The sequence below is a fragment of the Triticum aestivum genome, chromosome 6A, assembly GCF_018294505.1.
Source record: "Triticum aestivum cultivar Chinese Spring chromosome 6A, IWGSC CS RefSeq v2.1, whole genome shotgun sequence".
Classification (NCBI taxonomy): domain Eukaryota; kingdom Viridiplantae; phylum Streptophyta; class Magnoliopsida; order Poales; family Poaceae; genus Triticum; species Triticum aestivum.
The window spans coordinates 103,662,804-103,734,892 of record NC_057809.1 but is presented as its reverse complement, the minus strand read 5'-3'; the positions used below and the strand labels follow the sequence as shown (position 1 = coordinate 103,734,892).

At 47.0% G+C, this 72,089-nt stretch overlaps 1 protein-coding gene and 1 pseudogene across 1 annotated transcript; one reads left to right on the top strand and one right to left on the bottom strand.

Annotated features, from left to right (window-relative positions):
• The first annotated feature begins 39,256 nt into the window (after positions 1–39,256).
• Positions 39,257–41,067, top strand: LOC123130394 (uncharacterized). The gene has a single exon (XM_044550297.1). It carries the CDS (start codon positions 39,511–39,513, stop codon positions 40,900–40,902), a length of 1,392 nt encoding a protein of 463 aa, XP_044406232.1. The 5' UTR covers positions 39,257–39,510; the 3' UTR covers positions 40,903–41,067.
• A 6,255-nt stretch (positions 41,068–47,322) lies between these two features.
• On the bottom strand, positions 47,323–55,041 carry LOC123129505 (receptor-like protein 2; annotated as a pseudogene).
• Between the last annotated feature and the right edge of the window lie 17,048 nt (positions 55,042–72,089).

Here is a 72,089-nt window from a genome sequence, read left to right as displayed (position 1 = left end):
GCGCTCACAAGATTAGCTGCCATTTTTTTATAGAAGAGTGCTTTGGTGCTGATTCTTTTTGCAGAATATTAATAGACAAATTCCTCACGTCCACCAATTTACTTCATAATTTTTTGAGTAGCATAAGTATGGTTAGTGTTCAGATGATTACAGACTGTTCTGTTTCTGATAGATTCTGTTTTCATTGCGTAGTTTGCTTGTTTTCTAGTTTCTATGACTTATATTCCTCAATATAAATTATAGAAATGATATGGTACAGTAGGAATTGTGTGAGAAAAATTACGATATTTGTCTTTGACAGTACCAAGATGAATGTTTTGCTCTTTATCATACTAACCTATCTCACGAAGTTCCGTTAAGTTTTGTGTGATCGAAGTTTTCAAGCTTTGGGTGAGATATCGATATGAGGAGAATAAGGAGTGGAAAGACCCTAAGCTTGGGGATTCCCAAGGCACCCCAAGGTAATATTCAATGAAGACTCAAGCGCCTAAGCTTGGGGATGCCCCGGAAGGCATCCCCTCTTTCGTCTTCAAAACTATCGGTATACCTTACTCGGAGCTATATTTTTATTCGTCACATGATATGTGTTCTGCTTAGAGCTTATTTTCAATTTTACTTGCTGTTTGAATAAAATCATTCGATCTGAAATCTTAAATGAAAAAGAATCCTCCCATGGCTAGTTAATTATTTGACTACTCAGTGTCCTTCACTCATATCTTTTTGGAGTAGTTTGTCATTACTCACGTGCTTCGAATATATCCTATGAGTAAATGGTTGAATGAATTGAATATCATAAATCTCAATTTATATATGTTTCATATGCTTATACCATGGGGAGTAATGACTTCACATAGAATAAGTATAGTTAGTAAACTTACTGAAAGTTAGCAAACGTAGAATTGGTCACTTGAACAATTCATGAAAGAATATTGAAGGAAGAGAGATTTCACATATAAATATACTATCTTGGACATCTTTTATAATTGTGATCACTCATTAAAATATGACATGCTAAAAGCTTGATGTCGGACAACGAAGACAACGTAATGGGTTATGTTTTCTTATATACGAAATAAAGTATATTGTCTTGGATCATCCAACATGTTGAGCTTGCTTTTCCCCCTCATGCTAGCCAAATTCTTTGCACCAAGTAGAGATACTACTTGTGCTTCCAAACATTCCTTAAACCAGTTTTGCCAGGAGAGTCCACCATACCTACCTATGGATTGAGTAAGATCCTTCAAGTAAGTTGTCATCGGTGCATGCAATAAAAATTGACCTCTAAATATGTATGATCTATTAATGTGGAGAAAATAAGTTTTATACGATCTTGTGATGTGGAAGAAATAAAAGCGACGGACTGCATAATAAAGGTCCATAACACAAGCGGCAATATAAAGTGACATTCTTTTGCATTAAGATTTTGTGCATCCAACCATAAAAGCGCATGACAACCTCTGCTTCCCTCTGCGAAGGGCCCATCTTTTACTTTTATCTTCTACCTTATGTAAGAGTCATGGTGATCTTCACCTTTCCTTTTTACATTTCATCCTTTGGCAAGCACATTGTGTTGGAAAGATCCTGATATATATATATATATATATATATATATATATATATATATATATATATATCCAATTGGATGTAAGTTATCATGAACTATTATTGTTGACATTACCCTTGAGGTAAAAGGTTGGGAGGCGAATCTATAAGCCCCTATCTTTCTGTGTGTCCGATTAAAACTTTGGACCCATAAATATCACGTGAGTGTTAGCAATTGTGAAAGATTAAATGATAATTGAGTATGTGGAGTTTGCTAAACCAAAGCTCTGACATAGACCCTTCCTGAAAATAAGATGAATTGCAATTGTTTGATAACTGAGAATATAGTTTGTTAGTTTCAAGAAAGTTTATGATCTATACTTTAACATGTGAATAGCTTGTTACTTGATCATGAAAAGTTTTATGAAGATGAGCTACTATTATGATATATAATGATGTTATAAAAAGTGATTGAAACTATCATTGATGAAACTTATGCACTTGCTAGCATTCACACTTCATAAATTATTTCTTTTATCATTTACCTACTCGAGGACGAGCAGGAATTAAGTTTGGGGATGCTGATACGTCTCCAACGTATCTATAATTTATGAAGTATTCATGCTATTATATTATCAACCTTGGGTGTTTTATATGCATTTATATGCTATTTTATATGATTTTTGGGACTAACCTATTAACCTAGTGCTCAGTGCCAGTTTCTGTTTTTTCCTTGTTTTTGAGTTTTACAGAAAAGGAATATCAAACGGAGTCCAATTGACGTGCCAATTTTTGATGATTTTTATGGACCAAAACAAGACTCCGGAGTAAAAGAGTTGGGCCAGGAGAGTCCGGGGGCATCCACGAGGGTGGGGGCGCCCCCCCCCCCCCAAGGCGTGTGGTCCTGCCGCGTGGACGCCTCGGGCACCTCCTTGACGTGAGACCGACGCCAAAAATTCCTATATATACAGAAACCTCGGAAAATTAACCTAGATCGGGAGTTCCGCCGCCAGAAGCCTCCGTAGCCACCGAAAACCAATCTAGGCCCTCTCTGGCACCCTGCCGGAGGGGGCCGTCATCACCGGAGGGCATGGAGGAGGATCCTGGAGGGGCCAACATCACCATGAAGGCCAAGGACAAGAGGGAGAACCTCTCCCCATCTAGGGGGGGGGCATGGAGGAGGAAGCACAAGGGGGAGAACCTCTCCTCCTCTCTCTCGGTGGCACCGGAGTGCCATCTGGAGGGGAATCATCGCCGCGGTGATCGTCTTCATCAACATCACCATCATCATCATCACCCTCATCTATTTTACGCAGTCCACTCTCCCGCACCCCGCTGTAATCCCTACTTGAACATGGTGCTTTATGCCACATATTATGATCCAATGATGTGTTGTCATCCTATGATGTTTTGAGTAGATATCTTTTGTCTTTGGGTTGATTGATGATCTAGATTGGTATGAGTTGTGTGTTTTAATTTGATGTTGTCCTATGGTGCCCTCCGTGTCGCGCAAGCGTGAGGGGTTCCCGCTGTAGGGTGTTGCAATACGTTCATGATTCGCTTATAGTGGGTTGGTGAGTGACTGAAACACAAACCTAAGTAAGGGGGTTGTTGCATATGGGAATAAAGAGGACTTGATGCTTTAATGCTATGGTTGGGTTTTACCTTAATGATCTTTAGTATTTGCGGATGCTTGCTAGAGTTCCAATCATAAGTGCATATGATCCAAGTAGATAAAGTATGTTAGCTTATGCCTCTCACTCATATGAAACTACAATAGTGATTACTGGTCTTGTTAATGATTGCCAAGGACAATTCCGCACACCGATCCACCATTATTCCACACTTGCTATTTATAATATTTAGTAATATATTCTAACTTCATGATAACATCACCTACTTTTATATTTTACCTCTCCGATATCATACAAAGTTATCCTCTTCATACCCACAACCTAGTTTTATTTCTCGTTGCTAGTTGGAAGCAAACATTCGGTGTACGTAGAGTCGTATCAGTGGCAGATAGGGCTTGAGAGAACATTGATCTTACCTTTAGCTCCTTGTGGGTTTGACACTCCATACTTATCACTTCCACCTTTGGAAATTGCTACGGTGATTCCTTGCACTTGGGGATTATCAAGACATTACTTTTGGGATGACCCACACCTTTATAAAGAAGGATTAGATGGTGTTATTAGACGTTGTGTACCTAAGCATGAACAGGAACAGATCCTACGCAAGTGTCATTCCGAAGCTTATGGAGGACACCACGCTGGAGATAGAACTGCACATAAGGTATTGCAATCCGGTTTTTATTGGCCTGCTCTCTTCAAGGATGCCCGTAAGTTTGTCTTGTCTTGTGATGAATGTCAAAGAATTGGTAATAGTAGTAGATGTCAAGAAATGCATATGAATTCTTCACTTGTTATTGAACCATTCGATGTTTGGGGCTTTGATTATATGGGACCTTTTCCTGCCTCTAATGGATATACACATATTTTAGTTGCTGTTGATTACGTTACTAAGTGGGTAGAAGCTATTCCAAGTAGTAGTGCTGATCATAACACCTCTATTAAGATTCTTAAAGAAGTTATTTTTCCAAGGTTTGGAGTCCCTAGATATTTAATGACTGATGGTGGTTCACATTTTATTCATGGTGCTTTCCGTAAAATGCTTGCTAAGTATGATGTTAATCATAGAATCGCATCTCCTTATCACCCACAGTCTAGTGGTCAAATAGAACTGAGCAATAGAGAACTCATATTAATTTTGCAAAAGACTGTTAACAGATCTAGAAAGAATTGGTCCAAGAAACTTGATGATGCATTATGGGCCTATAGAACTGCATATAAAAATCCTATGGGTATGTCTCCGTATAAAATGGTTTATGGAAAAGCATGTCACTTACCTCTTGAACTAGAACATAAGGCTTATTGGGCTATTAAAGAGCTCAATTATGATTTCAAACTTGCCGGTGAGAAGAGGTTATTTGACATTAGCTCACTTGATGAATGGAGAACCCAAGCCTATGAGAATGCCAAATTGTTTAAAGAAAAAGTTAAAAGATGGCATGCCAAAAGGATACAAAAGCGTGAGTTTAATGTAGGTGACTATGTATTGCTATACAACTCTCATTTAAGATTTTTTGCAGGAAAACTTCTCTCTAAATGGGAAGGTCCTTACATTATCGAAGAGGTCTATCCTTCCGGTGCCATAAAAATCAACAACTTCGAAGGCACAAATCCGAAGGTGGTGAACGGTCAAAGAATTAAACATTATATCTCAGGTAATCCTATAAATGTTGAAACCAATGTTATTGAAATCGTAACCCCGGAGGAATACATAAGGGACACTTTTCAGAACATTTCAGACTCCGAAAAGGAATAGGTATGTGGTACGGTAGGTAAACCGACTAAAAAAAACAGTTCTAATGGCAATTTTCTTCCGTTTTGGAATATTTAGAAAAATAGACAAATAAGAAGCAGTCCGGGAAGGACACGAGGGCTCCACGAGGGTGGAGGGCGCGCCCTACCCCCTGGGCACGCCCCCTGCCTCGTGGGCACCTCGTGTGCTCTCCGGACTCTGTTTTCTTGCATGTTACGTATTTTGGTCAGTAAAAAATCATTATATAACCTCCCGAAGGTTTTGAACACCGTATCATGCAATTATCTCCTGTCTTTGTTTTGAGCTGTCCTGCTGCAGATTAGAGCAACATGTCGTCCCAGGATTCGGAAGGAGAAAGCTATGTGGTTGATTACCTTGTAGATCCTAAGGTCTATGGGGATGTGGAGCATTGTGGTTGGACTACGGAAGAAGAAGAGGACTATGAACCCAAGGGAAGGGAGGAGACGAGCTCAGAAGAAGATGAAGTCCCATTACCTCAACCTGGGGATATGCATGTGGAGTTCAAAAAGTCAAGCCTCCCGGATAGTGTAAAGAAACCTAAGATCGAGTTTATCCCTTTTCGCCTCTTGCAGGAAAACAAGCAGGAACTATGCAAAAAGATATTGAGCCTGGAGCAGGAGATCGATGACCTAAGGGACCAAAATTCTATCCTCAAGCGCAAATTAAGGAAGAAGCCTACATCATCAACAACTCCACCCTCTCCACCAACAAAGAAGAATTGAGTATCTGGTATGGGCACTCCCCTTGGCAACTGCCAAGCTTGGGGGAGTGCCCCGGTATCGTATGACCATCACTTTTATCTTTACCGCCTTTCTTAGTTCGATCCTTTTGATAATATCTTGATCTAGTAGCATAAAGTTTTTAGTATGATCTAGTTGTGAGTTTTGCTTTATGATCCTTCTATGTAATCGAGTCTGTGAGCTATATATAATAAAGATTAGTGTTGAGTCAAGGCCTTGATTGTTTTGCCATGATCTTGAGTGAATAAAAGAAAAGAGAAAGAATAAAAAGAAACAAAGAGATCATATGGATTTTATGGAGAGTAATGAGCTCACATATAAAAAGTATGATGAATAAAAGTTGTTGAGAGATGACAAACATAGTTTTGGTCATCATTGCAATTAATAGGAAGTAATAAAGAAAGAGAGGTCTTCACATATAAATACACTATCTTGGACATCTTTTATGATTGTGAGCACTCATTAAAGTATGACATGCTAAAGAGTTGACGTCGGACAAGGAAGACAACGTAATGGTTTATGTTTTCTTACATCTAAGATAAATTATATTGTCATGGATCATTCAACATGATTGAGCTTGCCTTTCCCCCTCATTCTAGCCAAATTCTTTGCACCAAGTAGAGATATTACTTGTGCTTCCAAACACCCTTAAACCAGTTTTGCCATGAGAGTCCACCATACCTACCTATGGATTGAGTAAGATCCTCCAAGTAAGTTGGCATCGGTGCAAGCAATAAAAATTGCTCTCTAAATATGTATGACTTATTAGTGTGGAAGAAAATAAGCTTTATACGATCATGTGATATGGAAGAAATAAAAGCGACGGACTGCATAATAAAGGTTCATATCACAAGTGGCAATATAAAGTGACGTTCTTTCGCATTAAGATTTTGTGCATCCATCCATAAAAGCGCATGACAACCTCTGCTTCCCTCTGCGAAGGGCCTATCTTTTACTTTCATCTTCTACCTTACATAAGAGTCTTGGTGATCTTCACCCTTCCTTTTTAAATTTTATCTTTTGGCAAGCACAACATGTTGGAAAGATCCTGGTATATATGGCTAATTGGATGTGAGTTTTCATGAACTATTATTGTTGACATTACCCTTGAGGTAAAACGTTGGGAGGCAAAACTATAAGCGCCTATCTTTCTCTGTGTCCGATTAAAACTCCATACCCATAAGTATTGCGTGAGTGTTAGCAATTGTGAAAGACTATATGATAGTTGAGTATGTGGACTTGCTGAAAAGCTCTTATATTGCCTCTTTCCTATGTTATGATAAATTGCAATTGCTCCAAGTGACTGAGATTATAGTTTGTTAGTTTTCAATGAAGTTTATGATTCATACTTGAAATTGTGATTTAATTGTTACTCTAGCATAAGAGATCATATGACAAGAATTATATAAGTTGTTGTTCTAAGAATGATCATGATGCCCTCATGACCGTATTTTATTATTATCGACACCTCTATCTCTAAACATGTGGCATATTTTTTGATTTCGGCTTTCGCTTGAGGACAAGCGAGGTCTAAGCTTGGGGGAGTTGATACGTCCATTTTGCATCATGCTTTTATATTGATATTTATTGCATTATGGGCTGTTATTACACATTATGTCACAAAACTTATGCCTATTCTCTCTTATTTTACAAGGTTTACATAAAGAGGGAGAATGCCGGCAGCTGGGATTCTGGGCTGGAAAAGGAGCAAATATTATAGACCTATTCTGCACAGCTTGCCACACCCTGCCCACGAGGGTGGGGGCGCGCCCTACCCCCCTGGGCGCGCCCCCTACCTCGTGGGCCCATCTTCTACTATATGGAGTCTTTCGATGAGGAAAAAACCATAAGCCATCTTTCCGGACGAGACTCCGCCGCCACGAGGCGGAACCTTGGCGGAACCAATCTAGGTTTCCAGCGGAGCTGTTCTGTCGGGGAAACTTCCCTCCGGGAGGGGGAAATCATTGTCATCGTCATCACCAACGATCCTCTCATCGGGAGGGGGTCAATCTCCATCAACATCTTCACCAGCACCATCTCCTCTCAAACCCTAGTTCATCTCTTGTATCCAATTCTTGTCTCTAAGTACTGGACTGGTACCTGTGGGTTGCTAGTAGTGTTGATTACTCCTTGTAGTTGATGCTAGTTGGTTTATTTGGTGGAAAATCATACGTTCAGATCCTATATGCACATTAATACCCCTCTGATTATGAACATGAATATGCTTTGTGAGTAGTTACGTTTGTTCCTGAGGACATGGGAGAAGTCTTGCTATTAGTAGTCATGTGAATTTGGTATTCGTTCGATATTTTGATGAGATGTATGTTGTCTCTCCTCTAGTGGTGTTATGTGAACGTCGACTACATGACACTTCACCATTATTTGGGCCTAGAGGAAGGCATTGGGAAGTAATAAGTAGATGATGGGTTGCGAGAGTGACATAAGCTTAAACCCTAGTTTATGTGTTGCTTCGTAAGGGGCTGATTTGGATCCACATGTTTCATGTATGGTTAGTGTCAGTGTCAAAACCGGCGGATCTCGGGTAGGGGGTCCCGAACTGTGCGTCTAAGGCGGATGGTAACAGGAGGCAGGGGACACAATGTACCCAGGTTCGGGCCCTCTTGATGGAGGTAAAACCCTACGTCCTGCTTGATTAATATTGATGATATGGGTAGTACAAGAGTAGATCTACCACGAGATCAGAGAGGCTAAACCCTAGAAGCTAGCCTATGGTATGATTGTATGTTATAGTTGTTGTGTCCTACGGACTAAAACCCTCCGGTTTATATAGACACCGGAGAGGGTTAGGGTTACACAAGGTCGGTTACAAAGGAGGAGATATCCATATCCATATTGCCTAGCTTGCCTTCCACGCCAAGTAGAGTCCCATCCGGACACGAGACAAAGTCTTCAATCCTGTATCTTCATAGTCTAACAGTCCGGCCAATGGAGATAGTCTGGCTGTCTAGAGACCCCCTAATCCAGGACTCCCACAGTAGCCCCTGAACCAGGCTTTCAATGACGATGAGTCCGACGTGCAGTATTGTCTTCGGCATTGCAAGGCGGGTTCCTCCTCCGAATATACCACGGAAGAATTTGAATATAAGGATAGTGTCCGACCCTGCAAAATAAGTTCCACATACCACTGTAGAGAGAATAATATTTCCGCAAATCTAATTTGCTGACTTGTTTTGGCAACACGACATTATGCCATGGCCTGGTGATTATTCAAACCATTTCCTTTAACTAGCCCCGCACATAACGCGAGGCAGTTTTTTTGACACGTCTCGTCAAAGCAGAGATCGTGTCCCCTTATCACGGGATTCTCATCAATACGGGCGTGGGTAACCCAACCGCGCCATCAATTACGGTGCTTGGGGGATAAGCGAGTTTTACCAGGCTAGTGGGGACGCATGGTTTCGTCCGCCCATATAAAGGGATAAGGATTCACCTTTTCATCCACGCCTTCTTCCTCCTTTGCTTATCCATTTTTGCGCACTCGAGCTCCAACACCCAAGTCCACATCCCTTCCCTCAACCTTCTCCAAACATGTCCGGAGCGGGAGGCAAATGGATGGTTTCCTCCGTTACGGAGGGACATATCAAGAAGCTGCACAGAGCCGGATACTTAGCCGCGAATATCGCGCATCGGCTGCCCGCTGCGGGGCAGATCGTCCCTACCCCGGAACCTCACGAGAGGGTAGATTTCCTCCACCACTTCCTCCGCGGACTGGGGTTTCCCCTCCATCCATTCGTCTGTGGTCTCATGTTCTACTACGGGCTGGACTTTCATGATCTGGCCCCGAACTTCGTCCTCAACATTTCGGTGTTCATCGTCGTGTGTGAGGCTTTCCTCCACATCCGGCCCCACTTCGGCCTGTGGTTAAAGACCCTCAATATCAAGCTGAAGGTGGTAGGAGGTCAACAAGCAGAATGCGGTGGAGCCATGGTGGGCAAGATGCCCAACGTTATATGGCTTGAAGGCTCCTTTGCGGAGACAATAAAGGGATGGCAATCGGCGTGGTTCTACATCACCGAGCCACGCGACGCCAAATGGGCGGCGGCCCCCGAGTTTCGATCCGGATTCCCTACACGGCTCACTTCCTGGAAAGAGAAGGGCTTGTCGTGGGGTTCATCGGTGGAGCTGGATGGACTCCAGAAATGTATTCGGAGTATGGCAAGCAAGAAGCTCAAGCTTGTCAACATAGTCCAGGTTATGCTCATCCGCCGGATCCTCCCATGTTAACAAAGGGATTTTAACTTGTGGGAGTTCGACCCGGCCCAGCACCAGACTCTGAGCGAGCTCTTTGATACGATGCACAAGGACGTCTGGAAGGTGCTGTTCAAGGGCGCCGAGGTCCCTCCTTCTCTCGCCGAGGACCGCGGACTAAGCGCAAAGCGCCTAGCGCGTTCGGTGAGTTCAATACGTCCCGTAGGACATTTATTTCCCCTAGCTTAATCATGTGCGGGGTCTAATCTCCATGCCTTTAACAGGACTGGGTGGAGATGTCGGGGCAGATTAACTGTCCGGCCCCTTTGCCCGAAGACACCGCGGGCGCTCTCCTGACGGAGATGCTGACTCCGGCTCCTTACAAGGTGCCGGAGAAGACCAAGAAGGCCAAGGGAACCCGAAAGAGTTCCCGACACCAGGCGTCGTCGGACTCACCGTATGATGACTCTGCGGCGCACTCATCCCCCGAAGACGAGGAAGAAGAAGAAGATGCTCCCCCTCCAGTTGGGGGAGATAACAAAAGGAAGGCCGCCCCAACTGGGGGCGAATGGTCCAAGAAGGGAAGGACTCACCTTCCGGACAGTTCCACCGCCGCCGACGAAGGCGAAGACGAGTGGTTGCCCAGGGCCAAGCCCCTGGGGAGGCCGTAAGTATTCGGATACCAGAGTAACTCATAGCATTCCTTTGTCGCACTGCTTTCCCTAACGCCGAACATGATTATGCAGGCCGCCACGAGCCAGTATCGATGTATCATTGGACGGCTCCCTGGGCTCGTCGGACATGGATAGCGATCCAGCCCGACCGCCACCTCCCCTCATCCTGCTGACGACGCCGAGGTCTGTCTCACGAGGCACCGGGTCGAGGAGAGACAATCCCGGAGGCGCCTCAAAGCGGCCTCCCGGACTCCGGGAGCCAAGGGGACAAGGCCCCTGAGAGCTCCGAGTTCGGCCCTCAGCCGAACACCGCGCCGGAACCTCCAGTGGTTCCGGGCTCGGGCAGGCGGCCTCCTTCTAAGAGGGGCGAGACGCCTATACCGGTGACCTCTGTCCATCCAGAGGTGCCGAACAATCTGCTGGAAGCGCTTCGCAGCGCTTCCATCGACAAGGAGCACCGCACTATCATGAGTGCGGTGATCCAGAAGGTTCAGTCCGCCAAGAGCGGATTGACTGAAGCTTGTGCCAGCCTTCTAACAGGCATTGAGGTAAGTGTTTGAAATATAGGAAAATACTACCGCATAGACAGTAGCCCCTGATGCTCTGTTCGGTGTTCACAAAGAAAAGCCGAACGGAGGATCAAACAATATCGCAGGAGTCTAATGTGAGTATGTCAATATGCGTATGCAGGCTTCGCTGCTGGCGTCTGCCGCACTGACTGCGGAGGTCGCCGTACTGAAGCAGGACCTCGAGGGGTCCAAGAAAGAGCTTGGCCTTGCCAAGAGGCAGCTCGAGGAGAACAAGGGTAAGTAATACCCTGTCTATAGATATGTATATATAAAAGAGGATGCGATTGCAAAATGACAGGATCACCGTATATTTGCCAGGGGCCACGACCGAGGTGGCAACCCTGAAGCAAGCGCTAACCAAGGCCGAAGATAAAGCGGCCAAGGAGCGCACCGAGCGAGAAAAGCAAGAGGCTCGTGTGGGCGAGGTGTAGCAAGAGCTCCAGGCTCTCGTGACGAAGCACGAGGTGTTGGAGCTTGACTCGAAGACGCGAGAGTCTGAGCTTGTCGCTGCCCTCCAGAGCGCAAAAAGTGCCAAGGCCGAAGCCCAAAAGGCCCTCCAGGAGATTGATGCGATGAAGAAAATAGCGGCGGGTAAGGCATTCTATATGCAAAGCAAGCATGTGAAAGTAAATTACCTGTTACTTACCCGAATTCGGAGCTCTCCAGGAGCATTCACAGATTTGCCCCGCAGCGTGTCGGATGCTGCACAGTTTTACCAGGCCGAGGAGGGGAGCTCAACGGAGAAGCTGTTCTGGTCTCAGTATACTGGGACCGAACACCCGGTGCCCATGAGCGACCAGCTGAAGCAGCTGGTCGGGCTACATAAAGCAGCCGAACAGGCCATGAAGGGCTTTATAGTCCGGCTGTGGCCTGGCGACGCCCTTCCAAACAGCTACTTCGGTCTGGTGAGGCGGCTTGTGGACACCTGCCCATGGCTGGAGGTCGTTAAGCGGTCTATCTGCATCGAAGGTGCACGCCGGGCTTTCGCCCGCGTGAAGGTGCAATGGGCCAAGCTGGACGCCGTGAAGCTGATCAAGGATGGACCGCCGCAGGGCAAGGAGCATCGCACCCCCGAAATTTATTATGAGGGTGTCCTGAAGGGTGCCCGTCTTGTAGCGGACGAATGTTCAAAGGATGTAGTATTTGAGTAAACTTGCTCGTGTGATCATGTATGATGAAAACTTGTTTCATATGCGCTATGCAACGCTTGTGTGAATTTAAAATATTACCTTATGTTTGGCTGTTTATCCAATCTGAGAGATGGCTAGTCCTCGGCTTCTGCCCCCATGCCACGAGTGCTGGGGTGTTCGTGATAAACCTGAGCACTCTTGTTCCCATGTTTGGGACCTTCGAGGGAGGTGCTCAGCACAACGAACAAGGCAACCGGACTAATAATGCTTTATCACTCTCACTTAGCCATAGAACTCTATAATTTTAAATTTCGGCGAAGCCCCTGGTATTCGGAAGGCCGAATTCGGGGTGCGATACACGCCTTTAAGCCGGACAGGGCCGGCCCCTCGCTCTAAGCGGCATAAGTCTTTAGGGACTCGAAAACCTCGCCGAACAACGACCAGTCTCTCGCTTTATCATGATAGTCAGTTTTAGCTTTCTCTACTGAGGTGCTTTAGCCCAGCAGAACTGGGGCACAATTGCAGTAGTTCTCCTAGTGCTACCTTAGCCAATAGAGCGGAACGTAAGGTACCAAAACATAGGAGCCGGGCAAACCCAACATTTGATCAAAGACATGATTCAGAGCTGATGCATATAATGCCATAAGTTCGGGGTGCCGCACTTGTGAAAGTGTTCGGACTTTTCACACCATATTGTGGGGTACGTAAGCCCCTGGTGTATTTGCCGTACCAAAGTGTACGGTTGCAAGGCGTCATTAATGAACACATATATATATAACAAGAATGCAATAATAGTCGTAATGTTATGTGTTGTTTATTCAAAAAGGTGCGTTAAGGCAAAATGATACAAATGGTGCGATAAGCAAAGAGTAGGACTATGTCCCTTCCAAGGGCAAGCAAAGGAATAGTATTAAATCAAATACTCGTTATTGTAATCCACCTGGGAATTCTGTGGTGTGACGTAGCTTTCTGCCTCCTTGGTTGCTGCATCATGTGTTCGGCAATAGTGCTGCCGGACAGGGTTTTCAGAGATTAAGGTCTTGAAAAAGAGAAAAATAACCAAACGAGAAGCCCCTAGTGCGGTTTAAGCCGCGTCTTGGGGCGTGCCGCAGTGTGCCCCCCTCCCCACCTGTGCCCATGGTATTTTTAATGCGTAATTATGTACGCGTGGCATGGGTTTTGCCGTTCGGCTGGGACTGGGGTGGGGGCCGCATTGCTACGCGAGCTCAGATCGCGCCAGGCGGTCTAGTTGCCGATTGCTCCGAGCGCGCTTGAAGATGTCCGGGTCTTGAAACACCGAATTGGTGGATTGCCTTGAGAGGCTGCTTTGCGCTTCTGCTGCGAGGGCCGCGGTGTGCTCCTCCGTTCAGAGAGAGCGCTCTGTGTTTCCATTGACTGTAATAACCCCGCGAGGTCCTGGCATCTTGAGCTTGAGGTATGCATAATGCGGTACCGCATTGAATCTCGCAAATGCGGTTCACCCGAGCAGTGCATGATAACCACTGCGGAACGGGACTATATTGAAGATTAACTCTTCACTTCGGAAGTTATCCGGGGATCCGAAGACCACTTCCAGTGTAATTGAGCCTGTGCAATGGGCCTCTACGCCTGGAATGACGCCTTTAAAGGTCGTTTTTGTGGGTTTGATCCTTGAGGGGTCTATACCCATTTTGCACACTGTGTCCTGATAAAGCAGGTTCAGGCTGCTGCCGCCATCCATGAGGACTCGAGTGAGGTGAAATCCGTCAATGATTGGGTCCAGAACCAGTGCGGCGAATCCGCCATGACGGATACTAGTGGGATGGTCCCTGCGATCGAAAGTGATCGGATAGGAGGACCATGGGTTGAACTTTGGGGTGACTGGCTCCAACGCATATACGTCCCTGAGCGCACGCTTCCGCTCCCTCTTGGGGATGTGGGTTGCGTATATCATGTTCACCGTCCGCACTTGTGGGGGAAACCTTTTTTGTCCTCCGATGTGTGGCTGCCGGGGCTCCTCCTCGCCATTGCTATGTGGCCCCTTGTCCTTGTTTTCGGCAATTAACTTGCTGGCCTGCTTGAACACCCAACATCCCTGTTGGTGTGATTGGCTGGCTTTTCTGGGGTGCCATGTATTTGACACGAGCGATCGAGTATACGGTCCAAGCTGGACGGACCCGACATACTTTGTTTGAATGGCTTTTTCCGCTGACCAGGTTTAGAGCCTTTGAATCTGTCATTGACTACCGTATCCTCGGTATTATCACTGTTAATGCGGCGCTTATGTTTGTTGCGATGTGACCTGCTATTGCTGTCCTTGGTATCCGAAGTACCATGGTTCTTTGATATGTTATTACTGCAAGCCAGCCAGCTGTCTTCTCCGGCACAAAAGCGGGTCATGAGTGTCGTGAGGGCTGCCATAGATTTCGGCTTTTCCTGACCAAGGTGCCGGGCTAGCCATTCATCGCGGATGTTGTGTTTGAAAGGCGCTAGGGCCTCTGCATCTGGACAGTCGACAATTTGATTTTTCTTTGTTAGGAACCGAGTCCAGAATTGCCTGGCCAATTCTTCTGGCTGCTGAATTATGTGGTTCAAGTCATCGCCATCTGGTGGCTGCACATAAGTGCCCTGAAAGTTGTCGAGGAATGCGGCTTCCAGATCTTCCCAACAGCTTATGGACTTTGCTGGCAAGCTGTTAAGCCAATGCCGCGCTGGTCCCTTGAGCTTTAGTGGGAGGTATTTGATGGCGTGTAAGTCATCACCGCGGGCCATGTGGATGTGAAGGAGGAAATACTCGATCCATACTGCGGGATCCGTTGTGCCGTCGTATGATTCAATATTTACAGGTTTGAAACCTTTTGGGATTTGATGATCCATTACTTCATCTGTGAAGCATAAGGGGTGTGTGGCGCCTCTGTATTGGGCTATATCGCGACGCAGCTCGAATGGGTCTTGCCCGTTGTGTTCGGCCCGGCCGGATTTACTTGTATTGTATCCGGCGTGACGTTTATCATCTCGCATAGTGGCGCGCCCTCGTGATCCGTAGATCGATCTTGCATGCTTTGCTTTGTCCTCCAATATGTCTCGCAGGTCTGGCGTATCTCCCCATGCCTTTTTATTTGAATGGCGTCGGGGTGCAGGCTGAGTTTTTGGCTGGAATGCCTCTCTATCGCGGCCACGAGGTGGCCGATCATCCATGTCATACACTTCTTCCTTCATTCGGGGTAGCAACCTGCATTTTGGGTAACTCTTGGAGGGGCGCTCGAGTTTATATTCCTCGGCGGCAAGGACTTCAGTCCATCTGTCAGCTAGCACATCTTGATCAGCTTGAAGCTGCTGCTACTTTTTCTTAAGGCTATTTGCCATGGCTATAAGCCGGAGTTTGAAGCGCTCTTGTTCGACAGGATCCTCTGGCACGGCGAATTCGTCGTCGCCGAGGCTTGCCTCGTCTTCGGAGGGGGGCATGTAATTATCATCCTCCGCCTATCCATATGTCGCTCTCTCAGGAGGGCTGGCTCTTCCATCCTCTTGCTCTAAATCTTGCTGGAGGGGATTGTTGTTGTCTTCGGCACTATCCGGAGTGTTATTATCTCCTGTGCCGGTATCACCACTTTTGCTTTGGCGGGACTTAGAGCGGCGTCGCTGACGTTGGCGCTTGGGTTGCTTCTTGGAGGGGTCATCCTCCGCTATCTCGTTGCCATTGCCTTCTTTGGGTGTGTCCACCATGTATATATCGTATGATGAGGTGGTTGTCTAGTGCCCCGTGGGCAGTGGTTCCTATTCATTGTTGGGGAACGTTGCAGAAAATTAAAATTTTTCCTACGGTTTCACCAAGATCCATCTATGAGTTCATCTAAGCAACGAGTCAAGGGGAAGAGTTTTCATCTACATACCACTTGTAGATCGAGTGCGGAAGCGTTCAAGGGGATGGTGATGATGGAGTCGTACTCGTCGTGATTCGGATCACCGATGACCAAGTGCTGAACGGACAGCACCTCCGCGTTCAACACACGTACGGGACGGATGACGTCTCCTCCGTCTTGATCCAGCAAGGAGGAAGGAGAGGTTGAGGAAGGCAGCTCCAACGGCAGCATGACGGCGTGGTGTAGTTGGTGCAGAAGTACTCCGACAGGGCTTCGCCAAGCACGTACGGAGGAGGAGAGGTGTTGGGGAGGGGAGGGGTTGCGCCTTGAGTTGTGTTTAGCAGCCCTCCCCTCACCCCTCTATATATAGGAGGAGAGGGGCAAGGGGGCCCGCCCTCTAGGGGAAACCCTAGAGGGGGGCGGCGGCCAAAGGGAGAGGGAAAAGGGGTGGCTTGCCCCCCAAGCTAGGGGCGCCCCCTTTAGGGTTTCCCCTCCCCTTGCCCTAGCCGCATGGGCCTAGGTGGGGAGGCGCGCCCAGCCCACTAGGGGCTGGCTCCCTCTCCCACACAGCCCATGTGCCCCCCCCGGGAGGGGTGGCCCCACCCGGTGGACCCCCGGAACCCTTCCGGTGGCCCCGGTACAATACCGGTATGCCACCGAAACTTTCCGGTGTCCGTTTAACCACTTTCCTTATATAAATCTTTACCTCCGGACCATTCCGGAACTCCTCGTGATGTCCGGGATCTCATCCGGGATTCTGAACAACATTCGGTAATCACATACTTGTCTTCCTGATAACCCTAGCGTCACCGAACCTTAAGTGTGTAGACCCTACGGGTTCGGGAGACATGCAGACATGACCGAGACGACCTCAGGTCAATAACCAACAGCCGGATCTGGATACCCATGTTGGCTCCCACATGATCCTCGATGTTGTCATCGGATGAACCACGATGTCGAGGATTCGATCAAACCCTGTATGCAATTCCCTTTGTCAATCGGTACGTTACATGCCCGAGACTCGATCGTCGGTATCCCAATACCTCGTTCAGTCTCGTTACCGGCAAGTCACTTTACTCGTACCGCAATGCATGATCCCGTGATCAAACACTTGGTCACTTTGAGCTCATTGTGATGATGCATTACCGAGTGGGCCCAGAGATACCTCTCCGTCATACGGAGTGACAAATCCCAATCTCGATCCGTGTCAACCCAACAGAGACTTCCGGAGATACCTGTAGTGTACCTTTATAGTCACCCAGTTACGTTGTGACGTTTGGTACACCCAAGGCACTCTTACGGTATCCGGGAGTTACACGATCTCATGGTCTAAGGAAGAGATACTTGACATTGGAAAAGCTCTAGCAAAACGAACTACACGATCTTGTGCTATGCTTAAGATTGGGTCTTGTCCATCACGTCATTCTCCTAATGATGTGATCCCGTTGTCAATGACATCTAATGTCCATAGTCAGGAAACCACGACTATCTGTTGACCAACGAGCTAGTCAACTAGAGGCTCACTAGGGACATGTTATGTTCTATGTATTCACACGTGTATTACGGTTTCCGGATAATACAGTTATAGCATGAATAAAAGACTATTATCATGAACAAAGAAATATAATAATAACACTTTTATTATTGCCTCTAGGGCATATTTCCAACAGTCTCCCACTTGCACTAGAGTCAATAATCTAGTTATATTGTGATGAATCGAACACCCATAGAGTTCTGGTGTTGATCATGTTTTGCTCGCGAGAGAGGTTTAGTCAACGGATCTGCGACATTCAGATCCGTATGTACTTTGCAAATTTCTATGTCTCCATCTTGAACATTTTCACGGATGGAGTTGAAACGACGCTTGATGTGTCTGGTCTTCTTGTGAAATCTGGGCTCCTTCGCAAGGGCAATAGCTCCAGTATTGTCACAAAAAAGTTTGATCAGCCCCGACGCATTGGGTATGACTCCTAGGTCGGTGATGAACTCCTTCACCCAAATAGCTTCATGCGCTGCCTCCGAGGCTGCCATGTACTCCCCTTCACATGTAGATCCCGCCACCACGCTCTGCTTGCAGCTGCACCAGCTTACTGCTCCACCATTCAACATATACACGTATCCGGTTTGTGACTTAGAGTCATCCAGATCTGTGTCGAAGCAAGCGTCGATGTAACCCTTTACGACGAGCTCTTCGTCACCTCCATAAACGAGAAACATGTCCTTTGTCCTTTTCAGGTACTTCAGGATATTCTTGACCGCTGTCCAGTGTTCCTTGCCGGGATTACTTTGGTACCTTCCTACCAAACTTACGGCAAGGTTTACATCAGGTCTGGTACACAGCATGGCATACATAATAGATCCTATGGCTGAAGCATAGGGGATGACACTCATCTCTTCTATATCTTTTGTCGTGGTCGGGCATTGAGCCGAGCTCAATCTCACACCTTGCAATATAGGCAAGAACCCCTTCTTGGACTGATCCATTTTGAACTTCTTCAAAATTTTATCAAGGTATGTGCTTTGTGAAAGACCTATGAGGCGTCTCGATCTATTTCTATAGATCTTGATGCCTAATATATAAGCAGCTTCTCCAAGGTCCTTCATTGAAAAACATTTATTCAAGTAGGCCTTAATGCTGTCCAAGAATTCTATATCATTTCCCATCAAAAGTATGTCATCTACATATAATATGAGAAATGCTACAGAGCTCCCACTCACTTTCTTGTAAACGCAGGCTTCTCCATAAGTCTGCATAAACCCAAACGCTTTGATCATCTCATCAAAGCGAATGTTCCAACTCCGAGATGCTTGCACCAGCCCATAAATGGATCGCTGGAGCTTGCATACTTTGTTAGCATTCTTAGGATCGACAAAACCTTCCGGCTGCATCATATATAGCTCTTCCTTAAGATAACCGTTAAGGAATGCCGTTTTGACGTCCATCTTCCATATCTCATAATCATAGTATGTGGCAATTGCTAACATGATTCGGACGGACTTAAGCTTCGCTACGGGAGAGAAAGTCTCATCGTAGTCAATCCCTTGAACTTGCCGATAACCCTTAGCGACAAGTCGAGCTTTATAGATGGTAACATTACCATCCGCGTCCGTCTTCTTATTAAAGATCCATTTGTTTTCTATCGCTCGCCGATCATCGGGCAAGTCAGTCAAAGTCCATACTTTGTTTTCATACATGGATGCTATCTCGGATTTCATGGCTTCTAGCCATTTGTTGGAATCTGGACCCGCCATAGCTTCTTCATAGTTCGAAGGTTCACCGTTGTCTAACAACATGATTTCCAAGACAGGGTTGCCGTACCACTCTGGTGCGGAACGTGTCCTTGTGGACCTACGAAGTTCAGTAGCAACTTGATCCGAAGTACCTTGATCATCATCATTATTTTCCTCTTCAGTTGGTGTAGGCATCACAGGAACATTTTCCTGAGCTGCACTACTTTCCGGTTCAAGAGGTAGTATTTCATCGAGTTCTACTTTCCTTCCACTTACTCCTTTCGAGAGAAACTCCTTTTCCAGAAAGGATCCATTCTTGGCAACAAAGATCTTGCCCTCGGATCTTAAGTAGAAGGTATACCCAATGGTTTCCTTAGGGTATCCTATGAAGACGCATTTTTCCGACTTGGGTTCGAGATTTTCAGGTTGAAGTTTCTTGACATAAGCATCGCATCCCCAAACTTTTAGAAATGATAGCTTAGGTTTCTTCCCAAACCATAATTCATACGGTGTCGTCTCAATGGATTTAGACGGTGCCCTATTTAAAGTGAATGTAGTTGTCTCTAGAGCGTATCCCCAAAATGATAGTGGTAAATCGGTAAGAGACATCATAGACCGCACCATATCCAATAGAGTGCGATTATGACGTTCGGACACACCGTTACGCTGAGGTGTTCTAGGCGGCGTGAGTTGTGAAACGATTCCGCATTTCCTTAAGTGTGTACCAAATTTGTGACTTAAGTATTCTCCTCCACGATCCGATCATAGGAATTTTATCTTTCGGTCATGTTGATTCTCTACTTCATTCTGAAATTCCTTGAACTTTTCAAAGGTCTCAGACTTGTGTTTCATCAAGTAGACATACCCATATCTACTCAAGTCATCAGTGAGAGTGAGAACATAACGATATCCTCCACGAGCCTCAACACTCATTGGACCGCACACATCGGTATGTATGATTTCCAACAAGTTGGTTGCTCGCTCCATTGTTCCGGAGAACGGAGTCTTGGTCATCTTGCCCATGAGGCATGGTTCGCATGTGTCAAATGATTCATAATCGAGAGACTCTAAAAGTCCATCAGCATGGAGCTTCTTCATGCGCTTGACACCAATGTGACCAAGGCGGCAGTGCCACAAGTATGTGGGACTATCGTTATCAACTTTACATCTTTTGGTATTCACGCTATGAATATGTGTAGTATTACGCTTGAGATTCATTAAGAATAAACCATTGACCATCGGAGCATGACCATAAAACATATCTCTCATATAAATCGAACAACCATTATTCTCAGACTTAAATGAGTAGCCATCTCGTATTAAACGAGATCCAGATACAATGTTCATGCTCAAACTTGGCACTAAATAACAATTATTAAGGTTCAAAACTAATCCCGTGGGTAAATGTAGAGGTAGCGTGCCGACGGTGATCACATCGACTCTGGAACCATTCCCGACGCGCATCGTCACCTCGTCCTTCGCCAGTCTCCGCTTATTCCGCAGCCCCTGCTGTGAGTTACAAATATGAGCAACGGCACCGGTATCAAATACCCAGGAGTTACTACGAGTACTGGTAAGGTACACATCAATTACATGTATATCGAATATACCTTTAGTGTTACCGGCCTTCTTATCCGCTAAGTATTTGGGGCAGTTCCGCTTCCAGTGACCCTTCCCCTTGCAATAAAAGCACTCAGTCTCAGGTTTGGGTCCATTCTTTGACTTCTTCCTGGTAACTGGTTTACCAGGCGCGGCAACCTCCTTGCCGTCCTTCTTGAAGTTCTTCTTACCCTTGCCCTTCTTGAACTTAGTGGTCTTATTGACCATCAACACTTGATGTTCTTTCTTGATTTCAACCTCTGCTGACTTCAGCATGGAAAATACTTCAGGAATGGTCTTTACCATCCCCTGCATATTGTAGTTCATCACAAAGCTCTTGTAGCTTGGTGGGAGCGACTGGAGAATTCTGTCAATGACCGCCTCATCAGGGAGGTTAATATTCAGCTAGGTCATACGGTTGTGCAACCCAGACATCTTGAGTATGTGCTCACTGACAGAACTATTTTCCTCCATCTTACAACTATAGAACTTGTCAGAGATGTCATACCTCTCGGCCCGGGCGTGAGCTTGGAAAACTAGTTTCAGCTCTTCGAACATCTCATATGCTCCGTGATGCTCAAAACGCTTTTGGAGCCCCGGTTCTAAGCTGTAAAGCATGCCGCACTGAACGAGGGAGTAATCATCAGCACGAGACTGCCAAGCATTCATAATGTCTTGGTTCTCTGGGACGGGAGCGTCACCTAGCGGTCCTTCTAGGACATATTGTTTCCTGGCAGCTATGAGGATGATCCTCAAGTTCCGGACCCAGTCCGTATAGTTGCTGCCATCATCTTTCAGCTTGGTTTTCTCTAGGAACGCGTTGAAGTTCATGTTGACATGAGCGTTGGCCATTTGATCTACAAGACATATTATGCAAAAGGTTTTAGACTAAGTTCATGATAATTTAGTTCATCCAATCAAATTATTTTAATGAATTCCCACTCAGATTAGACATCCCTCTAGTCATCTAAGTGTTACACGATCCGAGTCGACTAGGCCGTGTCCGATCATCACGTGAGACGGACTAGTCATCGTCGGTGAACATTCTCATGTTGATCGTATCTTCCATACGACTCGTGTTCGACCTTTCGGTCTCCGTGTTCCGAGGCCATGTCTGTACATGCTAGGCTCGTCAAGTTAACCCTAAGTGTTTTCGCATGTGTAAAACTGTCTTACACCCGTTGTATGTGAACATAAGGATCTATCACACCCGATCATCACGTGGTGCTTCGAAACGACGAACTTTAGCAACGGTGCACAGTTAGGGGGAACACTTTCTTGAAATTGTTATAAGGGATCATCTTATTTACTACCGTCGTTCTAAGTAAACAAGATGCATAAACATAATAAACATCACATGCAATTATATAAAGTAGTGACATGATATGGCCAATATCATATAGCTCCTTTGATCTTCATCTTTGGGGCTCCATGATCATCTTGTCACCGGCATGACACCATGATCTCCATCATCATGATCTCCATCATTGTGTCTTCATGAAGTTGTCACGCCAACGACTACTTCTACTTTTATGACTAACGCGTTTAGCAATAAAGTAAAGTAGTTTACATGGCGTTCTTCAATGACACGCAGGTCATACAAAATAAAGACAACTCCTATGGCTCCTGCCGGTTGTCATACTCATCGACATGCAAGTCGTGATTCCTATTACAAGAACATGATCTCATACATCACAATATATCATTCATCATTCATCACAACTTCTGGCCATATCACATCACATGACAATTGCTGCAAAAACAAGTTAGACGTCCTCTAATTGTTGTTGCATCTTTTACGTGGCTGCAATTGGGTTCTAGCAAGAACGTTTTCTTACCTATGAATAACCACAACGTGATCTTGCCAACTTCTATTTACCCTTCATAAGGACCCTTTTCATCGAATCCACTTCAACTAAAGTGGGAGAGACAGACACCCGCCAGCCACCTTATGCAACTAGTGCATGTTAGTCGGTGGAACCGGTCTCACGTAAGCGTACGTGTAAGGTTGGTCCGGGCCGCTTCATCCCACAATACCGCTGAAGCAAGATAAGACTAGTAGCGGCAAGCAAGTTGACAAAATCTACGCCCACAACAAAATTGTGTTCTACTCGTGCAAAGAGAACTACGCATAGACCTAGCTCTTGATGCCACTATTGGGGAACGTTGCAGAAAATTAAAAATTTTCCTACGGTTTCACCAAGATCCATCTATGAGTTCATCTAAGCAACGAGTCAAGGGGAAGAGTTTTCATCTACATACCACTTGTAGATCGAGTGCGGAAGCGTTCAAGGGGATGGTGATGATGGAGTCGTACTCGTCGTGATTCGGATCACCGATGACCAAGTGCTGAACGGACAACACCTCTGCGTTCAACACACGTACGGGACGGACGACGTCTCCTCCGTCTTGATCCAGCAAGGAGGAAGGAGAGGTTGAGGAAGGCAGCTCCAACGGCAGCATGACGGCGTGGTGTAGTTGGTGCAGAAGTACTCCGACAGGGCTTCGCCAAGCACGTACGGAGGAGGAGAGGTGTTGGGGAGGGGAGGGGTTGCGCCTTGAGTTGTGTTTAGCAGCCCTCCCCTCACCCCTCTATATATAGGAGGAGAGGGGCAAGGGGGCCCGCCCTCTAGGGGAAACCCTAGAGGGGGGCGGCGGCCAAAGGGAGAGGGAAAAGGGGTGGCTTGCCCCCCAAGCTAGGGGGGCGCCCCCTTTAGGGTTTCCCCTCCCCTTGCCCTAGCCGCATGGGCCTAGGTGGGGAGGCGCGCCCAGCCCACTAGGGGCTGGCTCCCTCTCCCACACAGCCCATGTGCCCCCCCCCCCGGAGGGGTGGCCCCACCCGGTGGACCCCCGGAACCCTTCCGGTGGCCCCCGTACAATACCGGTATGCCACCGAAACTTTCCGGTGTCCGTTTAACCACTTTCCTTATATAAATCTTTACCTCCGGACCATTCCGGAACTCCTCGTGATGTCCGGGATCTCATCCGAGATTCTGAACAACATTCGGTAATCACATACTTGTCTTCCTGATAACCCTAGCGTCACCGAACCTTAAGTGTGTAGACCCTACGGGTTCGGGAGACATGCAGACATGACCGAGACGACCTCAGGTCAATAACCAACAGCGGGATCTGGATACCCATGTTGGCTCCCACATGCTCCTCGATGTTGTCATCGGATGAACTACGATGTCGAGGATTCGATCAAACCCCGTATGCAATTCCCTTTGTCAATCGGTACGTTACATGCCCGAGACTCGATCGTCGGTATCCCAATACCTCGTTCAGTCTCGTTACCGGCAAGTCACTTTACTCGTACCGCAATGCATGATCCCGTGATCAAACACTTGGTCACTTTGAGCTCATTGTGATGATGCATTACCGAGTGGGCCCAGAGATACCTCTCCGTCATACGGAGTGACAAATCCCAGTCTCGATCCGTGTCAACCCAACAGAGACTTTCGGAGATACCTGTAGTGCACCTTTATAGTCACCCAGTTACGTTGTGACGTTTGGTACACCCAAAGCACTCTTACGGTATCCGGGAGTTACACGATCTCATGGTCTAAGGAAGAGATACTTGACATTGGAAAAGCTCTAGCAAAACGAACTACACGATCTTGTGCTATGCTTAAGATTGGGTCTTGTCCATCACGTCATTCTCCTAATGACGTGATCCCGTTGTCAATGACATCTGATGTCCATAGTCAGGAAACCACGACTATCTGTTGACCAACGAGCTAGTCAACTAGAGGCTCACTAGGGACATGTTATGGTCTATGTATTCACACGTGTATTACGATTTCCGGATAATACAGTTATAGCATGAATAAAAGACTATTATCAGGAACAAAGAAATATAATAATAACACTTTTATTATTGCCTCTAGGGCATATTTCCAACATTCATCTCCCGCATCGTCGTCCATACCGTCGATGTCTTCAGAGTCGAAGTTGAGCATGTCGGTTAAGTCATCGACAGTGTCTACTAAGTGGATGGTGGGTGGGCCGCGAATTTCTTCGTCGTCCGCATCCCAGTCCCGCCAGACATAGTTCGGCCAGGATCCTCCTGACAAGGAGAGAGACCTTAATGAGTTCAGTATGTCGCCAAAGGGCGAGTGCTGAAAAATATCCGCGGAGGTAAACTCCATGATCGGCACCCAATCGGATTCGATAGGAACGAGCGCGGGTGGTTCGAAGTCCGTGGCCGGAGAGGGATCCGACAGTTTAACAACACGGCTCTCGTGCAAGGTAAGGTCGATGTTTGGCTCGATCGCCACTGAGGGTAAGGCCTCCGTGGCAGGGTCCATCCACCCATCCATGGACAGCGCAACTGGCTCCGAATTGAGGGTTGGATCGGCTGCCTGTGCGATCTCCTGAACACTGTCCGATGGTAGAGCTAAATCGTACTCATCGTGACCACGTGACGCACAAGGCAGATGCTCGAATCCATCGAAGATCAAGTCTCCACGGATATCGGCTGTGTGGTTTAAGCTTCCAAACCTGACCTGGTGGCCAGGGGCGTAACTTTCAATCTGCTCCAGATGGCCAAGCGAATTGGCCCGCAGTGCAAAGCCACCGAACACGAAGATCTGTCCGGGGAGAAAAGTCTCACCCTGGACTGCATCGCTATCGATGATAGCAGGAGCCATCAAGCCTAACGACGACGACACAGAGGAACTCTCAATGAAAGCACCAATGTCGGTGTCAAAACCGGCGGATCTCGGGTAGGGGGTCCCGAACTGTGCGTCTAAGGCGGATGGTAACAGGAGGCAGGGGACACAATGTTTTACCCAGGTTCGGGCCCTCTTGATGGAGGTAAAACCCTATGTCCTGCTTGATTAATATTGATGATATGGGTAGTACAAGAGTAGATCTACCACGAGATCAGAGAGGCTAAACCCTAGAAGCTAGCCTATGGTATGATTGTATGTTGTAGTTGTTGTGTCCTACGGACTAAAACCCTCCGGTTTATATAGACACTGGAGAGGGTTAGGGTTACACAAGGTCGGTTACAAAGGAGGAGATATCCTTATCCGTATTTCCTAGCTTGCCTTCCACGCCAAGTAGAGTCCCATCCGGACACGAGACGAAGTCTTGAATCCTGTATCTTCATAGTCTAACAGTCCGGCCAATGGAGATAGTCCGGCTGTCCGGAGACCCCCTAATCCAGGACTCCCACAGTTAGGTTTACCATAATACTTTTGTTGTAGTTGCGGATGCTTGCAATAGAGGTTAATCATAAGTGGGATGCTTGTCCAAGTAAGGGCACTACCCAAGCACCGGTCCACCCACATACCAAATTATCAAAGTACCGAACGCGAATCATATGAACGTGATGAAAACTAGCTTGACGATATTCCCATGTGTCCTCGGGACCGCTTTACATCATATAAGAGTTTGTCCAGGCTTGTCCTTTGCTATAAAAAGGATTGGGCCACCTTGCTGCACTTTATTTACTTTTGTTACTTGTTGCTCGTTACCAATTATCTTATCACAAAACTATCTGTTACTTATAATTTCAGTGCTTGCAGAGAATACCTTGCTGAAAACCGCTTATCATTTCCTTCTGCTCCTCATTGGGTTCGACACTCTTACTTATCGAAAGGACTACGATAGATCCCCTATACTTGTGGGTCATCAGTAACATACCGATGACAAAAGGAATAACGTATGTTGTTATGCGGTTTGACAGATAAAGATCTTCGTAGAATATGTAGGAGCCAATATGAGCATCCAGGTTCCGCTATTGGTTATTGACCGAAGATGTGTCTCGGTCATGTCTACAAAGTTCTCGAACCCGTAGGGTCTGCACGCTTAAAGTTCGATGACGGTTATATTAAGAGTTTATGGTTTTTGATGTACCTAAGGTAGTTTGGAGTCTCAGATGTGATCACAGACATGACGAGGAGTCTCGAAATGTTCGAGACGTAAAGATCAATATATTGGACGACTATATTTGGATACCGGAATAGTTCCGGTGAGATCGGGATAATACCGGAGCACCGGGAGGTTATCGGAACCCCCGGGAGGTATATGGGCCTTAATGGGCTTTAGTGGAAAGGAGGGGAAAGGAGCAAGGGAGGGGCCCCCCAAGCCCAATCCGAATTGGGAGGGGGGGCGCCCCCCTTCCTTCCTCCCTCGTTCCTCTTCCTTCCCTCTCCCTCTCCAAATAGGAAAAGGAGGAGTCCTACTCCCGATGGGAGTAGGACTCCCCCCTTGGGCGCGTCTCCTCCCCTTGGCCGGCCCTCTCCTCCCCTCCTTTATATACGGAGGAGAGGGGAACCCCATAGACACAACAATTGATCTCTTGGATCTTTTAGCCATGTGCGGTGCCCCTCTCCACCATAGTCCACCTCGATAATATTGTAGCGGTGCTTAGGCGAAGCCCTGCGACAGTAGAACATCAACATCGTCACCACGCCGTCGTGCTGACAGAACTCTCCCTCAAAGCTCGGCTGGATTGGAGTTCGAGGGACGTCATCTAGTTGAACGTGTGCAGAACTCGGAGGTGTTGTGCGTTTGGTACTTGATTGGTCGGGTCGTGAAGACGTATGACTACATCAGCCGCGTTGTGCTAACGCTTCCGCTTTCGGTCTACGAGGGTACGTGGACACACTCTCCCCTCTCGTTGCTATGCATCACCATGATCTTGCGTGTGCGTAGGATTTTTTTTTGAAATTACTATGTTCCCCAACAACCATTTGGTTACTTTGCCGTCTGTGGCAGACGACAAAGGGGAGGGCATATTTGTCATCCGCTGGCAGACGGCTATCGTTAGCCTCCTAATATGGCTAACGCATGTTCTTTACCATCCACATTCTTTGTCGTCTGCCACAAACGGCAAAGAACCTGTTTACCGTCAGGTTCTTTGCCGGGCAGCTTTGTCGTTGGTGGCAGACGACAAAGAGCTTTGTCGTCCGCTTTTGGTGCCTTTACCGTCTGCCATAGCAGATGGCAAAGAAGCTTATTCCTGTAGTGAAAGTGGCTGAGGGTTTTGGAGCAATATCACTAAGCATTTGAGCAAGCAAGCCATTAAGCAACACCTCATCCCCTTTTAATAGTATTGGCTTTCCTATGGACACAATGTGATCTTAGATCACTAAAATAAAGATGAAGAGTCTTGAGCTTCTGCCAATCTTTGTCCTTAGCACCTTTGAAGGGGTTCCACATCCTCTTGCCCTTTCCACACCATTGTTGAACTTGTCTGAAATACACTAGATAAAACTATCAGCCCAACAAGAGATATGTTGACATTAATTACCAAAATCACCTAGGGAGCACTTGTGCTTTCATAATACCTATAGTAGATTATGCCATGAATGATCATGGTTATAAATTGCCACTATTATGCCAGTTATGTAATTTGTTCATGCCACTACCTGCTTTCGAGAGAGATGTCACTAGTGAACCTATGACTCCCGGGTCCATTCTCCATTAATACAAAGCTCCTATAATTTTGCTCTTTATTTTGCTTTACTTTTTGTCGTTTAATATTATTATTATTATCTATTTGCTTTTAATGGCAAGACAAGGGTACTGACAACCCCCTTGCCAAGTTGGGTGCAAGCATTTTGTTTTATGTTTGTGTGCGGGTGTTGTTTACATTGTTAGCTTGTAGACTCCTACTGGTTCGATAAATTTGAAGGAAATATGCCCTAGAGGCAATAATAAAGTTATTATTTATTTCCTTATATCATGATAATTTTTTATTATTCATGCTAGAATTGTATTAACCGGAAACATAATACTTGTGTGAATACATAGACAAACAAAGTGTCACTAGTATGCCTCTACTTGACTAGCTCGTTAATCGAAGATGGTTATGTTTCCTAACCATAAACAAAAGAGTTGTTATTTGATTAATGGGATCACATCATTAGGAGAATGATGTGATTGACATGACCCATTCCATTAGCTTAGCACCCGATCGTGTAGTATGTTGCTATTGCTTTCTTCGTGACTTATACATGTTCCTATGACTATGAGATTATGCAACTCCCGTTTGGCGGAGGAACACTTTGTGTGCTACCAAATGTGACAACGTAACTAGGTGATTATAAAGTAGCTCTACAGGTGTCTCCAAAGGTACATGTTGGGTTGGCGTATTTCGAGATTAGGATTTGTCACTCCGATTGTCGGAGAGGTATCTCTGGGCCCTCTCGGTAATGCACATCACATAAGCCTTGCAAGCATTGCAACTAATGAGTTAGTTGTGAGATGATGTATTACGGAACGAGTAAAGAGACTTGCCGATAACGAGATTGAACTATGTATTAAGATACCGGCGATCGAATCTCGGGCAAGTAACATATCGATGACAAAGGGAACAACGTATGTTGTTATGCGGTCTGACCGATAAAGATCTTCGTAGAATATGTGGGAGCCAATATGAGCATCCAGGTTCCGCTATTTGTTATTGACCGGAGATGTGTCTCGGTCATGTCTACATTGTTCTCGAACCCGTAGGGTCCGCATGCTTAAGGTTTTGATGATAGTTATATTATGAGTTTATGCATTTTGATGTACCGAAGTTTGTTCGGAGTCCCGGATGTGATCAAGGACATGACGAGGAGTCTCAAAATGGTCGAGACATAAAGATTGATATATTGGAAGCCTATATTTGGATATCGGAAGTGTTCCGGGTGAAATCGGGATTTTACCGGAGTACCGGGAGGTTACCGGAACCCCCCGGGAGGTATATGGGCCTTATTGGGCCTTAGTGGAAGAGAGAAGAGGTGGCCAGGGCTGGGCCGCGCGCCGCTCCCCCCCTAGTCCGAATAGGACAAGGAGAGGGGGGCGGCGCCCCCCCCCCTTCCTTCTCTCTCTCCTCTTTCCCCTTCCCAAATCCTATTCCAACTAGGAAAGGGGGGAATCCTACTCCCGGTGGGAGTAGGACTCCTCCTGGCGCGCCCTCCTCCTGCCCGGCCGCACCCCCCCCCCTTGATCCTTTATATACGGAGGCAGGGGGCACCCCATAGACACAAGTTGATCCACGTGATCATATTCTTAGCCGTGTGCGGTGCCCCCTTCCACCATAAACCTCGATAATATTGTAGCGGTGCTTAGGCGAAGCCCTGCGACGGTAGAACATCAAGATCGTCACCACGCTGTCGTGCTGACGGAACTCTTCCCCGACACTTTGCTGGATCGGGGTCCGGGGATCATCATCGAGCTGAACGTGTGCTAAAACTCGTAGGTGCCGTAGTTTCGGTGCTTGATCGGTCGGGCCGTGAAGACGTACAACTACATCAACCGCGTTGTGCTAACGCTTCCGCTGTCGGTCTACAAGGGTACGTAGATCACACTCTCCCCTCTCGTTGCTATGCATCACCATGATCTTGCGTGTGCGTAGGAATTTTTTTGAAATAACTACGTTCCCCAATAGTGGTATCCGAGCCTAGGTTTTATGTGTTGATGTTATATGCACGAGTAGAACACAAGTGAGTTGTGGGCGATATAAGTCATACTGCTTACCAGCATGTCATACTTTGGTTCGGCGGTATTGTTGGACGAAGCGGCCCGGACCGACATTACGCGTACGCTTACGCGAGACCGGTTCTCCCGACGTGCTTTGCACAAAGGTGGCTAGCGGGTGACAGTTTCTCCAACTTTAGTTGAACCGAGTGTGGCTACGCCCGGTCCTTGCGAAGGTTAAAACAGCACCAACTTGACAAACTATCATTGTGGTTTTGATGCGTAGGTAAGATTGGTTCTTGCTTAAGCCCGTAGCAGCCACGTAAAACTTGCAACAACAAAGTAGAGGACGTCTAACTTATTTTTGCAGGGCACGTTGTGATGTGATATGGTCAAGACATGATGCTAAATTTTATTGTATGAGATGATCATGTTTTGTAACCGAGTTATCGGCAACTGGCAGGAGCCATATGGTTGTCGCTTTATTGTATGCAATGCAATCGCGCTGTAATGCTTTAGTTTATCACTAAGCGGTAGCGATAGTCGTTGAAGCATAAGATTGGCGAGACGACAACGATGCTATGATGGAGATCAAGGTCTCACGCCGATGACGATGGTGATCATGACGGTGCTTCGAAGATGGAGATCACAAGCACAAGATGATGGTGGCCATATCATATCACTTATATTGATTGCATGTGATGTTTATCTTTTATGCATCTTATCTTGCTTTGATTGACGGTAGCATTATAAGATGATCTCTCACTAATTATCAGGAAGTGTTCTCCCTGAGTATGCACCATTGCGAAAGTTCTTCGTGCTGAGACACCACGTGATAATCGGGTGTGATAGGCTCTACGTTCAAATACAACGGGTGCAAAACAGTTGCACACGTAGAATACTCAGGTTATACTTGACGAGCCAAGCATATACAGATATGGCCTCGGAACACGGAGACCAAAAGGCCGAGCGTGAATCATATAGCAGATATGATCAACATAGCAATGTTCACCAATGAAACTACTCCATCTCACGTGATGATCGGACATGGTTTAGTTGATTTGGATCACGTAATCACTTAGAGGATTAGAGGGATGTCTATCTAAGTGGGAGTTCTTAAGTAATATGATTAATTGAACTTAAATTTATCATGAACTTAGTCCTGGTAGTATTTTGCAAATTATGTTGTAGATCAATAGCTCGCGTTGTTACTTCCCTGTGTTTATTTTGATATGTTCCTAGAGAAAATTGTGTTGAAAGATGTTAGTAGCAATGATGCGGATTGGATCCGTGATCTGAGGTTTATCCTCATTGTTGCATAGAAGAATTATGTCCTTGATGCACCGCTAGGTGACGGACCTATTGCAGGAGCAGATGCAGACGTTATGAACGTTTGGCTAGCTCAATATGATGACTACTTGATAGTTTAGTGCACCATGCTTAATGTCTTAGAATCGGGACTTCAAAGACGTTTTGAACGTCATGGAGCATATGAGATGTTCCAGGAGTTGAAGTTAATATTTCAAGCAAATACCCGAGTTGAGAGATATGAAGTCTCCAACAAGTTCTATAGCTAAAAGATGGAGGAGAATCGCTCAACTAGTGAGCATGTGCTCAGATTGTCTGAGTACTACAATCGCTTGAATCAAGTGGGAGTTAATCTTCCAGATAAGATAGTGATTGACAGAATTCTCTAGTCACCATCACCAAGTTAGTAGAACTTCGTGATGAACTATGATATGCAAGGGATAACGGAAATGATTCCCAAGCTCTTCGTAATGCGGAAATTGACGGAGGTAGAAATCGAGAAAAACATCAAGTGTTGATGGTAGACAAGACCACTAGTTTCAAGAAAAGGGTAGAGGGAAGAAGGGGAACTTCAAGAAGAACAGCAAGCAAGTTGCTGCTCAAGTGAAGAAGCCCAAGTCTGGTCCTAAGCCTGAGACTAAGTGTTTCTACTGCAAAGGGACTGGTCACTGGAAGCGGAACTACCCCAAGTGATTGGCAAATAAGAAGGATGGCAAAGTGAACATAAGTATATTTGATATACATGTTATTGATGTGTACTTTACTAGTGTTTATAGCAACCCCTCAGTATTTGATACTAGTTCAGTTGCTAAGATTAGTAACTCGAAACGGGAGTTGCAGAATAAACAGAGACTAGTTAAGGGTGAAGTGACGATGTGTGTTGGAAGTGGTTCCAAGATTGATATGATCATCATCGCACACTCCCTATACTTTCGGGATTAGTGTTGAACCTGAATAAGTGTTATTTGGTGTTTGCGTTGAGCATGAATATGATTTGATCATGTTTATTGTAATACGGTTATTCATTTAAGTAAGAGAATAAATTGTTGTTCTGTTTACCTTATATGGTTACACACCCAATGAAAATAGTTCATTGGATCTCGATCGTAGTGATACACATAATCATAATATTGAAACCAAAAGATGCAAAGTTAATAATGATAGTGCAACTTATTTGTGGCACTGCCGTTTAGGTCATATTGGTGTAAAGCGCATGAAGAAACTCCATGCTAATGGGTTTTTGGAATCACTTGATTATGAATCAGTTGATGCTTGCGAACCATGCCTCATGGGCAAGATGACTAAAACGTCGTTCTCCGGAACTATGGAGCGAGCAACTGACTTTTTGGAAATAATACATACTGATGTATGAGATTCGATGAGTGTTAAGGCTCGCGGCGGGTATCATTATTTTCTGACCTTCACAGATGATTTGAGCAGATATGGGTATATCTACTTAATGAAACACAAGTCTGAAATATTTGAAAAGTTCAAAGAATTTCAGAGTGAAGTGGAGAATCATCGTAACAAGAAAATAAAAGTTTCTACGATATGATCGCAGAGGTAAAATATTTGAGTTACGAGTTTGGCCTTCAGTTAAAACAATGTGAAATAGTTTTACTACTCACGCCACCTGGAACACCATAGCATAATGGTGTGTCCGAACATCATAACCATACTTTATTAGATATGGTGCGATCTATGATGTCTCTTATTGATCTACCACTATCGTTTTGGGGTTATGCATTAAAGACAGTTGCATTCACGTTTAAAAGGGCACCATCTAAGTCCGTTGAGACAACACAATTTGAACTGTGGTTTGGCAAGAAACCAAAGTTGTTGTTTCTTAAAGTTTGGGATTGTGATGCTTATATGAAAAAGTTTCATCCTGATAAGCTCAAACCCAAATCGGAGAAATATGTCTTCATAGGATACCCAAAGGAGACTGTTGGGTACACCTTCTATCACAAATCCGAAGGCAAGACTTTTGTTGCTAAATTCGGAGTTTTTCTAGAGAAGGAGTTTCTCTCGAAAGGAGTGGGAGGAAAGTAGAACTTGATGAGGTAACTGTACATGTTCCCTTATTGGAAAGTAGTTCATCACAGAAATTTGTTCCTGTGACTACTACACCAATTAGTGAGGAAGCTAATGATGATGATCATGTAACTTCAGATCAAGTTACTACCGAATCTCGTAGGTAAACCAGAGTGAGATCCGCACTAGAGTGGTACGGTAATCCTGTTCTGGAAGTCATGTTACTAGACCATGACGAACTTGCGAACTATGAGGAAGGGATGATGAGCCCAGATTCCGCGAAATGGTTTGAGCCCATAAAATCTGAGATATGATCCATGTATGAGAACAAAGTATGGACTTTGATGGATTTGCCCGATGATCGGCAAGCCATAGAAAATAAATGGATCTTCAAGAGGAAGACGGACGCTGATAGTAGTGTTACTATCTACAAAGCTAGAATTGTCGCAAAAGGTTTTCGACAAGTTTAAGGTGTTGACTACGATGAGATTTTCTCACTCGTATATATGCTTAAGTCTGTCCGAATCATGTTAGCAATTGCCGCATTTTATGAAATCTGGCAAATGGATAAACAAAATTGCATTCCTTAATGGATTTCTTAAAGAAGAGTTGTATATGATGCAACTAGAAGGTTTTGTCAATCCTAAAGGTGTTAACAAAATATGCAAGCTCCAACGATCCATCTATGGACTGGTGCAAGCATCTTGGAGTTGGAATATACGCTTTGATAAGTTGATCAAAGCATATAGTTTTATACAGACTTACGGTGAAGCCTGTATTTACAAGAAAGTGAGTGGGAGCACTACAACATTTCTGATAAGTATATGTGAACAACATATTGTTGATCGGAAATAATGTATAATTTTCTAGAAAGCATAAAGGAATATTTGAAAGGAGTTTTTCAAAGAAAGACCTCGGTAAAGCTGCTTACATATTGAGCATCAAGATCTATAGAGATAGTTCAAGACGCTTGATAAGTTTTTTTCAATGAGTACATACCTTGACAAGATTTTGAAGTAGTTCAAAATGGAACAGTTAAAGAAAGAGTTTTTGCCTGTGTTGCAAGGTGTGAAATTGAGTAAGACTCAAAGCCCGACCATGACAGAAGATAGAAATAGAATGAAAGTCATTCCCTATGCCTCAGCCATAGGTTCTATAAAGTATGTCATGCTGTGTACCAGATCTATTGTATACCCTACATTGTGTTAAGCAAGGGAGTACAATAGTGATCTAAGAGTAGATCACTGGACAGCGGTCAAAATTATCCTTAGTGGAATAAGGAAATATTTCTCAATTATGGAGGTGACAAAAAGGTTCGTCGTAAAAAGTTACGTCGATGCAAGTTTTGACACAGATCTGGATGACTCTAAGTCTCGATCTAGATACATATTGAAAGTGGGAGCAATAAGCTAGAGTAGCTCCGTGCAGAGCATTGTTGACATAGAAATTCGCAAAATACTTACGGATCTGAATGTGACAGACCCGTTGACTAAAATTATCTCACAAGCAAAACATCACACCTTAGTACTCTTTGGGTGTTAATCACATAGCGATGTGAACTAGATTACTGACTCTACTAAACCCTTTGGGTGTTGATCACATATCGATGTGAATTATGGGTGTTAATCACATGGTGATGTGAACTATTGCTGTTAAATCACATGGCGATGTGAACTAGATTATTGACTCTAGTGCAAGTGGGGGACTGAAGGAAATATGCCTTAGAGGCAATAATAAAGTTATTATTTATTTCCTTATATCATGATAAATGTTTATTATTCATGCTAGAATTGTATTAACCGGAAACATAATACTTGTGTGAATACATAGACAAACAAAGTGTCACTAGTATGCCTCTACTTGACTAGCTCGTTAATCGAAGATGGTTATGTTTCCTAACCATAAACAAAAGAGTTGTTATTTGATTAACGGGATCACATCATTAGGAGAATGATGTGATTGACATGACCCATTCCATTAGCTTAGCACCCGATCATTTAGTATGTTGCTATTGCTTTCTTCATGACTTATACATGTTCCTATGACTATGAGATTATGCAACTCCCGTTTGCCGAAGGAACACTTTGTGTGCTACCAAACGTGACAACGTAACTGGGTGATTATAAAGTAGCTCTACAGGTGTCTCCAAAGGTACATGTTGGGTTGGCGTATTTCGAGATTAGGATTTGTCACTCCGATTGTCGGAGAGGTATCTCTGGGCCCTCTCGGTAATGCACATCACATAAGCCTTGCAAGCATTGCAACTAATGAGTTAGTTGTGAGATGATGTATTACGGAACGAGTAAAGAGACTTGTCGGTAACGAGATTGAACTAGGTATTAAGATACCGGCGATCGAATCTCAAGCAAGTAACATACCGATGACAAAGGGAACAACGTATGTTGTTATGCGGTCTGACCGATAAAGATCTTCGTAGAATATGTGGGAGCCAATATGAGCATCCAGGTTCCACTATTGGTTATTGACCGGAGACATGTCTCGGTCATGTCTACATTGTTCTCGAACTCGTAGGGTCCGCACGCTTAAGGTTTTGATGACAGTTATATTATGAGTTTATGCATTTTGATGTACCGAAGTTTGTTCGGAGTCCCGGATGTAATCAAGGACATGACGAGGAGTCTCGAAATGGTCGAGACATAAAGATTGATATATTGGAAGCCTATATTTGGATATCGGAAGTGTTCCGGGTGAAATCGGGATTTTCCGGAGTACCGGGAGGTTACCGGAACCCCCCGGGAGGTATATGGGCCTTATTGGGCCTTAGTGGAAGAGAGGAGAGGTGGCCAGGGCTGGGCCACGCGCCCCTCCCCCCTAGTCCGAATAGGACAAGGAGAGGGGGGCGGCGCCCCCCCTTCCTTCTCTCTCTCCTCTTTCCCCCTTCCCAAATCCTATTCCAACTAGGAAAGGGGGGAATCCTACTCCCGGTGGGAGTAGGACTCCTCCTGGCGCGCCCTCCTCCTGGCCGGCCGCACCCCCCCCCCTTGATCCTTTATATACGGAGGCAGGGGGCACCCCATAGACACAAGTTGATCCACGTGATCATATTCTTAGCCGTGTGCGGTGCCCCCTTCCACCATAAACCTCGATAATATTGTAACAGTGCTTAGGTGAAGCCCTGCGATGGTAGAACATCAAGATCATCACCACGCCGTCGTGCTGACGGAACTCTTCCCCGACACTTTGCTGGATCGGAGTCCGGGGATCGTCATCGAGCTGAACGTGTGCTAAAACTCGGAGGTGCCGTAGTTTCGGTGCTTGATCGGTCGGGCCGTGAAGACGTACGACTACATCAACCGCGTTGTGCTAACGCTTCCGCTGTCGGTCTACAAGGGTACGTATATCACACTCTCCCCTCTCGTTGCTATGCATCACTATGATCTTGTGTGTGCGTAGGAAATTTTTTGAAATTACTACGTTCCCCAACAAAATTTTGGTTCTTAACTAAGGGAAATATTTTCTGTTGTTGTGACACGTCACCTTTCCTCTTCAGGGAATCCAACAACTCCAATGGGACTAGCAGAACGCTAGTGAACCGAGAGAGGGAAAGGGGCTCGGATGTTTTTTGCTCTGTTCTTTGGGCACTGGAGCTTGAGGATGATGGAAGCAAGAGCAAGATGGAAAGCATGGAGATTGATTCATTTTATAGTGTTCCTTTTATAAGCAAGTAAAAACACCGAAGGCGTGCACTATGTGGTAGTAAAATTCACGAGTACCCAATGTGGTATGTGTTACATGTGCACGTGAATCGAGGGTTTTTGCTGGTAATGACACCAAAAATCTGGGGCCCGGTCTCTTTATTGACAAGACGTGCCAATAGCAATGGCCTCGAGCTACACTAACACGATATAATGATAACTCAAGGCATCTTTCGCTTATGCAGTGCGTGGTAGCATTTCGGGTTCGGTCGAAGTTGTCAGAACACGGCCAAACCGGCGCCCCCATCCCGACACAAGAAGACTTCATCATTAAGATAACTAGGCATTGAAAGGGTCTTCGGATCTGGCGAAAAGAAACGAAAACCTGGGAAGCTCAGTTGGGGCTCCTCAGACAAGATTCTGGTCGCTTTGGAGACAAACACGCGAAGAAGATGGTTGAACCAGTTTACAAGGCCAAAGACCTAAGATGAACGACAGACGTCTGAGGATAGTTCTCAACTTGAAGACCAGTTCAGGGGCTAATGATGGTATCCTGGATAGGGGGTGTTAACCATGTCGGCTCCGAGACATGGGCTGGGTCGAGGACCCCTAGATGACCAAACAGTGAGCCACATTCGCCGAGCCCCATGGAGGAATCAACATGAAATCTTCCGAAGACTTGGCACATACTCCAAGGCATGAATGCAATCTTCGACGTGTTTATCTTCAGATGTAATCGACCTATGTTCAAGATGAAATCTTTCGAAGACTTGACACATACTCCAAGGCATGAATGCAATCTTTGATGTGTTTATCTTCGGATGTAACCAACCTATGTGTAACCTTAGGTACCCCTGTGTCTATATAAACCAAGGGGTGTAATCTGTAGAGAAAAACAACTCATTTATACACGATCTCGAGGTGGATCAACATGTATTCTGTACCCCATCCACAATCAATACAAACAAAGTAGGTCGTAGGGTTTTACATCTTCGAGAGGGCCTCAATCTGGGTAAACATCGTGTCCCCCTTGTGCCCTGTTACCGTCGTCCTAAAGCTACCAGCTCGGAACCCCCTACCCGAGATCTGTTGAATTCGACTTCGTCACCACGGAAGGGAAGCCGCAAAAACCAACTAAGACCTATGATAATTGGATGTAGTTGAAGAATCAAAAACCGCAAAAACCTCTCGAACCTTCCAATAGAAGGTGCTATCACGGCAATCCCTGATGTAGTTGCACAATTCAACCTAATGAGATCGGCAGTGATCTCGATGGTCAACAACAGCACCTGGGAAGGCACCACAAAGGTTAAAGCATTTATAACTATAATAATACAAGTCATGAATCGCGTAATACATGGGGTACAAATTAGAATAGAATTATGTATAGATGGAATCTCAAAGCTACTTACATAATAAACTCATGAACTCTCTATTTTTTTTAAATGGATTTTATTTTCGGAAAAATAGCAAATTGTATGAGCATTGTATTGACCTTTTTGTTTCGGACCATTTCAGTGGATTATAATACATGGAAGCCGCCAACTTACATGGGCATCCATCATGGAATTAACATATGCGCACCAACAATAACTGAGAAATACACTCCCAATTGTTCAGTTTGAGAATCGTAGGTGGCTTACCTTAAAGTCCCAACTTATTTGTCAGTGTAGTCATATTTGCTGGATGATACTACTTCCTTCATTTCAAATTACTCGTCGCAGAAATGGATGTATCTAAAACTAAAATACATTTAGATACATTCATACCCGCGACAAGTAATTCGGAACGGAGGAAGTACTATGGTAGATTAATTACTGATTACACATGGTGAACTCGTGAATGCCCCATCGCTCAGTTTGTTCTGGTTTCTACTGCTGTGCTTTGTTAGAGCTCAAATTGATTGAAAGGAGTGTACCAATTAATCACCGGGCATCCTCTGTTGCTTCTGCTTAAGCATTTCATCAAACACTTGACAGACGCGACAATTGACAAGGTTGGCGGCTCCATCCATGGAGCAGCGGGGTGCAGCGGCCATCAGCGTAGGAGGAAAGCAAGAACCCCGGCCAGCATCTCGTCGCTGCCGCGACTCCTCACCGTGGTTCTTACAGCTGCGTCTCATGCGGCCACATCGGTCGCGATGCCGAGGTAAGAATGGCACGCGGCGGCGGGATGCAGGCACAGGCGCGCCACCGCGGGAGACGCCCTGGAGATGTTCGAGGTGCGGGGCCCCTGGCCACCGACGAAGAGGAGGAGAGATCGGATACGGTGCGTCGCTGGTGGCTCCGGCGGTTGGACCACGGGCGGCGGCGGCGGCGGCAGTCACGAGTCGAACTCGGATTGCGTGGTTTCTACGCGGCGGGGCATCAGGGGTCGATCTATATCTGGCGGGCTGCGGGGATAGATCGCACTTTTCCTTCGATCCTGCGAGCAAGCCGTCCCCTCGATAGATCACGCGCGACGTTCCCTGACGACCTAACAACCCGGCGAGCTTCTCTCGCCGACGGCGAGCAAAGAATCCGGCGAGTTTCCTCTTTCTTATCCGATCATCATTTGAATTTCAGCATCGCAATTGTTCTATTACTACTTGTTTCGCTTGTGCAATCACTTGGTCTCTCTGTTCTTTGCTGTGTCCTGTGTTTCGCAGAGATGGCTAGTCATGTCGCTGCGACCCTGCCGCCGCTGCTTCCTACCCCGGCGCGCTGCCACCTCCTGACGCCTCCTCCGGCAGTGTACACGGCTCGTGTGGAGCTGGACACCAAGAAGCAGCAGCCTGGACGTGCCTCGATGAGCCGAAGCTGGATCAGAGACAAGATCGACCTTCCCGGACGTGCTTCCCGGAGCTCCAGCTGGGCCACTGACAAGACGCTCCGCCGTGCCAAGAGTTTGAACGGCGGCGTCGAGCGCCTCGGCCGCGTGGAGACGCCGAGAGAGAACTGGAAGAGGCCGGCGAGCCGCGCGCCATCCGTCGACCGGTGCGACAAGAAGCCGAGGCCTCCGACTGAGATGGTGGCAGCCTCGGAGGAATCAATCTCCGCCGGCCCCGCCCCGCCGGCCGGCCGGTTCGAGAAGAAGGCGACGCCTATGACTGAGATGGTCGCAGACTCGGTGGTGACGTCCTTCCCTGGCCCTGCTCCGTCGATCGACCTCTCGGAGAAGAAGGCAGAGCCTACGACTGAGATGGTGGCAGACTCGGAGGCGGCGACACTCTTCGCTGGTCCTGCGGCGTCGGTTGACCGGTCGGAGAAGAAGCCAATGCCGCCGGCCGTGGTGGAGGCATCACCCTTCGCTGGCCTCGCTCCGTTGATGTACCGGCCCGACAAGAAGCCGAAGGCTCTGGCTAAGATGGAGGTGGACTCGGAGGCATCCTTGTTCGCTGGCCCGACATTCATGATGTCGCCGGACCCGAGCGAGCTGCCCATGCCGACCTTCATCATGTCGGCGGATCCGAGCGAGCTGCCCATGCCAACCTTCCTCCATAAGCACAAGGTCGCTAAAGTGTTAGCTAGACTAGTCGCTCCGATGCTCATTGATCAGCAAGATTGAAGCTGCTTTCAGTGTGTAGCTAGGTGGAGTATGCTGATCAGCAAGATTGAAGCTGTTTTCAGTCTGTAGGTTGTAGCTAAGTGGAGTATGCTGATCAGCAAGATTGAGGCTGTTTTCAGTATGTAGCTAGGTGGACATGATTAATACAATCACCATTTAGTATTATGGAGCTTGGCACTGATCTTATCTGTGATGGCATGAAATGATGGTGTTGTGCATTCTGCAAATAAGTGTCTGCAAAGTGCAAACAGAGACATTTTCGCAAACACCTTCAGGGCGTGAGCTGACCAGCCTCCTTGGGCCGCGTGGTGACTAGCTTTGACATGCTGCCATCCTTTGGACGAGCTCAGCGGTTGACCGCCGTGACCCGTGAGGCCGTGCGCGTCAGCGGTTGCCGCGTTGGAGGGGTTGCGGCTTGCAGGAGTAGCAGGTGTCTTTGCCCAGTAAGTGTTCGACGAAACGCGCCGGCGCCCTAGCATCAGTTGCCGCAGGGCGGGCAGCCGCCGGAGCCGCGTTCCCCGACCCCGCTGACGTCCCCGCCGCGTCGGTGTACAACCGGTGGCTCTCCCCGTCGCTGCGGCCCCCGGCTCACCCGCAGGTGCGTCTCACGTCGCCCAGCGGCCAGATCCCACCCCCCAACGCGCCCGCCCTCCTCGCCATCTTCAAGCTCTGACCCGTGGCAGTGCACTTCAACCTGAGGTCACAGCCACAATAGCATGCCCACCAGCCACCAAGTCTGTTGAATCAATGCCTCTCACACTAACACTGCGAAATGGAATTATGCAAGTGGAAGGTGAATTTTCCGGCCACCAGCTCCTGCCGCAGCTTTTACGCCAACCAAATATGATGCTATCATATATGATTCAGGCCATGCTGAAAGTAGGATATGGATTGTTTGACAATATTGTTTTTTCCCGCTTATCGTATTGTTGCATTGAGTTTTTCGAGTCCACAAACCAAAAGTACTTACTATTTAGGGGGATCGTGTTTGTGCAAAACAGATCTTGCACGCTTGGGGGTTATAATTTTATGTCCTTAGAGTATTAAGTGCATAGATAGCTGACATATTTAGCTGATAATACTAGGAAGTGATTAACATTGACAATGACAAACCAGTTTAACGCCATTGGCTTTCTACTAGAATAAGCACCTTCCTATGTTTCTTGCAAAAAATAAATGCCTTCCTATGTAATTCAAGGATCGTCTGATCTCCCGATGCACCCTTTTATACCTTCCCCTATGCTACCTGTGCTAGACATTTTTCAACCCGTCATGCCTAGAATATATTTGCATTCTTTTATCATGGTACATTTGCTGTCACATGATCTTCTTGATGCATATTCGCAATTGAAAATAGAATTTGGTGCCTACTTGCTTTCTTATGCAGCATGCTGTTAGCTCATGGGAGAATCAGTAAAAAAAATTCTGACATGAAACAGTACATGATTGTTCTGAAATTAGTGGTTCCACGATGTCTGTGTCTAACTTATTTACTTTAGCAGTGCAAGAGGATGCTTTTGGGCGAGACACCCTACTTACGTAGGAAGAAATGAAGTCAGCCTGCACCAGGGGTGTACTTGACAACAACAGGGATACAAAGTTGGTCTGATTTGCAAGGCTTCTGGTTAGCTCTTTACACATGGCAATTTAAACATATGACTCTAATATAAGTGCTAGAGTACTTCTGAAAATCAAGATTTATTTCTGGTTATCACTAAAGAAAAGTATTCTTACTAAATCAGCTTTAGGCAGGAGAGGCTACAAAGGAGATGAAAAATGACATTTTTTGTGATAAGTTATCATTGGAGCGCCTCTTGTGTGCTTTCCCTGTAGATTTTCTTTACTGGACTGCAGAGTCAAATGTTCTTATATTCTATACTCAATATTTACAAATATTAACCATTTGTTAACGGTGATAACGGTTACATGGTTTCAGCCAAAATGTCTAGCTAAGACTTTCTGATCATATAGGACTCCTACTCCAAAGAAAACACCGAAGGAGGTCATAAAGATGATGGCCTCACTACCAATCTGTTTTATAGGGTCAATGGAAACTGGACTTGCTTCTGCCGAACCACAATGGTTTGCAACCATAGGGCCACACAGTTTTGGGTTTCCACCAAAGCTAGAATCCGGAAACGTGCTGAACTGGCCCATGTTTGGAATAGGGCCTTCTAGGTCATTATTAGAAATGTTGAATCTGGAAAGGAAGTGCAGATTGTTCAATGCAGCTGGAATCTTACCAGTGAGATGATTACCAGACAAGTCGAGCATCTGCAGGTTCGTGAGATTGCAGATCTGTTCTGGTATCTCTCCAGATAATCTGTTGGAGCTCAAGTTAAGTGAAAATAGTCCTTGTAACCTACCGATCTCCGCCGGAATCATACCAGTTTTTCGAGTCCACGAACCAAATTTTGGAAGAGCAACCAGGCATTACCACCCAACCACAGTACCTTGCTTGACCTTCTTGAAATCCCACTACTTATGGACACATGTGACATGCTTCGATAGTCTTGCCTGGGATATTTGTTTTGTATTTGAAGCTGATTGATATTGTTGCATATGCAAAAATTTCAGGTTGCAGTTTTTTTTCCAAATCATTTTATTTTATTTTTCTCATTTACAGTAAATTGCACGAAGTGTATCTTAGAGCAAGTGCAAACCTTTTCATTTTAAGGCTTACAACCTTTATGCCTAAAATAGTTTGGTTGCAGTTGGAAGACAGTGTTGTGAAGCAAGCTTTGGCCTCTACCTCAGGCCAACAAGCCGTCTAGAATAGTCATTGTTCAAAAAACAGTGAGGTTTGTGTATGTGTAATTTGAGATGGTGATGCCTATATTTGTTTCTGGCCTTGGCGCTCAACAATTTTATACTGGACTAATCTGACTAGAAAAATGATTCTTTTCTATAACTGCATTCATACATCAAAACAACATACTGCCGTGGTTAGTACTTACTATTTAGGGGGGTCGTATTTGTGCAAAACAGATCTTGCACGTTTGGGGGTTATAATTTTATGTCCTTGAGTATTAAGTGCATAGATAGCTGACATATTTGGCTGATAATACTAGGAAGTGATTAACATTGACAATGACAAACCAGTTTAACGCCATTGGCTTTCTACTAGAATAAGCACCTTCCTATGTTTCTCGCAAAAAATAAACGCCTTCCTATGTAATTCAAGGATGGGCTGATCTCCCGATGCACCCTTTTATACCTTCCCCTGCTATACTATGCTACCTGTGCTAGACATTTTTCAACCTGTTGTATTATTCATGCCTAGAATATATTTGCATTCTTTTATCATGGTACATCTGCTCGTAGGAGCTAGGATCCTACCTGGTCTAGGGCGTAGGTTGTACGGGAAGGGGGAGGGTTGACGGAGATGCGATCGCGGCTGCCGGCGGCGGGGCGCCGTGGCGCGATGAAGAAGAGGCGGCGGCAGCGCAAGAGGCGGCTAGGGTTCCCGGCTCCCTTCGGGAAGCCGAGCGAATAATGATTGCTTCTTGCTTGATTAGATTGATACATCTCCTCTCCTTATATAGAGAGGTTTACTTGACACCTAAGCAAACGATCGTAATAACGATAAGATAATTGGGCTAAGCCCCTAATAATGATAAGATAACTTGGGCGACAACCCACGGGGCTAAACCCCTAATATGCCGGTCATAATACTTCTCCCCGCCTGCACAAACAGCTCGTCCTCGAGCTGTAAGGTGGGGAAGCGCTTGCTGAACTCCTCGGGGTGATCAACCAGCGTCAAACACCTTCGCGACAGCTGGGGTGGCCAGGTCGGCGGCGACGGCGTCCTCCGGAATGTAGTTTGCAGCCTCCAGGTAGAAGAGTCACGGGCAGACGTGGCCGGGCGTGTAGGGCTCGTCGCAGTTGAAGCACAACCCTTGGCGGCGACGCTCGAGTAGCTCGACTGAGGTGAGCCGGCGGAACGGGCGCGCCGCGGTCGCTGCGAGGGGTGCCGCGGAAGGCTGAGCAGGCCGACCCTACGTGGGAACATCCGGCCAGGGTAGCGACCTAGCGGCCCGGGACGGTGATTCCTTTTGGATGGCCACCGCGCGGCGCTCGAACGCGCGGGCGTAGTACATGGCCGTTTGGAGATCCTGGGGTCCCCAAAGCTCCACGTCCACGTGGATGTGATCCGAAAGTCCACCGACGAAGAGGTCGGCCCGTTGCTGCGCTGTCGCGCCCGACGCGTGGCATGCCAGGGCCTGGAAACGGTCGGCGAAGTCTTGAACCGTAGATGTGAAGGGAAGGCGGCCTAGCTTTGCCAGGCGGCTTCCGCGGATCGGTGGCCCAAAACGAAGGAGGCAGAGCTCGCGGAAGCGCTCCCAAGGGGGCATGCTGCCCTCGTCCTGCTCGAGGGCGTAGTACCAGGTCTGTGTCGCGCCGCGGAGGTGGTAAGAGGCAAGCCAGGTACGCTTCGAGGCGAGGGTGCGCTGCCCGCGAAAGAACTGCTCGCACTGGTTGAGTCAGTTGAGGGGGTCCTCCGTGCCATCATAAGTGGCGAAGTCCAGTTTGGCAAACCGCGGACACGTCTGAGTCGGAGCGCCGTGGCCGACTGGCTCGGAGGTGCGAAGCAGCGAGGATTGGGGCGCCCGGTCAGCATGGCCGCGGCCTGTGGAGTGCCCCGCCGAGCCGGAAGGGTCGCTGAACTGCAAAGTGGGTACCGACGGGTCTCCAGCCGACGTGTAGACGGGTGGCGACGATGATCCAGTCAACCAGGCCGGTATTGGGGACGGTGACGGCGGGAAGCGCACTTCCTGGATCGGTACGCCTCCCTGCGTGGGTGACCCGGGCCCCGTGTTGGGCGGGGGCGGGGCCGGCAACTGCGGCCTGCGCGGTATAGACCCGAGTGGCGTGGGGGGTGCAGCGAGGGTCGGGACCGGCCACTGTGGCCATTGAGGCGCGGCAGCGGGCGGCGGTGGGGCCGGCGGCTGGGGCTGCGGCTGCCCGGACCCGGGAAGCGTCAGGGGCGCAGCGAAGGCCGGGGCTAGCCACTGTGGCCATTGAGGGGCGATGACGGGCAGAGGTGGGGCCGGCAGCTGGGGCTGCGGCTGCCCGAACCCAGGAGGCATCGGGGGCGCGGCGATCGCCTGAGCCGGCCATTGCGGCCAGTGGGGGGCGACGGCGGGCGGCGGCTGACCGGGCTAGTGGTGGTGTAGAGGCCTGATCGGCGCCGTGGTGGGCGCGTACCAGGGCAGGGCAGCTGGCCTAGTCGCGGCGGCCGGCTGCAAGGGCAGCAGCCGCCGCCCTGCTAGGTAGAGGCGTATGCCCTGGACGGCGGTGACGAGGTCGTTGAGGACCCCGGTCATCTCCGCCGGCGAGTAGATGGCGACGGGCGGCGCGGTGGAGGGCGGCGGCGTCTGGCCAGTGGAGGCCAGCGGCGGGGTGGGGAGAGGCAGCGGCGCGGTGGTGACGGGCAGCGGCGGGTTGGGTGGTGGTGCAGACATGATCGGAACCGAGCTACCTGATACCAAATTGGTAGGAGCTAGGATCCTACCTGGTCTTGGGCGTAGGTTGTACGGGAAGGGGGAGGGTTGACGGAGATGCGATCGCGGCTGCCGGCGGCAGGGCGCCGTGGCGCGATGAAGAAGAGGCGGCGGCGGCGCAAGAGGCGACTAGGGTTCCCGGCTCCCTTCGGGAAGCCGAGCAAATAATGATTGCTTCTTGCTTGATTAGATTGATACATCTCCTCTACTTATATAGAGGTTTACTTGACTCCTAAGCAAACGATCCTAATAACGATAAGATAATTGGGCTAAGCCCCTAATAATGATAAGATAACTTGGGCCACACCCCATTGGGCTAAACCCCTAATATGCCGGTCATAACATCTGCCGTCACATGATCTTCTTGATGCATATTCACAATTGAAAATAGAATTTTGTGCCAACTTGCTTTCTTATGCACCATGCTGTTAGCTCATGGGAGAATCAGTAATTCTGACGTGAAACAGTACATGATTGTTCTGAAATTAGTGGTTCCATGGTGTCTATATCTAACTTATTTACTTTAGCAGTGCAAGAGGATGCTTTTGGGCGAGACACCCTACTTATGTAGGAAGAAATGAAGTCAGCCTGCACCAGGAGTGTACTTGACAACAACAGGGACACAAAGTTGGTCTGATTGGCAAGGCTTCTGGTTTGCTCTTTACACATGCCAATTTAAACATCTAACTCTAATATAAGTGCTAGAGTACTTCTGAAAATCAAGATTTGTTTTTGGTTATCACTAAAGAAAAGTATTCTTACTAAATCAGCTTTAGCTAGGAGAGAATGGAAAGAAATGTCATTTACCTAATCAGCTTTAGGCAGGAGAGGCTACAAAGGAGACGAAAAATGACATTTTTGTGATAAGTTATCATTGGAGTGCCTCTTGTGTGCTTTCCCTGTAGATTTTCTTTGCTGGACTGCAGAGTCAAATGTTCTTATATTCTATACTCAATATTTACAAATATTAACCATTTGTGAACTGTGATAACGGTTACATGGTTTCAGCCAAAATGTCTAGCTAAGACTTTCTGATCATATAGGACTCCTACTCCAAAGAAAACACCGAAGGCGGTCATAAAGATGATGGCTTCACTACCAATCTGTTTTATGGGGTCAATGGAAACTGGACTCGCTTCTGCCGAACCACAATGGTTTGCAACCATAGGGCCACACAGTTTTGGGTTTCCACCAAAGCTAGAATCCGGAAACGTGCTGAACTGGCCCATGTTTGGAATAGGGCCTTCTAGGTCATTATTAGAAATGTTGAATCTGGAAAGGAAGTGCAGATTGTTCAATGCAGCTGGAATCTTACCAGTGAGATGATTACCAGACAAGTCGAGCATCTGCAGGTTCGTGAGATTGCAGATCTGTTCTGGTATCTCTCCAGATAATCTGTTGGAGCTCAAGTTAAGTGAAAATAGTCCTTGTAACCTACCGATCTCTGCCGGAATCATACTAGTGAAACTATTCATGGCTAGATTAAGCTCTTTAGGAAAAGCACTGGGCGTGAGGTATTGCAGAAATTGGTTCTTGTTCCAAACAGGCAGCTCAAAGAATACCTTTGGTGCAGTATTATCTGATTCTAGCATTGGCATCTCCATTAAGGACCTTGGAATTTCCCCTGTAAGGCTGTTGTTTGATATATCTAGAGAGAAGAGAAAATTTAGGCTGCTGATCCATTCAGGTATCGGTCCAGTTAGTTGATTGCCTTGCAAAAATAGCATCCCCAAATTCGGTAGCTTTGATAACCAATCAGGTATTTTTCCAGACAATGAACAATGATTTATATAAAGAACCTGGAGATTCTGAAAACCATCAATGCTGACATCCTCTGGCATGGTCTCATGCAGGAAGTTGCACCCAATATAAAGGGTGGTGAGGCTCCTGGAACTGCTAAGCATCTGAAGTGTTCTTGTGATATTTGTGAGAGAGTTATTAGCAAGTGATAGGAATAAGAGGGACTTCATATTGAATAATTTTTCTGACAATTGACCGTGGAAAGGATTGTAAGATAGCCGTAGTGCAGTTAGCTTGCTACAGGAGTATATGCTTTCTGGAACTGTGCCGGTGAAATTATTGGAAAGAAGATCTAGTTTATTTAGATTGGACAGACTTGCGAAGTTGACCTTGGTAAGTTCCCCACTAAATTGGTTTGCCTTGAAGTCAATTGTTACAAGATTTGTGCAGTTGCCTAGAGCTGCTGGCAGCTCCCCTGACATGTTGTTGTGTTCCAAATGCAGCTCCTCCAATCTCTTCAGATCACCTATAGACTCTGGAATATTGCCGCTGAGCTCATTCCCGCCAAGATCAAGGGTGACCAGATTTGTGAGCTTGCTAATGCCATCGAGAGCTCCTTCTAACCTATTGCTAGGCAACGAGAGGTGCTCTAACGAGGTTACGTTGAAGAGTTCATCTAGAAGTGTACCATTGAGGTTGTTGTAGCCAACACCAAGCAATTTCAGCACCGAGCAATTACTGAGTCCTGGAGGGATGTTCCCACTGAGTTGGTTGAAACTGAGCTCAAGCACAGCAAAAGCTGGCGCGCTAACACATGGTGTAGTTGGTATCTGACCAGTAAATCTGTTGGAACTAGCATTAAGAACGACCAGGCTCTTCATCACCTCCCATGTTGTGGATGGTAATATGCCTGTAAGCCAGTTGCTTGAGATGTTGAGTACCTGCAGAGGCCGCGCAGGGGTTGAAGATGGCAGCTTGCTCAGGCCTCCTGTGAGGCGGTTGAAGCTGATGTCAAGAACAAGGATGCTGCTGGATGACACTAATTCCAGTGGCAAGCCACCAGACAGCAAGTTCCGGGAAAGGTTGAGGCGCAAAAGTCCGGTGAGGTTGCCAAGGAACGGCGAGATGGGCCCCTCGAGGCCTCGAGAAGCCAACGAAACATCAGTGACCTTCCTATCTTGATTGCAGGTGATCCCTTCCCATGTGCAGCAGTCGGTGTCGTGCCGCCACGACGTCGTGAGGCCGCCGTCCTGCGAGAGCCCGGCGAGGAGCTGGAGAAGGGAGCTCTTCTCCTGCTCGGTGCAGGAGCTGGTCTAAGAGACCAGCAGCACGAGAGCCAAGCCAAGTGAAGGCATATGAAATTTCTTGGTGTACCTGCTGTATGAAAAACAATTGCTGCATGGTGTTGTGGTGGAACTGCCCATTCTGAATATTTTTGTTTGACAGTTTCCTGAAACTGTCCATTCTGAAAGCATGCTAAACTACCATTTCCTAAATAAAAAAAACAAGAGCTGTCCATTCGGATTCTATCAGTTTTGTTGAATATTTCTGTTTGAAATTTTTGGTGATGTCATTTTGATGCCACCTAATTTTTTTTCCGAGTTGCTAATAATATGCCGTGTTAAGTCGAGTGTTGACTACCGGTGTCTCGCTGGTAGTTGAGTGGCTATAATATTTGGTGTCAAGTAGAGTGTCATTGTATTTCAATGGGAGTGCATATATGTCATGGATCATTGTACATGTGGGTAATAACATTTCATATTAAATCTAGCGTGGATGCTATTAAGGTTTGCTCCTACTTCAGATGCAATCTTCTCTTACAAATTATTTATGACGTACAGAAGCATGACAACAGACTTTGAAGATTGCAACTGCACGCGTACCACTTTACGACTTTGTTGGGGTCTTGAATTCTTATTGCTTTGTACAAAAAGCCCACCTCAAATTCTTATTGCTTTGTACAAAAAGTCCACCTCACAGAGTCACAGTTCCCCACTTGGAAGGAGAAGATCGTAAGCTGATGGGCATGTGTCTATGAACGCTTAGAGCATCTATAGCCGGACCCCTCAAACTGTCAGTTGAGGGATATGTGCCTGTGAGCATAGTAGATCGCCTTTGACATGGTCGCAAGTATAGTGGTTCCAACAAGTAAGAGTAAGCCTTTAGCAATTAAGCAGCAAGACTGAGGTTAAAATAGTGTGGGTTAGACAAAGATGTAGGGTTCCCGCTCCCTATAAAAAAAGAGGTAGGGTCTCCGAAAAAAAAGTCAAAGCGTTTTTCGGTGACATGGTCTCCCTCATACATCCCACCACACTAAAGAAAAGCAAATCTTGTGGGTTAGACAAAGAGGTGTACCTCTTCTTTTGGTTTGACCTTAGAAAGGTTAATGCATGGTTAGATGCATGTATGACCTTTAACCTGTGGGCCAACTCATTTAGACAAATATAATAATTAATATGTGTATCAGACATCTAGTTCCAAATCCCCTGTGACATGTCATGTTGTTTTCTTGGAAGATTATGATCTCATCAAACATAACCCAAAACGACCAAACGGCTGAAGATGAACTTCCGATGGGGAAAGCAGATCTCGAGTAGAGAGATGAACCCTTTGCACATGGAATAAGGTATTTAGCTTATTCTCTCAACCTCAATTGACCGCTGCTGAATTTATTATATTTAATACAGTATTACTTACCGACCAGAACACCTATCAGTATAACTTCTAAAAGGTTACTGAAAAAAATGTAAATTTTGGTGGGCATGTGTTCTTTTTCTAGGTAGTACGTAAGAGTTAAAAGGGAAGCATGTTGCCTATAGTGTTTTACTAGTTCAGAATCAAGTTTTGTGATAACCAGTGTTTACGTACTCCAGTGTTCTTTATTGTTCACATTTGGATTGAGCATAGTTGAGTAGCTCACTTGAGAGTGTCATGCTTTGCCAATATCTATTGCGAGAGTTGTCATTTTTTGTTACTAGCTAGAGTTGTCAATCTCTCAGCTAAACCACTTGCTGGAAACACAAGACATCAACTGAAATTCTAAATTATTATTTTTACTTCTACATGCACATATTTGGTCCCTAGGTTAAGATATGTACAATTGAGTTAGTTTAGGTCAACTTGCAGAAGTTCATACAATAGTGCAACTAGCTTTAGTTGGATGAGCAAAGTTCATACCAACTTCTCTCTAGCTCGGCTCGGCTAAATACAAGGCAACCAATCGTAAATACACTTGGGGTGTATATCATTCTACACTTAATATTTATAGGGGTGTATATCATTGCGTGTAAATGCCCACTTGTGTCATATCTTGGAACCCACTTCATTAGTTGAAAATTAAAATAAAAGAATTAGTATGTGTATACTCAAAACACTACTACATTCGCAAAGCTTGTAAGAAGTTTTTTTTTGGTAGGAAAAAAAAACTTTTCTGAATCTGATCATTTTTTTTAGAAATCAGAATTGATCATTTGTGGACAACCAGAAGGAATATGTGCAATAATAAGCTTAGCTAAGATAAGTTGCCATGCAAATGTTGTTAGTCACACTCCTACAACATCGTACATATAATGGCTGGATATTTTTATGCTGGCTTGGCAATACCCACAAAAAAAGTTCCTTTCCCACAAAAAAAGGAGCAGGTACAATTTATCTCTTTTTTAGGTATTGAAGCATCTCTAAGCCCACCCAATTTGAAGCCCAAGATGAAGCCAGCCCAAACTGTTATCTGTAAGCCAACCCAGATACTGGCCCCCATACGGCCCAACGTCGAGTCCTGCCCAACTCAGTGCGCCGGCGTCCCGAGGGTGGCCGCACCGCCGCACTCCCACTTCTAGTGGCCAGTGGCCAGGCAGAAATCGAACCAAGCCTCCCCCTCCCGGAGCTCTCTGGCGAGGGGGATGCGGCGACTCCCGGCGACCCCGCGTGGCGGTGGGCCGGCTGCTCCGAGTTCGCTAAGCTCGCTGGAGGACGGACACCGGAGGCTAGGAAACAGGTCCAGTGTCGCGCACTCAAAAGGTATATATCTGAAAAAAGGAAGTCTGAGGAAAAAAATAATACTTGGGCGCCTGGTTGATGTTTAATTGTTCGCTAGTCTCGTTTTAAGTTCAAATCCGTCCACGCGGCGACCCTTTACGGCGGCGTGCGGCGGTTCGCCTCCCGCCTCAGCTGGTCCGAGGAGGCCAGGCAGGCAGGGGACCGGAGATTCGACCAAGGCCGAACGTGACGTGAGCCCTTTGCCGAGGTATATTGTAGAAACCACGGAGCAGGTGCTTAATTCGTGCCACATTGTAGTGCTAGCTTTGTTGACATTTCTGAATTTTCTCTCAGCGCCAGTGTTGTTTTCTGTGGATACTTGCGATCCTGGGTTGGAGACTTGGAGTTACAGATTGCTAGACTGCAAATAGTTACAGATTTGAGTGTGCCAGACTGCAGATTGCTTTTTCTTATTATGTGTCCTCCTCTAGTCAACTTTCTCCAAGAGAAACATTCATCACTGTATGCGTATGTATCAAAGTAAATACTGACCAAATAGTTACACATTCCACAATAATAATATGCTTACACACTGTTGACATTGCTCACTCGTTAATCATGTTTCTGCTAAATGGAGTACAACGATGAACGTCACTAACTGACGATAGCAGGTTTACAAGAGATGTTGTTCTTGCTGGGGCTGGAGCCACTGACATGGTCTTGCTGAACTGGGAACCACTTGAGATCATGTAACGGTTTGGGCAGTGATAACAGTTACAAGGTTTTAGCCAAAATATCCGGCTAAGACCATCTGATCATATATGACTCCTACTGCAAAGAAAGCACCAAAGGCGATTGCAAAGATGACCTTACTGCCAATCTCTTCTCTGGAGTTGATGGACTCTGGACTTGCTTCCGCTGAACCGCAATGGTTTACAATCGAAGGACCACACAATTTTGGGTTTTCATCAAAGCTAGAATCTGGAAACGTGCTAAGCTGGCCTGCGGTTGGAATAGGGCCTTCGAGGTCATTATTAGAAACATTGAATTTGAAAAGAAAGTGCAGATTGTTTAGTGCGGCCGGAATTGTACCAGTAAGATGATTGCTGGACATGTCGAGCATCTGCAGATTTGTGAGGGTGCAGATTGGTTGTGGGATCTCTCCTGATAATTTGTTGGAGCTCAAATTAAGTGAAACGAGCGCTCTTAGTTGACCGATCTCCCCTGGGATCACACCAGTGAATTTATTGATGGCTAGATTAAGCACTTTTGGAAAAGCACCAGGTTTGAGGTATTGGATAAATGGACTGAAAAGATACACAGGCAGTTCAAAGAAGACCTTTGGTGCAGTCTTGTCTGATTTTAGCATTGGCATCTCCATTAAGGCAGTTGAAATTTCACCTGTAAAGCTGTTGTTTGATATGTCTAGATACAAGAGCAAGTTCAGGCTACTGATCCATTCAGGTATTGGTCCAGTTAGTTGATTGCTTTGCAAAAATAGCACCCTCAAATTTGTGAGCTTGGATAACCAATCAGGTATTGTTCGAGACAATGAACAATCACTCATAGAAAGAACCTAAAGATTCTCAAAACCATTAATGCCGTTATCCTCTGGCATGGTCTCATGCAGGAAGTTGGACCCAATAAGAAGGGTGGTCAGGCTCCTGGATCCCCCAAGGATCTGAAGTGTTCTTGTGATATTTGTAAGGGAGAGGTTAGCGAGTGATAGAAATGAGAGGGACTTCAGATTACCTATCTTTTCTGACAGTTGGCTATGGAAATGATTGCTGGAGAGCCGTAGTGCAGTCAGCTTGCTGCACGAGTATAAGCTTTCTGGAATGTTGCCGATGAAGTTATTGTGCAGGAGATCTAACTTTTTTAGATTGGGCAAGTTTGAGAAGTTGACCTTGGTAAGTTCTCCGTGAAATTGGTTGCCCTTTAAGATAATTGTTGTGAGATGTGTATAGTTGATCAATGCTGATGGAAGCTCCCCTGACATGTGGTTTTGTTCCAAATGCAGCTCCTCCAAACTCTTCAGCTTGCCTATGGCATCCGGTATATTGCCGTTGATCTTGTTGCCCCCAAGATCAAGGGTGACCAAATTTGTGAGCTTGGTGATGCCATTGAGTGCTCCTTCTAACCAATTATTAGGTAAAGAGAGGTGCTCTAATGATGTAACTTTGAAGACCTCATCTGGAAGAGTTCCACTGAGGTTGTTATAGCCAGCGCTTAGCAATTTCAGCATGGAGCAATTACCGAGTCCATGAGGAATATTTCCACTGAATTTGTTAATACTGAGTTCAAGCACAGAAAAAGATGGTGCGCTGAGACAGAGTGTAGTTGGTAGATGCCCAGTAAAACTATTGGTGCTGGCATTGAGCACGACCAGGCTCTTCATCACCTCCCATGTTGTGGATGGAAACCTTCAGGTAAACAAGTTGCTTGAGATGTTCAGTACCTGCAAAGGCCATGCAGGGGTTGAAGATGGCAGCTCGCTCAGGGCTCCTGTCAGGCGGTTGAAACTGACATCAAGGACAGTGATGTTGCTGGATGATACCAATTCCAGCGGCAAGCCACCGGACAGTGAGTTGCACGACAGGTTGAGGCGCAATAAGCCTGTGAGATTTCCAAGGAACTGCGAGATGGACCCCTCGAGGCCTCGAGAGGCCAACAAAACAGCACTGACCATCCTGTTGGGGCTGCAGGTGATCCCTTCCCAAGTGCAGCAGTCCGTATCGTTCCGGCATGACGACCCGAGGCCGCCGTCCTGCGAGAACCCAGCAAGGAGCTGGAGGAGGGAGCTCTTCTCCTGCTCCGTGCAGGAGCTGGTCGGAGGGGCCAAGGATATCAGCAGCACGAGAGCCAATCCTAGAAAAGGCAAGGGGAATCTGCTGCTGTTTGGGCAATGGTGTGACCGCATGGCTTTCTGAAGAAGCTAGCAAGGGAACCAATGGGCTGGTGAAGATCACGAGAGGAATGGAACAGGCAGCTCATGTCTCCATTTTATTTGATCCTCTTTCAAGTCACACTCAAGAAAAGGAAAAGAAATGGGCCTAGGATTGACTGTTGTTGGCAAGGAGACTAGTAGCACAATAGTCAGCCCAAAGAAAGGTATGTGAAATCACTACCTACGTGAGCGACTAGAAATTAGCCTGTAAACCACAAGCGTAAGCTTTGGTCTGCCAGGCTAAAGTACTAGTTTCTCTTAAAGAAAAAACAAGAGAGGAAAGGAGCAACCTGCTCTAGTCTCTGTCTCATTTCATCCCTTCTGGTCATCGTGATGTCAAGAAAATCTGGTCAAAGATTAGCTGCTATTGCATATCCACTAATTTATTCACGAGTCTGACTTCCAAGCACAAACTGGTTTGTTAATCTTAGTCTGACCTCTTATCGTATCAGTTTTGCAATTAAATTCCATCATCGATGTCAGGGTTGATTTAGAGAAGATGTGGATCACAACTCTCCCATAGGAGGTCATTCAGGCATTGTGGCTACCTATCAAAGGGTAAAAAATCTATTTTATTGGCGCCAGACGAGGAGATTGAAACTTTTCTACATGAGTGTGCAGTTTGCCAAAGAGTCAAGGGAGAGCATTGCCACTACCCTGGTCTCCTAGATCCACTGCCACTACCTAAGTGTTGTTGATTGATTGAATGGTGTGTTGTAGCTATCGTCATATGGCCTTTCTTAGATTGTTAATGCTGCTCAAACCTAGTTCTTTTCGGCATCTGGCACCCCTTCGCTCGTATTGGCAGGATGCGTGCCATGCAAGCTGGCTTGGTTGCATGATTCCCCCAGAATCTTGCCCTAGCTTTCCTAATTCCGTGTAGTCAGTGATGTGTCATTATTGCCTAGTATTATCTGCAATACACACATAAGAAGGATAATTTTTAAGCTATGTACACCTACCCACAACAGCGACATCACCTATATAATAGGGGTTAGTTGGGTTTGACTTAAAGCAAGGCTGAACATTTTTACAACTTATCTGATGACAGCTACATTTTTTCTTACACAAAATAATAACACCCACCCGGTGCAACTGAATCAACAGGAGGTTGAAATTATGTGGCATCCAATCTTTATTGTGTTGAGTGCCACACGATATTCACTACACCCCATGTACATTATGCTTGGATTGTCTTGCACTTGACCCATGTGTTTAGACACTTCATTTTATTTGGTGCTGTGAATGATTTTTATGCCTACCATAGACCTTTCATTGAGCGCTTTGCCCATGCTTGCTATGACTTTGAGGTAGATGCTTATTCTTTTGTTACACATATTTGCATCACTACCTCACATTTACATGCTTGTCCCCATGATATCTTTGCTTGTGCTCGATTGATATGCTTACATGCCATGTCACAATCCCTTGTCACACCATATGCTTTGCATGATGATGACACTTGTTTGGTCACTCATCTCTTGAATGCTTGGTTTTGCACTAACGCTAACCACATTTGTTTTTCCAAGTGTTTGTTGTCCTTACTCCTTTTGAAGGAACCACAAGATGGTGCGACAGTGGAGAGTGCCCATTTCGAGCTTCAAGATGACAAGTACTTGGTGAACGTCCACTTCTACACGGTGAAGCCATCTCTTTCCCATGGTGATTTGGTTTTTGATCCGAGGTCAGATCTTTCCCAAGGGAGGGGAGATGATGTGGAGCATCCTATGGACATCACCATGTCAAGAGTCCGTTCGGCGAGTGACATGTGCGACATCTACTTCACATACCCAAAGGTGAATCATCTCCTTTACACGTGCTCACTTGACACCTTCGAGGATGGTATACTACTTGACACTCCACTCATGTGCATTCAAAACTATTGTCGGAACACTACGGACGATGAGGAGGAGTGCAAGAGCCAAGGAACAACTACACCATCCGTGAGGTAAGCCTGGAAGCGGAGACGGAAGAAACGGAGCTGCCGGAAGCTACAGTGGCCCGATATCCGGGCCAGAGGCCGGACATCCGGCGCATGCGCCGAAGAGCTTCAGCAGCCGGACATCCGGGCGACCCCCGGACATCCGGCGCCTGTCAATAGGACGGACATCCGGCATCGCCCCGGAAATCCGGACAACGGCTATCCAGAGAAGAGCAAAACAGCATGTTCTAGGCCGGACATCCGGCCAGTGCCTCGGACATCTGGCGTCTCATGAACGGCCGGACATCCGGCCCCCAGCCCGGACATCCGACGCCTGCCTGCGCGCAGAGTTGGGCCAGAGGCCCATGTATCCCTTTCCCACTTACCCCTTCGTGGCTTAGACTATATATACTACTCCCCCTCCTCCTAGTTAGGGTTAGCATTGTTGAGGGAGTCCTGGATTAGGGGGTCTCCAGACAGCCGGACTATCTCCATTGGCCGGACTGTTAGACTATGAAGATACAAGATTGAAGACTTTGTCTCGTGTCCGGATTGGACTCTACTTGGCGTGGAAGGCAAACTAGGCAATACGAATATGGATATCTCCTCCTTTGTAACCGACCTTGTGTAACCCTAACCCTCTCCGGTGTCTATATAAACCGAAGGGTTTTAGTCCGTAGGACAACAATCACAACATACAATCATACCATAGGCTAGCTTCTAGGGTTTAGCATCTCTGATCTCGTGGTAGATCTACTCTTGTACTACCCATATCATCAATATTAATCAAGCAGGACGTAGGGTTTTACCTCCATCAAGAGGGCCCGAACCTGGGTAAAACTTCGTGTCCCCTGCCTCCTGTTACCATCCGGCCTAGACGCATAGTTCGGGACCCCCTACCCGAGATCCGCCGGTTTTGACACCGACATTGGTGCTTTCATTGAGAGTTCCTATGTGTCGTCGCCGTTAGGCTTGATGGCTCCTACTATCATCGGTAGCGATGCGGTCCAGGGTGAGACTTTTCTCCACGGACAGATCTTCATATTCGGCGGCTTTGCACTACGGGCTAATTCGCTTGGCCATCTGGAGCAGATTGAAAGCTACGCCCCTGGCCATCAGGTCAGAGTTGGAAGTTTGAACTACACGGCCAACATCCGCGAAGACTTGATCTTAGACGGATTCGAGCCACAGCCGGGCACGCCGCACTGTCACGGTGGGTATGACCTAGCTCTGCCGCCAAACAGTACCCTAGAGGCCACGCCCGCATCAGCCCCGACCCTTAGCTCGGAGCCAACTGCGCCAATCGAGGACGGGTGGTTAAACACCGCCTCAGGGGCTGCAGTCTCAACGGCGATTGAGCCAAACACCAGCATAATCCTCTGCGCAGCCCGTGACACCAATGTGCCGGACCCTTTTTCTGACTCCGAACCACCCGTGCCCCTGCCAGTCGAATCCGATTAGGCGCCGATTATGGAATTCACCGCTGCAGATATCTTTCAGCACTCGCCCTTTGGCGACATTCTGAATTCACTAAGGTCTCTCTATTTGTCAGGAGAGCCCTGGCCGGATTATGGCCAACAGGATTGGGATGCGGACGACGTAGAAATTCGATGCCCACCCACCACCCACTATGTAGCCACTGTCAATGATTTAACCGACATGCTCGACTTCCACTCCGAAGACATCGATGGTATGGACGGCGATGTAGGAGACGAACATGAACCAGCACCTATAGGGCACTGGAAAGCCACCTCGTCATATGACATATACATAGTGGATACACCCAATGAAGGCAACGGCGACGAGATAACGGAGGATGACCCCTCCAAGAAGCAACCCAAGCACCGACGTCAGCGGCGCCGCTCTAAGTCCCGCCAAAGCAAAAAGTGGTGATAGCCGAACATGAGATAATAATACTCCGAACAGTGCCGAAGACAACAACAATCCCCTCCAGCAAGACTTAGAGCAGGAGGATGAAGGAGCCAGCTCTCCTGAGAGAGCGGCAGATGGAGAGGAGGATGACAATTACATCCCCCCCTCCGAAGACGAGGCAAGCCTCGGCGACGATGAATTCGTCGTCCTAGAGGATCCCGTCGAACAAGAGCGCTTCAAGCGCCGACTTATGGCCACGGCAAATAGCCTGAAGAAAAAGCAGCAGTAGCTTCAAGCTGATCAAGATCTGCTAGCTGACAAATGGACTGAAGTCCTCGTGGCTGAGGAATATAAACTCGAGCGCCCCTCCAAGAGTTACCCAAGGCGCAGGTTACTACCCCGACTGGAGGAAGAAGCGTATGACACGGCTGATCGGCCACCTCGTGGCCGCGATAGAGAGGCATTCCAGCCAAAAGCTCAGCCTCCACCCCAACGCCATTCAAATAAAAAGGCAGGGGGAGATACGCTAGACCTGCGAGACATGTTGGAGGACAAGGCAAATCATTCAAGATCGATCTACGGATCATGAGGGCGCACCACTCTGCGAGACGACAAACGTCACGCCGGATACAGTAAAAGCAAACCCGGCCGGGCCGAACACAGCGGGCAAGACCCATTCGAGCTGCGTCGAGATATAGCCCAATACAGAGGCGCCGCACACGCCTTATGCTTCACAGACGAAGTAATGGAACATTAATTCCCAGAAGGTTTCAAACCTGTAAACATTGAATCATACGACGGCACAACAGATCCCACAGTATGGATTGAGGACTTCCTCCTCCACATCCACATGGCCCACGGTGATGACTTACACGCCATCAAATACCTCCCATTAAAGCTCAAAGGACCAGCGCAGCATTGGCTTAACAGCTTGCTAGCGGACTCCATTAGCTATTGGGAAGATCTGGAAGCCGCATTCCTTGTCAACTTTCAGGGCACTTATGTGCGACCACCAGACGCCGATGATTTGAGCCACATAATTCAGCAGCCAGAAGAGTCGGCCAGGCAATTCTGGACTCGGTTCCTTACAAAGAAAAATCAAATCGTCGACTGTCCGGATGCGGAGGCCTTAGAGGCTTTCAAGCACAATATCCGAGATGAGTGGCTAGCCCGGCACCTTGGTCAGGAAAAGCCGAAATCTATGGCAGCTCTCACGACGCTCATGACCCGCTTTTGTGCGGGAGAAAACAGCTGGCTGGCTCGCAGTAATAACCTCTCAAAAAACCATGGTACCTTAGATACCAAGGACGGAAATAGTAGGTCACGTCGCAACAAGCATAAGCGCCGCATTAACAGCGAAAATACTGAGGATACGGCAGTCAATGCCGGATTCAAGGGCTCTAAACCCGGTCAGCAGAAAAAGCCATTCAAACAAAGTACGCCGGGTCCGTCTAGCTTGGACCGTATACTCGATCGCTCGTGTAAAATACACGGCACCCCAGACAAGCCAGCCAATCACACCAACATGGATTGTTGGGTGTTCAAGCAGTCCGGCAAGTTAATTGCCGAAAACAAGGACAAGGGGTCGCATAGCGATGACGAGGAGGAACCCCGGCAGCCGCACACTGGAGGACAGAAGAGGTTTCCCCCGCAAGTGCGGACGGTGAACATGATATACGCAACCCACATCCCCAAGAGGGAGCGGAAGCGTGCGCTCAGGGACGTATATGCGTTGGAGCCAGTCACCCCAAAGTTCAACCCTTGGTCCTCCTGCCCGATCACCTTCGATCGCAGGGACCACCCCACTAGTATCCGTCATGGAGGATTTCCCGCACTGGTCCTAGACCCAATCATCAACGGATTTCACCTCACTCGAGTCCTTATGGACGGCGGCAGCAGCCTAAACCTGCTTTATCAGGACATAGTGCGCAAAATGGGTATAGACCCCTCAAGGATCAAACCCACAAAAACGACCTTTAAGGGCGTTATTCCAGGCGTAGAGGCCCATTGCACATGCTCAATTACACTGGAAGTGGTCTTCGGATCCCCGGATAACTTCCGAAGCGAAGAGTTAATCTTCAATATAGTCCCGTTCCGCAGTGGTTATCACGCGCTGCTCGGGCGAAGCGCATTTGCTAGATTCAATGTGGTACCGCATTATGCATACCTCAAGCTCAAGATGCCAGGACCCCGCAGAGTTATTACAGTCAATGGAAACACAGAGAGCTCCCTCCGAACAGAGGAGCACACCGCGGCCCTCGCAGCAGAAGCGCAAAGCAGCCTCTCAAGGCAATCAACGAGTTCGGCTTTTCAAAGCCCGGACACCTTCAAGCGCGCTCGGGGCAATCAGCAAATAGACCGCCTGACGCGATATGAGCTCGCGTAGCAATACGGCGGCCACCCCAATTCCAGCCCAGCGACGATATTCGTGCCGCGCGTACATAATTACGCATTAAAAATACCATGGGCACAGGTGGGGAGGGGGGCACAAGTGCGGCACGCCCCAAAACGCGGCCTAAACCGCACTAAGGGCTTCCCATTTGGTTATTTTTTCTTTTTTCAGGATCTTAATCTTTGAAAACACTAACCGGCAACACTATTGCCGAACACATGATGCAACAACCAAGGAGGCAGACAACTACGTTATACAACAGAATTCCCAGGTTGATCTCCGATTTCATATCATCCCTCAGCTAGCCCTTGGAAAGGACTTAGTCCTACTTTTTGCTTATCGCACTATCTGTATCACTCTGCTTCAACGCAGCTTTTTAATAAACAATGCATTACATTACGACCATTATTGCATTATATATATATATGTGTGTGTGTGTGTGTGTGTGTGTGTGTGTGTGTGTGTGTTCGTTAACGACGCCTTGCAACCATACACTTGGGTACGACCAATACACCAGGGGCTCACGTACCCCACAATGCGGTGTGAAAAGTCCGAACACTTTCACAAGTGAGGCACCCCGAATTTATAGCATTATATGCATCAGCTCCGAATCATGTATTTGGTCAAATGTTGGGTTTGCCCGGCTCCTATGTTTTGGTACCTTACGTTCCACTCTATCGGCTAAGGTAGCGCTAGGAGAACTACTGCGATTGTGCCCCAGTTCTGCCGGGCTGAGCACCTCAGTATAGAAAGCTAAAACTGACTGTCATGATAAGGCAAGAGACTGGTCGTTGTTCGGCGAGCTTTTTCGAGTCCCTAAAGACTTATGCCGCTTAGGGTGAGGGGCCGGCCCTGTCCGGCTTAAAGGCGTGTATCACGCCCCGAATTCGGCCTTCTGAATACCAGGGGCTTCACCGAAATTTAAAATTATAGAATTCTATGGCTAAGTGAGAGTGATAAAGCAATATTAGTCTGGTTGCCTTGTTCGTTGTGCTGAGCACCTCCCTCGAAGGACCCAAATATGGGAACAAGAGTGCTCAGGTTTATCCCGAACACCCCAGCACTAGCGACATGGGGGCAGAAGCTGAGGACTAGCCATCTCTCAGATTAGATAAATAGCCAAACAGAAGGTAATATTTTAAATTCAAACAAACGTTGCCTAGCGCATATGAAACAAGTTTTCATAAATACAGGATAAAACGAGCAAGTTTACTCAAATATTACATCTTTCAAACACTCATCCGCAATAAGACGGGCACCCGGCAGAACACCCTCGTAATACATCTCAGGATGGCGGTGCTCCTTGCCCTCCGGCGGCCCCTCCTTGATCAGCTTCACGGCGTCGAGCTTGACCCACTACATTTTTACACGGGCGAAAGCCCGGCGTGCACCTTCAATGCAGACGGATCGCTTGACGACCTCCAGCCGTGGGCAGGCATCCACAAGCCGCCTCACCAGGCCGAAGAAGCTGTTCGGAAGGGCGTCGCCAGGCCACAGCCGGACTATAAAGCCCTTCATGGCCTGATCGGCCGCCTTATGTAGCTCGACCATCTGCTTCAGCTGGTCGCTCATCGGCACCGGATGTTCGGCCTCAGCATACTGAGACCAGAACAGCTTCTCCGTCGAGCTTCCGTCCTTGGCCTGGTAAACTTGTGCGGCATCGGACACACTGCGGGGCAAATCTGCGAATGCTCCTAAAGAGCTCCGGATCCGGGTAAGCAATCGGTAAGTTACTTTTACATGCTTGCTTTGCATATAGAAAGCCTTACCCACCGCTATCTTCTTCATCGCGTCGATCTCCTGGAGGGCATTCTGGGCCTCGGCCTTGGCACTCTTTGCACTCACAAGGGCCGCGGCAAGCTCAAACTCTCGCATCTTCGAGTCAAGCTCCAACGCCTCGTGCTTTGTCACGAGAGCCTGGAGCTCTTGCTGCACCTCGCCCACCCGAGCCTCGTGCTTCTCTCGCTCGGTGCGCTCCTTGGCCGCTGTATCTTCAGCCTTGGTCAGCACTTGCTTCAGGGTCGCCACCTCGGTCGTGGCCCCTGGCAAACATACAACGATCCTGTCATTTTGCAATGGCGTCCTTTTTATATATACATATCTATAGACGGGGTATTACTTACCCTTGTTCTCCTCGAGCTGCCTCTTGGCAAGGCCGAGCTCTTTCTTGGACCCCTCGAGGTCCTGCTTCAGTACGGCGACCTCCGCAGTTAGTGCGGCGAACGCCAGCAGCGAAGCCTGCATATGCATATTGACATACTTATATTAGACTCCAGTGATATTATTTGATCCTCTGTTCAGCTTTTCTATGTGAACACCGAACAAAGCATCAGGGGCTACTGTCTATGCGGTAATATTTCTACTACATTTTAAACACACTTACCTCAAAGCCTGTTAGAAGGCTGGCACATGCTTCAGTCAATCCGCTCTTGGCGGACTGAACCTTCTGGATCACCGCACTCATGATAGTGCGGTGCTCCTCGTCGATGGAAGCGCTGTGAAGCGCTTCAAGCAGATTATCCGGTGCCTCTGGATGGACAGAGGTCACCGGCATAGGCGTTTTGCCCCCCTTAGAAGGAGGCCGCCTGCCTGAGTCTCGAACTGTTGGTGGGTCCGGCACGGTGTTCGGATGAGGGCCGAACTCGGAGCTCTCGGGGGCCCCATCCCCGCGGCTCCCGAAGTCCAGAAGCTCACCTTGAGGCGCCTCCGGGACTGTCTCCCCTCGATCCGGTGCCTCTTGAGACAACTATTGGAAATATGCCCTAGAGGTAATAATAAATTAGTTATTATTATATTTCCTTGTTCATGATAATCGTTTATTATCCATGCTAGAATTGTATTGATAGGAAACTCAGATACATGTGTGGATACATAGACAACACCATGTCCCTAGTAAGCCTCTAGTTGACTAGCTCGTTGATCAATAGATGGTTACGGTTTCCTGACCATGGACATTGGATGTCATTGATAACGGGATCACATCATTAGGAGAATGATGTGATGGACAAAGACCCAATCCTAAGCCTAGCACAAGATCATGTAGTTCGTATGCTAAAGCTTTTCTAATGTCAAGTATCATTTCCTTAGACCATGAGATTGTGCAACTCCCGGATACCATAGGAGTGCTTTGGGTGTACCAAACGTCACAATGTAACTGGGTGACTATAAAGGTGCACTACGGGTATCTCCGAAAGTGTCCGTTGGGTTGGTACGAATCGAGACTGGGATTTGTCACTCCGTGTAAACGGAGAGGTATCTCTGGGCCCACTCGGTAGGACATCATCATAATATGCACAATGTGATCAAGGAGTTGATCACGGGATGATGTGTTATGGAACGAGTAAAAGAGACTTGCCGGTAACGAGATTGAACAAGGTATCGGGATACCGACGATCGAATCTCGGGCAAGTATCGTACCGATAGACAAAGGGAATTGTATACGGGATTGATTAAGTCCTTGACTCGTGGTTCATCCGATGAGATCATCGTGGAACATGTGGGAGCCAACATGGGTATCCAGATCCCGCTGTTGGTTATTGACCGGAGAGGCATCTCGGTCATGTCTGCATGTCTCCCGAACCCGTAGGGTCTACACACTTAAGGTTCGGTGACGCTAGGGTTATAGAGATATTAGTATGCGGTAACCCGAAAGTTGTTCGGAGTCCCGGATGAGATCCCGAACGTCACGAGGAGTTCCGGAATGGTCCGGAGGTAAATAATTATATATATAGGAAGTGCAATTTCGGCCATCGGGACAAGTTTCGGGGTCACCGGTATTGTACTGGGACCACCGGAAGGGTCCCGGGGGTCCACCGGGTGGGGCCACCTGCCCCGGGGGCCACATGGGCTGTAGGGGGTGCGCCTTGGCCTACATGGGCCAAGGGCACCAGCCCCTAGAGGCCCATGCGCCAAAGGGACAAGAGGAGGGGAGAGTCCTAAAAGGGGAAGGCACCTCCGAGGTGCCTTGGGGAGGATGGACTCCTCCCCCCTTTGGCCGCACCCTTCCTTGGAGGAAGGGGCAAGGCTGCGCCCTCCCCATCTCCCTTGGCCCTATATATAGTGGGGGGAAGGGAGGGCAACCATACCTAAGCCCTGGCGCCTCCCTCTCCCTCCCATGACACACCTTCCTCCTCCCGCAGCGCTTGGCGAAGCCCTGTTGGAATCCCGCTACTTCCACCACCACGCCGTCGTGCTGCTGGATCTCCATCAACCCCTCCTACCCCCTTGCTGGATCAAGAAGGAGGAGACATCGCTGCTCCGTACGTGTGTTGAACGCGGAGGTGCCGTCCATTCGGCGCTAGGATCATCGGTGATTTGGATCACGACGAGTACGACGCCATCAACCCCGTTCTCTTGAACGCTTCCGCGCGCGATCTACAAGGGTATGTAGATCCACTCCTCCCTCATTGCTAGATGACTCCATAGATAGATCTTGGTGACACGTAGGAAAATTTTGAATTTGTGCTACGTTCCCCAACAGTGGCATCATGAGCTAGGTCTATGCGTAGTTTCTATGCACGAGTAGAACACAAAGTAGTTGTGGGTGTTGATTTTGTTCAATATGCTTACCGTTACTAGTCCAATCTTGATTCGGTGGCATTGTGGGATGAAGCGGCCCGGACCGACCTTACACGTACTCTTACGTGAGACTGGTTCCACCGACTAACATGCACTAGTTGCATAAGGTGGCTAGCGGGTGTCTGTCTCTCCCACTTTAGTCGGATCGGATTCGATGAAAAGGGTCCTTATGAAGGGTAAATAGCAATTGGCATATCACGTTGTGGTTTTGTGTAGGTAAGAAACGTTCTTGCTAGAAACCCGTAGCAGCCACGTAAAACATGCAAACAACAATTAGAGGACGTCTAATTTGTTTTTGCAGGGTATGCCTTGTGATGTGATATGGCCAAAAGGATGTGATAAATGATATATGTGATGTATGAGATTGATCATGTTCTTGTAATAGGAATCACGACTTGCATGTCGATGAGTATGACAACCGGCAGGAGCCATAGGAGTTGTCTTTATTTATTTATGACCTGCGTGTCAACATAAACGTCATGTAATTACTTTACTTTATTGCTAACTGTTAGCTGTAGAAGTAGAAGTAATAGTTGGCGAGACAACTTCATGAAGACACGATGATGGAGATCATGATGATGGAGATCATGGTGTCATGCCGATGACGATGATGATCATGGAGCCCCGAAGATGGAGATCAAAAGGAGCTATATGATATTGGCCATATCATGTCACTATTTGATTGCATGTGATGTTTATCATGTTTATACATATTATTTGCTTAGAACGACGGTAGTACATAAGATGATCCCTCGTTAAAATTTCAAGAAAGTGTTCCCCCTAACTGTGCACCGTTGCGACAGTTCGTTCGTTTCTAAGCACCACGTGATGATCGGGTGTGATAGATTCCAACGTTCACATACAACGGGTGTAAGACAGATTTACACATGCAAACACTTAGGTTGACTTGACGAGCCTAGCATGTACAGACATGGCCTCGGAACACAGAAGACCGAAAGGTCGAGCATGAGTCGTATAGAAGATACGATCAACATGAAGATGTTCACCGATGTTGACTAGTCTGTCTCACGTGATGATCGGACACGGCCTAGTTGACTCGGATCATGTAATCACTTAGATGACTAGAGGGATGTCTATCTGAGTGGGAGTTCACAAGATGAACTTAATTATCCTGAACATAGTCAAAAGGTCTTCGCAAATTATGTCATAGCTCGCGCTTCAGTTCTACTGTTTAGATATGTTCCTAGAGAAAATTTAGTTGAAAGTTGATAGTAGTAATTATGCGGACTAGGTCCGTAAACTGAGGTTTATCCTCATTGCTTCATAGAAGGCTTATGTCCTTAATGCACTGCTCAATGTGCTGAACCTCGAACGTCGTCTGTGGATGTTGCGAACATCTGACATACACGTTTTGATGACTACATGATAGTTCAGTGTGTAATACTAAATGGTTTAGAATTGAGGCACCAAAGACGTTTTTGAAACATCGCAGAACATATGAGATGTTCCAAGGACTGAAATTGGGATTTCAGGCTCGTGCCCACGTCAAGAGGTATAAGACCTCCGACGATTTTCTTAGCCTGCAAACTAAGGAGAAAAGCTCAATTGTTGTGCTTGTGCTCAGATTGTCTGAGTACAACAATCGCTTGAATCGAGTGGGAGTTGATCTTCCAGATGAAATAGTGATGGTTCTCCGAAGTCATTACCACCAAGCTGCTAGAGCTTCGTGATGAACTATGATATATCAGGGACATATATGATGATCCTTGAGATATTCGCGATGTTTGACACCGCGAAAGTAGAAATCAAGAAGGAGCATCAATTGTTGATGGTTGGTGAAACCACTAGTTTCAAGAAGGGCAAGGGAACAAAGGGATACTTCATGAAACGGCAATTCAGCTGCTGCTCTAGTGAAGAAACCCAAGGTTGAACCCAAACCCGAGACTGAGTGCTTCTGTAATAAGGGGAACAGCCACTAGAGCAGAATTACCCTAGATACTTGGTAGATGAGAAGGCTGGCAAGGTCGATAGAAGTATATTGGATATACATTGTGTTAATGTGTACTTTACTAGTACTCCTAGTAGCACCAGGGTATTAGATACCGGTTCAGTTGCTAAGTGTTAGTAACTCGAAATAAAAGCTATGGAATAAACGGAGATTAGCTAAAGGTGAGATGACGATATGTGTTGGAAGTGTTTCCAAGGTTGACATGATCAAGCATCGCATGCTCCCTCTACCATCGAGATTGGTATTAAAACCTAAATAATTGTTATTTGGTGTTTGCGTTGAGCATAGACATGATTGGATTACGTCTATTGCAATACGGTTATTCATTTAAGGAGAATAATGGTTACTCTGTTTATTTGAATAATACCTTCAATGGTCTTACACCTAAAATAAATGGTTTATTGAATCTCGATCGTAGTAATACACATGTTCATGCCAAAACATAGTAATGATAGTACCACATACTTGTGGCACTGCCACTTGAGTCATATTGGTATAAAACGCATGAAGAAGCTCCATGTTGATGGGTCTTTGGACTCACTCGTTTTTGAAAAAGATTGAGACATGCGAACCATGTCTATTGGCATATATGCATGAAGAAACTCCATGAAGATGGATCGTTTGGACTCACTTGATTTTGAATCACTTGAGACATGCAAATCATACCACATGGGCAAGATGACTGAAAGGCCTCGTTTTCAGTAAGATGGAACAAGAGAGCAACTTGTTGGAAGTAATACATTTGATGTGTGTAGTCCAATGAGTGCTGAGGCACGCTGTGGATATCGTTATGTTCTTACTTCACAGATGATTTGAGTAGATGCTGAGTGTATTTACTTGATGAAACACAAGTCTGAATTATTGAAAGGTTCAAGTAATTTCAGAGTGAAGTTGAAGATCGTCGTGACAAGAGGATAAAATGTCTATGATGTGATCATAGAGATGAATATGTGAGTTACAAATTTGGCACACAATTAAGGCATTGTGGAAATTGTTTCACGACTAATACCGCCTGGAACACCATAGTGTGATGGTGTGTCCGAACATCATAAATGCACCCTATTGGATATGGTGCATACCATGATGTCTCTTATCGAATTACACTATCGTTTATGGGTTAGGCATTCGAGACTACCGCATTCACTTTAAATAGGGCACCACGCAATCCTGTTGAGACGACACCGTATGAACTATGGTTTAGAGAAACCTAAGCTGTCGTTTCTTAAAAGTTTGGGGCTGCGACGCTTATGTGAAAAAGTTTCAGGCTGATAAGCTCAAAACCCAAAGCGGATAAATGCATCTTCATAGAATACCCAAAACAGTTGGGTATACCTCCTATTTCAGATCTGGAAGCAAAAGTGATTGTTTCTAGAAATGGGTCCTTTCTCGAGGAAAAGTTTCTCTCGAAAGAATTGAGTGGAGGATGGTGGAGACTTGATGAGGTTATTGAACCTTCACTTCAACTAGTGTGTAGCAGGGCACAGGAAGTTGTTCCTGTGGAACCTACACCAATTGAAGTGGAAGCTTATGATAGTGATCATGAAACTTCAGATCAAGTCACTAACAAACCTCGTGGGATGACAAGGATGCGTACTACTTCAGAGTGGTACGTAATCTTGTCTTGGAAGTCATGTTGCTAGACAACAATGAACCTACTGTTTTGGGCCCGGATTCCGATAAATGGCTGAGAGAGGATCCATGTATGAAAACAAAGTGTAGACTTTGGCGGAACAGCTCGATGGTCGTAAGGCTGTTGAGTACAGATGGATTTTAAAAGGAAAACGGGCAATGATGGTAAGTATCACCATTAAGAAAGCTCGACTTGTCGTTAAGATGACTCCATAGATAGATCTTGGTGACACGTAGGAAAATTTTGAATTTGTGCTACGTTCCCCAACAACAACACCTCGGTGTCGTCGGCAGGATGAGGGGAGGTGGCAGTCGGGACTGGATCGCTATCCATGTCCGACGAGCCCAGGGAGCCGTCCGATGATACCTCGATATTGGCTCGGGGCGGCCTGCACAATTAAGTTCGGCATTAGGAAAAGTAGTGTGATAAAGGAATCCCATGGGTAACTTTGGTATCCGAATACTTACGATCTCCCCGGGGGCTTGGCCCTGGGCAACCACTCGTCTTCGCTTTCGTCGGCGGCGGTCGAGCTGTCCGGAAGGAGAGTCCTTCCCTTCTTGGACCCTCCGGCCTCCGCAGTTGCGGCGGCCTTCCTTTTCTTGTCTCCCCCAGTCGGTGGGGGAGCATCTTCTTCCTCCTCCTCGTCTTTAGGGGAAGAGTGCGCCGCAGAGTCATAGGACGGTGAGTCCGACGACGCCTGGCGTCGGGAACTCTTTCGAGTTCCCTTGGCCTTCTTGGTCTTCTCCGGCACCTTATAAGGGGCCAGAGTCAGCATCTTCGCCAGAAGAGCGTCTGCGGGGCCTTCGGGCAAAGGAGCCGGACAGTCGATCTATCCGTCCATCTTCTGCCAGTCCTGTCAAAGGTCTGGGAGTTTAGATCCCGCATAGAGTCAATCTATATAAAAAATATGTATCATGTGAAAGGTAAAGCAGCTTACTGCACTAGCTTGGCGCTTCGCGCTGAATCCGCGATCCTCAGTGATAGGGGGAGGGACCACGGCACTTTTGAACAGCACCCTCCAGGCGTCTTCATGAGTCGTGTCGAAGAACCTGTTCAGAGTCCGGTGCTGCGCCGGATTGAACTCCCACAAGGTGAACTCCCGTTGTTGGCACGGGAGTATCCGGGGGATGAGCATAACCTGGACTATGTTGACAAGCTTGAGCTTCTTGTCCATCATGTTTTGAATACATGTTTGGAGTCCGGTCAGCTCTTTCGAACTACCCCAGGACAGGCCCTTCTCTTTCCAGGAGGTGAGCTGCATGGGGATGCCAGATCGGAACTCGGGGGCCTCTACCCATGCGGGGTCGCGCGGCTCGGTGATATAGAACCACCCCGATTGCCACCCCTTTATGGTTTCCACAAAGGAGCCCTCGAGCCATGTTATGTTGGGCATCTTGCCCACCATGGCGCCTCCGCACTCCTCCTGGCGGCCGCCCACCACCTTCGGCTTGACATTGAAGGTCTTCAGCCATAAGCTGAAGTGGGGCTTGATGCGGAGGAAGGCCTCGCACACGACGATAAATGCCGAGATGTTGAGGATGAAGTTCGGGGCCAGATCGTGGAAATCCAGGCCGTAATAAAACATGAGCCCCCGGACGAAAGGATGGAGAGGGAATCCCAGTCCGCGAATGAAATGGGTGAGGAATACCACCCTCTCATGGGGCCTGGGGGTGCGGATGAGCTGCCCCTCATCTGGGAGCCGGTGCGCGATGTCGTCGGGCAGGTATCCGGCTCTCCTCAGTTTCTTGATGTCTCCCTCTGTGACGGAGGAGACCATCCACTTGCCTCCCGCTCCGAACATGGTTGGAGAAGGTTGAGATGGAAGTGAGGACTTGGGCGCTAGAGCTCGAGTATGCGGGAGCGGATGAGCAAAGGAGGAAGAAGGCGTGGATAGAAAGGTGAATCCTTATCCCTTTATATGGGCGGACAAAACTAAGCGTCCCCACTTTCCTGGTAAAACCCGCTTATCCCCCAAGCGTCGCAATTGATGGCGCGGTTGGGTTACCCACGCCCGTATTGATGAGAATCCCGTAATAAGGGGACACGATCTCTGCTTTGACAAGACGTGTGGAAAAACTACCTCGCGTTATGTGCGGGGCTGGTTAAAAGAAATGGTTCGAATAATCACCGGGCCATGATGTAACGCCATTAGATCTGCGAAAATATTATTCTCTCTACGGTGGAATGTGGAACTTATTTTGCAGGGTCGGACACTATCCTCGTATTCAAATTCTTCTATGATGTATTCGGAGAAGGAACCCGCCTTGCAATACCGAAGACAATACTGCGTGCCAGACTCATCGTCATTGAAGCCTGGTTCAGGGGCTACTGAGGGAGTCCTGGATTAGGGGGTCTCCGGACAGCCGGACTATCTCCATTAGCCGGACTGTTAGACTATGAAGATACAAGATTGAAGACTTCGTCTCGTGTCCGGATGGGACTCTACTTGGTGTGGAAGGCAAGCTAGGCAATACGAATATGAATATCTCCTCCTTTGTAACCGACCTTGTGTAACCCTAACCCTCTCCGGTGTCTATATAAACCGAAGGGTTTTAGTCCGTAGGACAACAATCACAACATACAATCATACCATAGGCTAGCTTCTAGGGTTTAGCCTCTCTGATCTCATGGTAGATCTACTCTTGTACTACCCATATCA

What these genes read in the sequence shown, in the direction of transcription:
- LOC123130394 (XM_044550297.1), top strand. Translation starts at nt 39,511, where the DNA reads ATGGCACGCGGCGGCGGGATGCAGGCACAGGCGCGCCACCGCGGGAGA.